Here is a 65,024-nt window from a genome sequence, read left to right as displayed (position 1 = left end):
GAAAAACTCGAAAGGAGAAATCAGAATATTTTTGCTTTTTAATGATCATGCTAGAAGAAGAACAAGCCTGTGCATGATTTGTCTGCCTTAACTCTTTCCCCAGTAACACCGTTCCTGTATGATCAAATCCTGTTCCCAGTGAAATCAATAGTAACAACAGTTCAGCTCCCTCAGCACTTGCGATGCATTTCAGGGTATTAAACACCATCCTAACCTTGTGGCAGCTCCTCATTGTCCGTACTGATTTCACTAAGCAGCTATGCAGACATGAGGCAAGGGCAGAAGTAGAAGGCCAGGCTGAGGTGTGCTTGGTCTCTTCATGAAGAGGAAAGCACACAGGGCTCCTGAATGCCAGGAGTTCACCATCGTGACTTATGGGAGCTACCACATTTTGGTGACTCAGAAGCTAATTGAAGCAGATGACCAGCACAGTCTGGGTGAATGATGTCAAGATGAAAATAAGGAGCAATAGGCTGCCCAGTTGTGTACATGGAAAGACATGGTTCTGTCCTAACCCATTCCCCAAACCAGAGGCATCCATGGACCAGTGTGTGACGGTGGCAATACTCATTTAAAGCATCTTTGTGTTGTAGTTCACTGTCAGAAGGCCATGATTTTTGGAGATGCCTTCCTTACAGCACCTTTTTACTTTTTGATTCCTCCTACATTAGGTTGTCCTCCCTATACCACAAAAACAGTAGACCAAGCCTCTGTTGCCACAGTTCTAGGAAATATGTTAGTTAACACTGTAGGTCCCTGATTAGTCTCCTGAAAAGTTGCTCTCCTATTTCCCATTTTGATAAACATTTACTAGTCCTGGATTCTCATTCCAGACCTGAACAGAGGGGAGGAACCATCCCTACTGACTAGTACCTGTTTTCTCTCATCCACAGAAAAAAAAAAAACATTTTCTAGCATGTCACCTTGGAGAAAGTCACAGCGTGTGGCTTTTCGTGTGTGCCTTTTATTTACAGTAGGACTTCTTTTAGCATAGCTGCTTCTCCTTTGATCCCTCTTGAATGTATAGTAAGGTAAATGTCCCGAGGACAGTGTCTGCTAGCATGAATGACACCAGTCCTCTCCCTCTGGGCTCCATACAACTCCATCTCACACAAATTCTTCCCAGTGGTGCAGACTCTGAACTTGCTGCCGATGTGACAAATGTCTGTAACAGGAAAACGGGCAACTTCCCCACAGTTTCACTGAATGCAAGCTCAGACAACATTGTCCACAGACTTGGTCCCACTGGCTATCTTGGGTTTCGGTTACACTGTCCTGTTTTTTTGTTTTTGTTTTTTTTTTTTTTTAATGCTTCTGACATGTCCTGTGCTAGGAACAAAGAGGTCAGCTAGTCCTTGTTTCTCTGGAACAGTGGCTTCTGTGGAGAGAGCAGAAGTCCACAACACACAGGAACAAGATTCAAACAAGTGACACTTGAACCTTACTCATGACCCACTGCATTGAAAGATATTTTGAAGTTACAGAGAAAGCCACAAAAACTCTACTGTCTTAACACAAAATGTTCTCTTAATGAGGAATAGAGCCTTGCTAAGTGGACTCAAACAGGAGTACAAGGGTTCCCTGTGCTGTGGATACTCGGGACTCAGGCTGAAAACTGTAAATAAGCGATCTTCTGATTGTACATTTAATGAAATCTTGTCTGGTAATGCTCTGAATGGAACATTTAAGGATGTAAAAGCAACACACAAGGTTGCATACATTTGTCCATAATAATAGTAACAGAAAGGAGTGTCTGTGTAGTGTGCAAGAACAGGTCATGGACAGAAAGACTTCCACAGTCAAGGCATCTGCTTCAGTTTTTCCCCTAAAATCAGACTGGAACAGACCAGAGAGAACATGGAACCTCTGTCTTTGGATATTTTCAAAGCTCAGCTGGACGAGGCCCTGAGTAATTTGATCTAACTTTGATGTTGCACTACTTTTCATCAAGAGGTTGGACTAGATGACCTTCAGAGGTCTCTTCCAACCTAAACCTGTCAATGATTTGATGAGGAGCTGCAGTGACAGATGGTTTCCTTGCTCATAAACTTCACCAAGCCAAGGGGAATTGTGCAGATCACAAGGAAAAGTACAATCTGAGGGCCGGGATATCAAGTGGGTGCTGGATAATTACGTTCACAATATCCTGAGTGAACATCTGTGTAATTAATATGCAACTATTGAAAGTCTCATCGAGAGCCTCCGGTCTGTCCGGACAGTCTTTGGTGTGCAGTAGATCATTGCTGATATGGAGCAGGAAAACATCATTAGCATGGAGCAAGTATTGACTCAGCCAGCCTGCCCGGAACATCTGGAAACTCAGACTTTCTATCAACAAGAAGCTGATCTTGTGCAGAGTGACAATGAAAACTGAAGAAAGAAAGCAAACACTGGGCACGAATCTAGAAACGCCTGGGCTATGGCAGATGCTGCAACACGCCTGGAAGATCTCCTTGAGGTTACCCAGCATGGTGGGAGGGAGACTGAGAAAAAGTAGTCACCAGTGCTCCTGTCTGACAGAAAAGTTTTGTATCCAGAAAGGAGAACACGAGGTGTTTTTATTCAGGCCTACCATTGTATTTTTGAACATGAACTTGAAAATGTTAGGAAATGACACCAGGGCTTGCACTAGTCTCTCCCTTGGTAGAATGAGGATTGAGAAGAAGGGCTAGGCAGGAGGGCAGCAGTGGAGACTGCCTTGCACTACTGGCCTGCTGAAAAGGCTGGCTGGGAGCATCCTGGGCCTACACGCAAGAGGTCACAACTGCCTGCTGACCCCAGGCTCCGTTATTCTATGTTGCTTTGAGCAGAAATCATGTCTGTAAAAAATGATTTCCAGCAACAGTCTAGGCCAAAGTGAAGGTGTGTGAATGCTATCTAGCTTGATGGTGCAAGTCAGAACAGTTGGATTCCCTTGTCAGCAGCCCCCCTTCCATCTTATCTCTGCCTCCCCTTGCTTTGCTCCCACCTCAGAGGTGTGCAGCTGAACCCCTGATGATACCACACTCTTTTCTATTTTGTCTGTTTGGGATTTAGGAGTTCCAGAAAGAAATTCATTGGGTCTGGTTTTCCATCTCTCAACTACATCCGTGAGGCTTTGAAGAAGAGGTTTACCAAAACTCTTCTCTTCTTTACTCACTTGTATCTATCTGAGGGAATAGAAGGTAGAGCTGAAGGCTTGTCCCTAGCTAGGCTGTCAAAGAGCAGGTCCTCTGCCTGGCAGGACTGAGGCTGCTGGTGGCTCTGGGTAATGATACAAGGACAGTTTGTGTGAGCCTTGTGCTAAGGGGGAGCTCTGGTGAGACTTGGGTCAATGCCGAGTGGAATAGCTTTCCTGCAGCTACAGCAGAGTGGATTTGTGGGACCACGGATTATGCTTTCTGTTAGTGGGGATGATCTCGATGCTTTTTGCATTGCTCTCTCACTAACTGTGAGAATAATAGTCTGAAAATGGTTGTGAAGCTATTCAGCACGAGTGACCTACGCAGCGCGTTTGGCCTCAAGGCTATCACTTGAGGGTGCTCTTGCAAGATAGCACAGAGCTGTTGAAGATACAAAAAGGAAATAGCTGCATTTGTTCTTTTTCTAGGTCCAGTTTTGAACTTTGTGTGTTTGGTTCTGTTAACAGTCACTAAGTGCACTGATAAAAGAATATTTTTGATTTAATATGTCTAAAATGAAATCTAAGAGGAGTTGAGAAGGACTGAAATTGTAAAATGAGTGGCTTCTTAAATCAATCCAACTTTCATAGATTTAAGTCAATATTTTGGTTCATCAATATTAAGAATATTGGTTGCACAAGAAGATAATGTAAAAAATGTTGCAGTTTTGTAATGATCATTATGCCTCATGTATGTTTAAATTTAATTTTATTGTATGTTTAAATTTAATTTTTATTGTATTTTAATTTTAATTTTTAATTTTATTTTAATTTTTATTGTATGTTTAAATTTAATTTTATTATTTTTAAACATTTTAAATGTCAATCTTCACATTGTAAAAAAAAAAAACAAAAAAAAACAAACAAAAAAAAAAAAAAAAAAACCCACAGAATTACATATAATGCCTCCTGTCATAACTTGACAGTATTTTTGCCCACTTAAGGTTACCTTGTCCAAAACCAATGCTTAAATGCTTAAATCTTCAGTCACCCAAAGTTGTGTTCTGACCTTTATAAATACCATTTTGCCATAGATGTGCTGCAGCTTCTTTAATCACATGGCCACAAGACTTCCATCGCCTAATAGCAGAACTCCAGCTGTATTAGGTCTATCCATCTTAGATAAATATAAGTGAAAATGTCCCCCACATTCACTGAACATTTTAGGTTTTACTGTGAAGCGAACATTTCTGAGCTGCTCCTGATGCCCTTGAGAACAATTTTTCTCATCTTTCTTAATTCTTCTCTGTGATACAGTTTCTAGGAAGAGACACTGGGAAAAATACAAAAGGCAGGGGAAAAAAGAAAGAAAAAAAAAAAAAGTAGGGGAAGGATGGCAAAGAAACAAAGCAAGGAAAGGTGTAGTTAAAAACCAAAACAGAACCACTGACAGAATGAGAAGGTATGAGGGGGGAGTGGAATGAGAGACTTGGAATAAAGGGACCCAAAAAATGAAGAAACAATTGTGACTGACAGAGAAAAGTGGAACTTATCAGTAGCTAACATGAATATTTGAAACAGCAGTGATCTGCTTGTGTTTCGTTGTCCTTTCTGTCCAGCCCATTTGGAAGAAAAAATAACCTGATGAGAGCTCTCTGCCAGACATAAATGAAATACCGAGAACATTCTGATTACACATATATATGGTACATGATTGCTGATGTAACATTGATAAATTACATCAATCATGTAAAATGATAAATTATGACATTTATCTTTATGAATTTGCTGAGTTCTTTAGGTGAGAGAAATCAGAAAACATCGGTGGCATTCTCTTGGCTCTGCTCAGAGTGAAACGAAATGTCAGTGTCATCATAAAGATGAATTTTCATGTGTAATATATGCTTAGTATTGGTTTTATGATGAGTTACAGTCTATAAAATGCAAACTATTTTAAAGACTAAGAAATGAATGTTATGGGTATTACTCATACACCAATAAAAGAGTTTGCAGAAGACTGATCCAATATTAAAAGAGAAGTTTTCATGCATAAATGGGTTTTGAATGCTGCAAGATGTGGGAAAAGGGTGCTTCTTTCAGATGTTGCAATGAAGTGAATTGTAGCTTTATCAAATTAGGAGGTCTGCTTTGTACTATACACTGAGAAGGTCTTCTGAGTTCACATTAGGTCTAGAAACTGCATCATCCTCAGGAGCTGGCTTGCTTGTAAAAGACATTTAATACTTTTCTGGGGAAAAAAATAGATAGATAAATAAATAAATAGATGGATGGCAGAACTCAGGGCCACCAATTCCAACTAGTGACATTATTTCTACAGGACTCCTGGTTTACCCCCAGGGCCCCGCAATTTTCCTGGTCAGATTTAAGCAGGAGAATGATGGATTAGTGTGAGTGGTCATTATTGAACAGAGAGAGGTCTGCTGTGCAGGCAAGAGTAGGACATCATTGTTGCATAAAGAAAGCTCAGGGATGGAAGAAGAGGCTGATCAGCCTCTTGCTGACAACAACAACAAAAAAAAAAAAAAAAAAAAAAAGTGAGAGAGAGATTTAAAGAAGAAATCAGTTTAGATTAGGAGAAAGTGTGGAAAAGCACCTGTGGATATTGAGTCCTGCAAATTAAACTCAAAGGCATTTCTTTGCTGAACCTGAATTCCATGTTTTTCAGGCATATAGAAGAGTATAAACAGATCTGAACACCACTCTGTCACAGTGTGTAGCTGGAGGGCTTGGGAACATGCAGATGCTGCAGTAAGAGAGGCTGGGAGACTAATTCTTTTAGTTAGTTAGTTAGTTAGTTAGTTAAGGATGCTAAGCATCTAGGTAAGAAGTTGAAGTGTGTTAGTTTCCGAACTAGAAATTGTAGAAACTATAAAAGGACTCAAAGCAAAGGCAATTTGCCTGGAAGCATGTGGAAGTGAGCAAATGGCAATTTGCACACGCTTAATGAGGTTAATTTGTAACTTACACCATATTCCTGTGTACCTTCCTGCTGTATATGTGCTGGTGTGCAGCTCCAGAGAGCAAGCACATTTGTACGGGAATAATTAAAAGAGATCCATGTGTATGTGACCCATACAGACATTCTTGGCAAGATCACCTGCTCCTAGAATCATGTTCCTGCTAGTAGAATGCAGCTCTGATTTCAATTTGACAAACTTTTCACTGCTTTTTAATAACAAATGACAGATTATCTGTACGTGAGACAATGCTATACATGAAGTACATGGCTAAGATGTCACACATATTGAAGGAAAATTGTTGTCAAAGCAAATGAGCATTTGAATGAAACAATGATAAGAATAATGTAATTAAATTCATTTTCCTACCACTGATTTTATCACCCCATTTTCCACACTATTCCTTCTAGCCACATACTTTGTTTCATTCCAAATTTACTTATTAAGAAACAGTGACTAACATTTGCTATAGACAATGCTGAAGATCAGGGTCCTGGAATTGTTGGAATAAGGTTTAATTCATCTGATGAAGTAGGAAAGAAGAGAGGGAGCAGTTGATATAAAATGGAAAAGCCCATGAACACAGCTGGGTAAAGAACTGGGGTTGAGGAGACAGATGATCAAAAGGACTTGGAAAAAAAATAAAGGAAGGGAAAATGAAAAAGACACAACAAGGATGAAAGCGAAAGAAGGAAAAAGGATAAGAAGGGGGAGAATGAAAAGGAGCCTGTTAATGGTAGCTGGAGATAAAAGAGGAGAGGGAGGATAAAGCATAAAATGAGACTGAATTTAATTATGCATACTTTTCTTTAAATGGCCATCTAGCCTCGAGCCCCGTGTGCCAAGCGCCTGTTTCAGTTTGATTGGTAGAACAAGCAAGTTGCGTGTCACAGCTGAAAAATTTAGCAACTGTGGTATACTGAAAAGCATCCATGGTTTTCAGAGATGGACTGGGCAGGATTGATGTTGGGGACCAGGCTGCTGAAGGAGCAGAGGGCTTCTTTCCCCTCCCCAGGGAGTGGAGCCATACCCTTGGCTATTTTGCTCATCAATGGCCCCCTTGTCAGGGGTTCAGCACATGATCTGCAGCCTCACAGGACCAAGGTGGTCGGAGGACCACCTTGAATATTTAGTGAAGCTCGGGGTACATGTCTGATGGCAGTGCTTTGCCAAACTACAGCTGCAGCCCTTCCTACTATGCCTCTGCCTCCAGCAGCATCCTTTGCTCTCTGCTGTGCTTGTGGCAGCATCATTCCTCCCCCTCTCTCTACAGGAGGCACGAAGAGGGGAACCGAGGAAACATTCTCCAGTCAGAACCAGGCTGTTTTCTTTAGGACTTTGTTATTACTGTGCAGCATATTTACATAATCAGAGGAGTGGGGCGAGAGTTAGGAATAAGGCCTTCGCTGTTTGGAATTTTTAGGATTGGGGTCTGGCTGTTACTTAACCTAAGTATGAAGGCTTTTTAACAGTTGTGTTTTTAAAACCTTGCGTGCTGAATTTGATAAGCCCTGAACATCACACATTCTTAGATGAAGAGATCTGCCTTTCTCCTCTTGGAGTGGTATGCAGGCACTTAAAAGGAGCTCCATGCACTCCTGAAGGAATAGCTGATCAGGGAGGAAACCACTGCCATGCTAAGAGAGGACTGACCTCTCCATCTGAGGCCCTTTCTGGGAGCAAACCTCAAAAGAGCCTCCATGAGATGCACCTTCTTTTTGTCCTAAATATTCTCAGGTCAGAGCCTAAAAATAGTTTATTTTCTCCTGTTCTGCTCTCTCAGAGACAAAACACCATTGTCAGAAATGTTGAAAGGAGTACTCTAGAGTCAAGATGACTCACAGCATTGAACTACTCTTCATGATAGGGATAATAAGATTTTACATTTTGAGGCCTGTTTTCCAGTTCAATCAGCATCAACAGTCTTTGTACCTGTTTTTCTCAATATCTTTGGTACTGTTACAGACCATTATATTTTTTTTTTATATTTTGTGGGTATCTTGGTGTCTAGTGTTACCGTGTAAATAACGTGCATAGAAATGTGCAAAACATTTCATTTTTCCAGGTACGTATAAATTATAACAGTACTAAGCCATCTGCCAAATAGTGAAGTCATGGCATATCCTAGCCTCTGGACCCTTCTGCCTCAAACCAAGGTGTGATGTAACACCATTTCTGCCTACCCAAACTTGCTTCATTTTGAAAGGAAAAGCACACAGAAGAAGCTGGTGGATGACACTGGCCAGGACTCATAGGACAGTCCAAGAGGATGCACGTACTCATGACACCAGAAATTTAGTCATAACCTTAAGACTGATCTCCATCTTTTTCTCCAAAAGGCCACCTTTCATAAGGCTATATTAACTTTATTCAAGGCTGTAAATCCATAGCTATATTAACTCTGCTTTTTCATTAGCTTTCTTTCCCCTTTGCCCTTTCATCTCATTTTTCTCTCTCTTTTCTCTCTCTTTTCTTCATTTCTTGTAGCTGTTATTCTGTGTCCTCTAAGAAAAGGTTTCTGAAAACTTCCTAATATTTTCTAAATGAGCTCAACTTCATTTGGCATAGAACTCAAGTGCCATCAGCCCACTGCTGACATTTTTAACACAATTTCAGATTCATCTCCTCTGAACCTCTGTTCAACACACTTGCAAGGTTAGAGTTTAAAGGGTGACCTTAATGAGATATTCACATTCTGTTAGTTCACAATTTGTACATTACTACCATTAGACAGTGAGTTTCTTATGTTTTAGGCCTAAGAGAAAAAATAAGGAACGACAAATAAGGAACTTGCCTATTGTTGTGAACATCAAGACATATATAATATTTTATTTTTCTGTACTTTTGAGGTAGTATTTTAATTTACCCAAGTTTTTGCTTCATTAATATTCCCCTGCATAGGTATATATAAGATTTAGCATGTACCTCACCTCTTTTGATGTATATTTTGGACAAATAAATGAGGAAAAAAATCCATTTTAACCACCAAAGAGATCGTTTGAGTTCCTTAAGCTATTGCAAAAATAATTAGCATATGAATTTGGTCTTCTTTTCCCACAATTGAGAACAAAACTAGCAGTGGAACAATGATCACAGGGTATCCACCAATTGGTTCGGTGTACTGACCAAATAATTTTCACTTTATTTTAAAATAACATGAAGATGAAAAAAAAAAAAAAGAAAAAAAAAAGGACAAAATGTGTCTCTTCTCCTCTCCTCTCCTCTCCTCTCCTCTCCTCTCCTCTCCTCTCCTCTCCTCTCCTCTCCTCTCCTCTCCTCTCCTCTTCTTTCTTCCTCCCTTCCCTCCTTCCCCTTCCTTTTCCCCTTCCTCTCTCTCCTAAATAACATTTCAGTATTCCAGGCAAAATGTTAAAAAAAAAGCTACCAGAGATTTAGGGAGTTTGCTTTTATTCTAGAAAATGTTGAAAGCAGACATTTCAACAATTCATTAATTTTCCCAAGAAAACAATCTGCTTCATAAACAGACTATGTTTAACTAAAAATTGTTTTGGTGTTCAGTTCCTTCCAACAGCTTCCATGCTTGTAAAATTGGCATGGCTACAATATTGTATTTTTAAGATCATAAATACATATTGTTCTTCTTAAGGCAGGAGAGGAGAAAATTGTTCTTTCTACTTCAGTCATTAAAATAATGTTCAAAGTGATTCACACATTTCAAATTCAGATTTCTGGGTTTTTGTATTTGTTTCATAGGAATTGGAAAACAAGCCTTAATAGAAGAATGCAGAATCTCAATGTGACAAAGGAGTAAAGACCTGTCACTGAATCATATTGTATGGTGAGAGAAAATGGTAAAAGTGTTGTATGGGGAAGAAAGAAATCACTACTGTGGAAATAAAATGTAGGGTGCCTTATTGCCCCAAATCTACAGCTACAGCTAATGCTTACTCTGATTGCAAAGGCATATACTGAGACAAGCAGTGATCTGTGTTACCATTCTGTGGTAAGCAAACGGAAGAAGAAATCAAGGGCTATTCAGGGCCTACAAAAGCTTGCCTGGAAGTTGATCTCACTAATGTGTTTTGGAGAAGAATTAAGATAATATCTGCCATTTCCAGGTATATTAAATAATTAAAAAGCTGTTTGGGTTTTACTCTGTTACTTTTAAAATGATGCTTGGGTCTTGAATGGAATAAAACATCATAGAAATTTATTTTTTTAAATAAGTTACATTTAGTATAGGAGATGGAGATGTTTCATTCCTTGTTCTCCTCCTAACTGCTTAGGATCACTTGCTTAGTTGGCTTCTACACCAGCCATCATGCATGGAGTGCAAGCAAGGCTGCTATCAGTCAAGCAAGCATGCACAAAGGTTAGCCTCAGCTTCTGTGTGTTAAGTAATAACACGGAAGTTATTGCCCTTCAAATTATTAAGACTGATTCAGCCCTCACTGTGACCCAGTTTTCTGAGAAATTATGATTAGGGATTAAGGTGAGGGGTGAGAAAAAATGTAGAACTATGTCCATTCAGAAACTACTCTGAACATGAGAAGGATGTTTTGAATTCCCAAGTTCTGCAAATTCTGTTTGCAATATCAATAAAAAAAGGAAACTTCTCATATACTTTTTAATGGGGTATTATTTGTAAGTAGAGAGAAAGAAATGCTTCTGGTGAGTTATGAATGCCAGCTATCTGCTCAATTGGTAGACCTTTTTGGCTCCTGGATGTGACTTTAACTCAACTGCTTCATATTTCTTTGCTGACTCAGTTCTGGAGCATGCCAAATTTCAGTAACAGGCAGCCAAATAATTTATCTGACTTTTCCATTCTTTTCATATTTAGAAAAAAATCCTCCTGTCTATATAGTGACAATCTGCTTAAAAAGTGGAAGCAATGAATTTAGATAGAAGTTTTTTGGTTATAACTGGAAAAGAACAATAAATAATTACATGGAGCAATTGCTTTGTAAAATTGATGTAACTAGACACATTTAAAATTGTACACAACTTTTATATGGTAAATCATTTAGCAGGTTCTTTCATTTACTGCATCCAGTCTCCTACCCAAGTCTCTCCTTCCCAGATAAGCTTTCAAGAATAATAAATACCTCCTTAAGGGGATATGCTTTAAAGCAAATAACCACTGCCAAATAATTTATCATATGTAACCACTGGTCTCCATCCTTAATTACTAGCATTTCATTCTGCTGCTTGTTTAACAGAAGTTAAACCTAATGCCTATTCTCTGTATAGGTATTTTTTCAAGAGCTTCTTTTCATCATGTATTCAGAGTTTGAACCAGGCTGTTCCTTTTTTTTTTGTGAAGAAAAGCATTTCTGTGGGACTTTGCCTATGGGACCCTGTAGCAGAGAGAATCCTATTTAATTCTTGGCATGAATCATGTAAAAGAAGTCCTTGTTTGATTCAGGTTCAATAAACAATAGTTGGAAGTTGTTTGCATAGGGTAAGCTCTATGCTTAACTTCTGTGTAGTTTGGGTTTTGCCTGCTGTTCAATATTTACTGCACGATCTTGTTTATTTCTTTAATTTATTTAATGCAGCAAGATCTGGATGCTATTTTTCCGGGAACTGAAACAGTTAGAATGAATAGTCTGTCTCTTTGTGGTTTCATTGAACTTTTTTTTCAAGGTCATAACAATTTACTAGGGCATGACTGACTGTAAGAAACAAGTTACCAAGAATTCATTCCACTTTTCAAATGATTTGGCTCTAAAAAAGGGGGAGGAAAAGAACAATGCATTGTCACTGTGTTAATGGGAATCTAGTTTATTTCACTAAGGTTACTGAATTTTGTTCTCATCAAACAGATGCAACTCATCTGATAGAGTGGACTTGCATCAGTGAGTGCCTTCCAGCTTTTGCTGTTTATTAGGAAGGAAGTTTTAAATAGAGATGATAGTTTGGAAATTTATTTTAAATCAGCTTTGATTACACGAACTATGAGATTTGCTCCTTTACTTGAAGTTTATTCTCTTAAAGTCAAACACCCTTTTAGAGTCAGGGAATATAAAATGAACAAGCATGGTTCTGAGTATTTTCATTGCACTGATGGGTTTAGCTAGTGTTAACAGCTAAGATGCTGAGAGGTGGACTTTATAATGATCTGAGCAATATACATGACTGAAGTTTGATACAGGACCCAGGGTCAGAGCTATATATAGGATCTGGGAAGACTCTGACTGCCAGCTCATCCAGCTGAGAAGAAATAGGAAAGACCATTCTGCTTTTCCCTAGGCTTTTTGTATCTTGACTTGATGTAAGTGAGACAGCACAGTGTTCAGAGAGACAGTGATTGACCTCAGCTACTGCCCACAAGTACACAAATGCAGAACAAGAACTGCAGCATCAAGAGGCATCTCTAAGCTTCGAAGTCTCCTGGGGCTTCTGTTCTGCTACAGCTTGTTCAGTGATCTAAACGTGCAGTCTAGCTTGTGTAATTGCAAGTTTGTTCTGTTCACGATCACAAAAGGACTATTGATTACCCATGTGCTACTAGATACAGATCCAGGCTCCACAATTCCCCAAGCAGTATACCTGTGCAGGTGTTTTTCACCTATTTTGCAGTCCATATGTAGGTTCACATTTTCGTAAGTGCAAGGACTCAACTTCCAAGATCCCACTACATTCATATTTTAAAAGGACTAGGCAGAAGGCTTCTCTTTCATGTAGAGATGGCAATGTAGCCCATGTTCTCAGTGGCTTGCACCAGGAATTGGGAGGTTTGAAATGTTGCCTGGTGCCTATCATAGAGTTTTAGAGGAGGAACGCACCTCTTGGATTTTCCTCTGAAGCAGCATGATCTATAATCAGATAATGAAATGTTTTTGTAAATCAGGACTAGTGTATTTCACTCAAAGTATATTATAAGAGGAAGCGATTTGAAAACTAGCTACGCCATAATGAACATGCTTTATGTTCAAAGCAGGAAGAGTAGGGCTGCATTTCAATGAGCACTGAAGTTAGGCTAATGGATTGCTTCTCCAGAAGTAGATATTTCAGAAAAATAAACCAGTAGTTTTGTTACTTTTTAAGCAAAACTGTTTTGACAATACTTTTTTGTTTGTTTGTTTGTTTTGTTTGATTGTTTTTCATATAAATATAGAAAAAGGCAGTGCAAAGGAATATATTAGAATTGAAGCAGTAGCATGTTTTAGTACCTACGGATGTATGAATTAATTTTCATTTGTTTCTCTTGCTCTACCTTTCCTTAAGTAGCTTGAGGATGTATCAGAAGCAGTTATTCCATATTTCCTCATCTGTTCTCCATATTTCCTCATCTGTTCTCACCAACAAATCCTATAACAACTATAGTTTTCTGCAACTGTAATGATTAAATACATTTACTGGCTGTGCTCACAAAGAATTGAAGTAAGTCCAGTATCTGTCTTTTCCTTATCAGAATTCACATACTGCAGATATTACTTTCAGAAAATAAATCACTATGTTCCCAAATAAAAGATTAAAAATGTGTTAAAAAGTTTATTAAAATAAAAAACAAAACTGAAAGAAAAGTATGAATTGTGTTTTGATTTGTTTTGTTTTCTTAGACTGTAGGGAAGACATTATCCACAAAATCATAAGAAATAGAAGAAATAGAGCCAATATAACCTAGATTTATTCCTAGCAGAAGACTATGTTAGGAAATTACAAGATAATCAAATCTCCACTATAAACAAATAGGAACATTCTATGCACATTTTTCTATAGAACCAGGGGGCAATATCGACATCATAAGGTTTTACTGGGAAAATGAAAGTAAACCTCTGGAGGACTAGTAGAATTCAATGCTAACTGCTATGAACAGTGAAAGTTTTCTTTAGAGAGAAAAAACTGTGAAAAATTATGATTAGCTCTTTCCAAATGTGAGTATGAAAAAATAAAATAAACACAGAACGCAGAAGGATGTAGTGTGGTGGTAGGAGGTTGTCTCAGATTTCTTGAATGACTTACTGTCTGATTTTCAAAAACTGACAGAAATTAGCAGAGAATTGGTACTCAACATTGCCCACCTTTGTTTACTGCTTATTTTTATAGCTACTTCCTCTACTTTCTTAAGTAGAAGAATTTATACCCTTCTAGCATTTATAGATTCAGTTTTTTTCTTTCCCATTATTCATTCTTCAGAGACTCTGAAAATCCAAGAGGCATTGTAGGCAGTCGCGCAGTCTGAGCATTGTATCAGGCTACAACAGTCATATAGAATGTTTTTTGGAGCACTACCTGAAACTTGCAACTTCTTGGACTACAGACAGAGCTTTTTTGTCTCCTGTCTGCAATATAAAGGTATTTATACCATACAGGTGCCTAACATTGGCATTGCAGCTGTTGTCCATTGACTGTGCAGGGAGCCAGTGTCTAGCAACCTTGACTATTTATTGGATAGCTTGAATTGCACATTGCTCTGTTGAACGCTGGTGCCCAAAGTAAAGCTGTAGGTAAAATACAACTATTACTTCAAGGGTGCCCTCTCTCCCAGCATACCAAGACTGCAGTTCAGATAGCTCCTTCTGATGGTGGAGTCAGTAATCAACATCTGCAGCAAAGGAGGGAGCATTTATGGTCGATGACCCTGTTGTTAATTGATCCAAGATCTAGTTTGCTGACCTTCAGGCATACACAGAACTTGTCCACTTATTTTGACTTTCACCCTATAGTGGCTGTGCCAAAATTTTGCTGGAGGCAAATTTTGAGGAAAATTTCTTAGAGCTGACGCTTATTGACATTTTCTGTGAAATACCACACAAACAAGGTTTGATAGACACATTTTTATAGATCTTGAATTAAAACAAAATCTCACACTTAAAAACACAGTATGATATTTGTTATCCTATCCTACTAAGCAGAGTCATGTGTATTAATTACATGCATTTGGATTTGGAGTTATGGGCACAATGTTCTGTCAAAGTCCTGCCACGTTAACTGGTGTTCAACCACCTGTGCAGACAAGTTCTGAATGGTCTAAAGAGGCATTCACACCAGTACAGAGCACATTGAGGAGAGCAGTCAAGCCTGTGTATATTAGACATATTGCCAGACAGTGATTCAGGTCATCTGCAGCTAAAAATACACAGCATGAATCTCTTGCTGGAGGTCTTAAAAATATTCAGTCTTAAGCTGTAAATTAGTTTTTTTCCAAAGGGCCTTTTCCATCACCAGTTCACAGTTCAGAAAAGAATTGCCTTTACATACAAGTACAGGTAGCAACACTGAAAAGCAGCAGCAGAAGTATGAATGGCTAAAGCCAATCCCCTTGGCTCATGTGAGATCAAAAATTCTTGCTGTGTTATCAAACCTGAAACCTTCATCTCAATCATATAAGGAAATCAAAAGTCATTTGAATGACGTGAAGACTTCTTCAAATGCTTAATTTCTATCAAAATGCCTAATATTAAGACACATTTTATCTTTTTTCTGTTGTGTTTCTGATTTGGCCATGCTTGCAAGATCATCCAAAACCAGATAATCTATAACTTAATGATTAAATCAGATCTCAACCTAAAGTTAATGGCAAAATTCTAATGAATATATGTAAGAGGACATCACTCTTTAAAGATTATGTAAGCTGGTATTAAAAGACGTTGATCCCAGTAGAGAACCTTCTTGGACCTTGCTCCTTAGAAAATGCCAAGGCCTTTGAAATCTCAACCATTTACCTTTCGCATCCTCAATGTTCTTTATTTATTTTATTTTATTTTATTTTATTTTATTTTATTTTATTTTATTTTATTTTATTTTATTCTCTCCTATATTTGAAAAGATCATGACACAATAATCTATCATGCCTAAATTTGCCTACCGGTTTGTGAAAATCCAAATATGTTAAATCTGCTGGCTCCCTTTTCTATCTATACCAACAGTTATTTCATTAAGTACTATGATTTGTCTGAGACGATTTACCTTTCACAAAACCACGATGACTCATGCTTATTAAACTGTTCTCTTCCAAACTGAACGAATATTTAAGATAGCCAAAAATAGCATCTCAAAAGTTCTGCTGATATTGGCTCAGGCTTTGACACACTTAAACAGTCTGCAAAGTATCTGCTTTCACTAATTTCCAGATGGGATTTCTTTTTCAGAATATGCTATTATTAAGCTTGCCTAAAGGTGGCAGAAACTGTCTAATGGCTATTTTTCTTAAGATTTAAATATGGTGTTAATCACTACAACGTCTGAAAATGATCTATTTATGATCTCGGTAACTTTTCCTTCTTTTCAGCTAGTAAGACGTTTTCAAGTGCTTATTCATGGTATTTTAAAGCTCTAGATATCTGAGACGTATTATTTTTTTGTTCACAAAGAAAAGGCATTAGAGATACTTTTCTACTTAACTATGGAAGCGAGAGAGCAGCTTTAAAGCCCAGGGAAGACTAGCTGTAATAAACTATTTGAAACACTTTGAAGAGTATTTATTTTACCATCTCTCTTGATGAGTAGAAAATGCACCTGCTTTTAAAACTACATTACTATCCTAAGCAGTCCTCTTTTTTAAACCTGCTGTTCCTTTGTATTATTTGTTATTATTATTTTGCTTGTCACACACATTTCATATGTCTTTTCCCAGTTAGTGAAAGGTTAGTAATGCTTGTGGAATCAGTGCAAGACTTATCACGGTTGTTGTTTAGGCCTTTTTATACAGTGTTTGCTTCTTCCCCTTTTGTATTTAATAAGTTAAGGACTCCTATTTAGTGCAGGCAAATTTATGTAAGCTGTAAAAGAATAAGAAGACAAAGCTAGAGTGGAAAGTGAGCCAGCATATGCTAGTCTCCAAGACAATGAAAATTAATGGCTTATGAAAGAAAGAAGTAATGTCAGAAGAATGAATCAGAGAATCAGGAGAACAAAAACAAAGAGCAGGAAGGCGAGGAGACCACAGTACAAATGAGATCTTAATGTTATGAATTAATTTTTGTTTGTCCCTACATGCTGTACTGTTCTAATGATAAATTTGCCAAAAATCTGGAGTTGTCTCCAAGACCCTGATAAGCATCTCTAATTTGTGCACTGAAACATAAAAGAGCCAGTCACTGGCACACACAAAGACTGGAGGCTTCCACTTGAAGTGAATTTCTCATATTTACGAATGCATCTTCTAAAAAACAAAATTCACTCCATTAATTTCCTTGTCAACATCACTCAGTAATTCATTGAATTTAACTAGGAAACCCAACAGCATTTCCCATTTCCTCCTCCCCCAGCATTCTCAGGGCATTTTTTCCTGTGCAAATCATTACTATAGAAACAATCTTTCCTAAAGTATTTCAGTTTCAGAAAGCAATGCTATATTAAAGCCATTCTGCTTATAGAACATTTAGTTTCTTATTGAGAATGTCTCATGAAATACTCCATGACAATAAATGTCTTCAAGAAACAATTTCCCCAAATACAAATGAAATGAGCATTTACTGCTGTGGCAGTATTATCACAGTTCCATAACACCCAAGAAGGTCATGTAAACTTTCATATTACCCATTTCATGTTTCATCTAGCTCTATAAGTATGTGCACGTAAATTTGATATGGTGTAGAAATACAGGCTTGGGAAGATTTATGTCGTATAATTGCTTTCAGAGTGATCAAGCACCATCTTAAAATGAGGTAGAGGTTTCACCTGAGTTCCCACAGAACCTAGTTGTTAGAAAACTTCCTTAGAATTAGAAATGCAGTTTACACTCTGATTTTATCCAGGGTTAGATTTCTTGCTCTTAGGCAAGTTCAGTGCTACAGTTTAAGAAATTCTCTTCTCACCCTGGTACATCAACTTACAATGAAGTTACAGACAGCAACAAGATCCATGCAGTCATTGGCTAACTGATGCACGCCCCACCTTCTACTCTTCCTTTGTAAGAAGAGATCTCCTTTCACAGGGCATTTTCAAATTTTACTGACTTCCTAGAGCCTCTTAATCCACCTCTCTTTCATTCTTTGTTGATACCTCTACATTCCTGCCTGTCATCCCCCTTCAACAAATCTCTACCTCCCTTACCTGTTTCCTCTTCTGTCACACCAACACTTTCAATACCTATCTGCCCATTCACTTTCTTCCCCACCTGCCATCACAATATTAGTCTTCAAGCAGCATCAGGCGGCTTGTTCCTCAGCTTAATTAAAGGTCACCCTTGAACTTCACAGGAAATATCTGTATTTGGGACCCCAGGACACTAGCTGTGCTTGGAACACTGAGAGGATTTTTTGAAATGATTTGGTGCATTAATTCTGCTCGTGTTAAGACTTACAAAGTGTCTGCCAGAATCAGTAGAAAACATCCCCCTTCCCCTCCAGAAAAAAAAAAAAAAAAAAAAAAAAAAAGATATTGCTTTTCATTAGATATAACGAGCTTACAATAAAGCACGTGGAACAGGAAAAAAATAACTGTATGTATATTTTTTGCTATTTGAAAATAAATTTTAAAGAACAAGTAATTGCTGTGATTCTGTTTTCATGAGCTAAACTTAGTTTTGCACCAGTGGCTCACAAACCTCTCTGCCAAGTAAGATGTTCTGAGAATTAAGGAGGAAGGAAAGAAGTCTGTGGTTTGGGAGGAGAGGCAAATCCATTCTCTCTCGGAGGCATCCGAGAAATAAAAGATCCACCATCTTCTCTTCAAAACAACTCTCCAGCTGGATCAGTTCTAAGTGTCACACATTCCAAATGTGTGTCATGTATTTGGAGAGAAGTGCTTTCATGTCTTGAGTCCTCCCGAATCATCTCTCCCAGCAGTGGATCCAGGACTGCCTTCCCCGCCCCGGCAGGCTGAGAGCAGCCCAGCCTGGGTTTGCATTGCCCCAGCTGACTGATGACAACTGTACAGCCAGGGGAAATTCTGCCTGCAACAGAGACCTCAGCGGAAAATCCTGTCCAGCACGGAGCATCACAAACAGCAAATTAAGAGATGCTTACAGATACAGTATCTGCGAGCCAGAGAGAGGAAATTGTAATAATCACTCATTGTGTTTGAGTAATAGTTTGTACTGTGAAAAAGCTCAGCATGAATATGGTATATAACTATGTTGCAGCAGGCCTGTCATTTGCTGAGTGGGAAGGAAAGAGTTTATCCTCTCATTTGAGTTTCTCCTTGTAAATTCATGTCAATAGCAAACAAAAGCTCACAGTACAATAATCAGCTCTCAGTGCCCCCACCCTCCACCAGATTTTAAACAGGAGATTCCCCAGAGCATCACACAGTTTGATCAGAGTGGTTTGTTAAAATGTGGGCTCTGCTTTTGCGATGCTCAAAAGCAAACACTGCTGTGCAGGTACGGACGTGGTTTATAAGGTGCAGATATTCCACTGGGCATGGCAGTCCTTGGAAAGAAGGGGTCTTGCACAGCTAGGGGAAAACTCAGGACAGCCCTGAGTCCCACGTGGGGACTGATTACCTGCTCACAAGTGGAAGGGATGTGGAGTGGTTTCCAATGAAGTACAAGCAGCTGACACTGTCCTGCACTTCAGGCAGAGAACTAGAGATGGCAGCTCAGGAAGTCTGCCTCCATTGGAGCAAGGTCTCGTTTGCTTTCATCTTTCATGTAGATTTTATAGAATAAGACAAATTGAAGAAAAAAATGCAGCAATTGGAAGCTCCAGATATAGTTTATATTAAAAAAGCTCTTTCCTATTATGTGAGCAAAGCTTGTGCTAGATTTCAATTGATGAAGAGTATATGAGCTGTCTGTGACAGGTCCAACATTCTCATCTGGAAAAACTTTTAGATTTTATTCCTTTATTTGGCTTGAAACTGTCTTTTTTTTTTTTTTGTCTCTTTTTTTTTTTTCTTTTCTTTTGTTAAATCTTTAACTGAGGTCTGGGCCACAGCATAAGTAAAAGGCAACATGCTGGCTAGAGGCCATCATTTTACATTTTAGAAGAGGGATTTGGAGTGAAAACAGATGAAAGCTATGGGGGCCCTGGTCAGATGGCAGTCAAAAGATCTGCAGGAGCCAGAAGGAACAGAGTCCAACATATTTGAATCCTGGCTCAGAAGAAATCAATGATCAGCTGAAATTGCGGATGATGCAAGGAAAAAGAAAAAGAAAAGAAAGAAAAAAAACATTCCTTGAGGTATTGCTTCAGCACTTTGTATAGTGAATAATGGAAAAATACCAGCAAGAGGAGATTTTCATAATTCTGGTGTCAAGAAATTCTGTGAAGTGTTCACATTAACTACTGTCACTCCAGTGATATTTCTATAATGAATAGAAGTCACAGAGGTGCAGGAAGCAAATGATGGCTCAGAACAAACAAGACCTGGAAAACTAGACAAGAACAGACATGTAACTAAAGAGTAGTATAGAAATCCAGTCTTTGTTCAGCACAAAGTGGGAATTAAAGAAGCATTTGAGGGAGGAGCAGATTGTCATATACTGGATGAAGTAACCCATCAAAGAGGAAGAATTTGAGGAGGGCCCTGTTAGAGAAGATGCCAGTGGAGGTCATGGTTTTCCTGGAAGCTTATAACTCAGTTGACATACAGCAAGTCCAAACTTGAGTTCTGAAGCTCCCCATGCTCATGTTTAGGAAAGTTGTGGAGGTCACAAATTGCAAAGGAACATTTTATTTTCACTGCAAAATCTTTAAGAGGTGCAGCCAACCAGTACAGGAAACATTTGCAAGGAACAATGAAATGCTGGGAGAGTATCTGGAAAGACACAAAACCCAAACTAACAGTTTTTGTGCTTTGAAATTATGCAGAAAAACACTTCTGAGCAACTTGATTAGAATGGTCTAAGTGAGGAAAAAATAATTACAAGAAATGTTTTACTTTTCTTTTACAACTAAAAACTCAAGTGATCATGAGACATGTCGAACATTGCACTGGTTCTCAGGTGGATTTGCTGATGGTCCTGCCTGGAGAATCCTTCACTCATATTTGTACCTAAACATGGCTTTGTTTGTTAACTGTAGTGTTGTAAATATCTCTATTACTGATTTTACTGGCTGTGCCATTTCAGTCAAATCCTGTTTGCTTTGTTATCCGTGTGTAGTCAGTGGAAGTAGGATATCCTCTTCATGCTCTAGGGCACAGTTTTGCTTTCCTTGCTTAGTACTGTTTTCCATGGCAATTTGTATGACCATGAAAAGCAGATCTGAGCCCCACCATCACTTTTGTGCTCCTCAAAAACACCATGCAATGGACATGACCCAGGAAAATCACCTCTAAGTTCAGCTTTAACTGCAGTACCTAAAAACTACTTTGAGTTTTTTTGTTTGTTTATTTGTTTGTTTGTTTAAAAAGAGGACTTTGTATCACCTAACTATAACTACATACAAAATGAAGTCTGAAATGTTGTAAACAACTCATGCGGGCTTCTCATGTAGTCACTGAGGTGGAAATACCTTCCTCCACTGACCATACATGAGGACCTGGTCCTCCAGGTGTTTCAGTTTTCTTTGATTTGCAGAACTTAGGTATCAACAAGAGGTACACATTGGAGATTTAACTTCTTCAACTAGCCCGTCCTGTTAAGTAAAATGCTTTAAAATAAAAAAGTGTCTAACCTCCCCCCAGTCCTCCATGTTCCTATTGACACCCAATGAATCATACACATGATTTATTTCATAAATGCTGAATCTCCTGCTATGATATAAACATCTTATATAAACTCACCAGGGGGACAAAGAACAGGGGGGTTGAAGGAAGTCAGAGCTGAACATTCATTGTTTCAGAAATTCATCACTAACTAAAAAAAAAATAATAATAATTTAAACAGTTTTCCACATGTGCTATTGTTAAACTTTTTGCATGTCACACAGGAAGAGGTCTTGTGTTGTTGCACCAGGCCCTTGAAAGGAAATGGAGTAGTTCAGCCAGTCACTTTTCTTTTTTCAGTTTCCATCATTGTGTCAAGGTTAAAGTTTGTTTTCCTTAAGGATACTGAGGATACCGGCTGTAAACAAGCACCCACTAACACTGATAGCCTAAAAAAAAAAAAAAAGGGTTTTTTCTTTTCATCTAAAGCATCTGTTAGTTTTAAGATTGAAGTTATAACGCACACTTCAGTCTAGCAGCACTTAGCATTGAATTTAAAGGACATTTCCTTCATTAGAAAATTTCCCCACAAAGAGAAAATACATAATTGACGTCTCTGTAGAGGCATCTTACTTTCAACTGGTGCTTGCATCTGCCATACCCCCCTGCACACACACACACAACAAATGCTCCCCCCACGTTACATGGCTCCATTTATCTCGTCTCCATAAAGAGGAACTAAATAATCTTTATTTGTAGAAACAACGTTTGCTAGCAGAAAATTATGAAATACACATTCACAAATATGTAATCGTTGGCTAAAATTTTTGGAAGTACAAAAACAAATATTGACTGCAGTGTGTTTAGCTTGACAGATTTATACCACTCGCACGTTTTGTAATTAGAAACAAAAGAATTTATATTATTCTAATGCATCTGAGTTACAAAATGTTAAAAAACTATTAATCCTTCTGTCCTTCAGTAGCATTTTCCTCGCATGGAGGTTGCTTTACAAAGCTAAAACTAGCACACAGAATTTCTCTCTCCCTGATTCTCCACCATCATGGGTACAATCGTCCCAGGAAGAAAAGAAAAAAAATCAGGAATATTACATTCTGAAGATCATTGATTGTTAAACCGTATTGCATTCTTTTTCTATCATCTTCTTGCACTGAGCACTTTGAAGACACAAATTGTTATTGCTAGCATTATTGCACCATCTCATGTTTCCAGTGCCTCATAAATTCTGTATATCATCATATCCTGTTCCTATCACTTTTGTCTCATTATCACTGTAAAAGCTGAGAGTATAGCTTACTATTTTGGACTTCATTTTCTTCTTTTTGCTTCCTCAATAATTATTTCCACTACATGAAACACATGTCGGATGAATGACTGATTATTAAATAGCAAATAGTCTTTACAGATACAGCCCAGCCCAGCTTGGGTTGCCCTGGTACAGAGGTACAGTGTTTGGATTTTGTGCCACACTTAGATTCAAAGATCTTTTCCTAAACCATCTCTGCTAGTCTCAGCTGTTGCAAGGAAAAACCTGGGGACAGATAACAGAATGTCCACAGAGAGTGCTGAAGAAAAGATCAGGAGACCAAAGACAGCACTGTAAATAATTCTCACTGTTAACTATTTCAGTGCTAATGAAAAAGGCAGTGGTCAGGAGCATAATGTGAACATCTGCCCATGGCTGAGAGCTTTTCCTTGTAGTGTGGGAGCTCAAATGGACAGGGCTTGGAGCTTCACCTTCTTTTCCCTCCCAACCCAGGTTAAATATTGACTGAGCTGAGCTTAAAGCTGCTTACCATTTGAGAGCCAAGGGCATTATTAATGCAACAGCTCGCAGGGTCCAAAACGTGCTAAGCACTTTACAGAGATGTAGGGCAAGCCAGGCCTCAGTCCTACAAAGCTGATATGTCAGTGTCAACTTGAGAGAGGAAAAACAAATCTGAACCTCCTCCCTCTCCCCCCTTCCCTCCAGGACCCATTTCCATGGGCTGCATTGCCCTTCTGGGCTCTTGGAGAACCAGAACACTCATCCAGCACCAAGAGCTTGAGGGCACTACAATTCCCCTCAGCATCTGAGTTGTGAAAGTACTTCCCCAAACACAGGCAGTTTTGCAAAAGGAATGGGCATTAGTAGCACCCTGTGGGGTTGGTCACCTCTGGTGAGTACAAAACCACTTCAGCCATATCAAGGACCAAACACCTTTCTGGAACCAACTCTTTCAGGGTCTTGCAACAGCCTCTTCAGGTAAAGACTGCTGCACATTTTCTCAAGGGGGATAGGGAAGTGGCAGCCTTCATCACTTACAAATCCATCATTAAAATTTATGTTTTAAAAGAAGAAATATTGCAATAATACGAATGCTATTTTAAAAAGCAGCTTGGTATAGTCTAGTTCCAACTTGTCTGTGAGACACTGGAAAAATCACAGGATTTGCAGAAAACAGGTTTTTCCCTCTCACATTTTCTGTCTCTTTCAATCAATTCAGTGGAAATGACGGCTCAGGATGAACCAGCAAAAAGTTATTCAGTCTAGATCAGAGGTTAACTTTTCAGCTCCTCTCTCTAATCATAAATAAAGTTTGGAAAACATGTTTTGGAAATAGTATTTTGTGAAGTGAACTTCAAGGTAGCTTTTTAGGGTAGTCAGTATTACAAGAACCATTGTGTCATGCATTGTGTAGGAGAGGAGAGAGCTCATGGATAAGGGATTTGAGGAAGCTTATCAGGACTGCTCTTGTTGCATTGTATTTTGCTGCAGCTGAATTCCTGCTCAGTAGCAGTTTACCAGTTGGGTCCTTCACAAATTGAATCTACGGTTTTCTCTTTAAGGGAGAGGAAAGGGGCAAAAATAATAAATCAAAACTAATGAGGTATTCTTTATACTATTGACATCCATTTTTTTTCTTCCTGCGTCACTGTTACATTTGAAGGGAGAAAACAAGGAGCGTTGTTGCATGAGGAAAATGAAGACGGACCACCTGCTGAAAAGAAGGGAAGGAGGAAATCAGAAGGGTGAGTTAGAAATTCCTTGAACTTGTGCAACACCTGTGATTTTTAAACCTGACAACTGCACTGAGACACAGAGGGGAAGTGATCTGATTGGGAGAGTGCTTGCTCCTTCCCAGACTTGCAAGAAAAGCACATCAGGCTGTGCCCAGGCTGTGTGTAACACATGCCCATCTCAACACAGGCGCAGACTGGCAGCAACAGGAGGGAGGAAGGCTCTCACCTGTTTTCCTCCCCTGCTTGTTCTGCCTTCCCTGCAGGGAGAAAATTGACACAACTCTCCCTCTCTCCAAGAGGAACTGCTAGCTCAATATCTAGTCAATTAAAATACTTTCCATATCCTTTTCTAGATGTATCAAAAAAAAAAAAAAAAACATGCTATTTTTTCCCAGGTATTAAAATCATATCACCCTGTTTCTTTTTAATCCCTTCCTTTGTTGCTATGTGATGTTTTTCTCTGTCTCCTTCCCCAATCTCTTCCTTATTCCACTCCCCCCAGTATAACAGAGTGACCAGACTGAGCAAACACTGAAACAGACAATATACAGATTGCATTCAAATGCACCAAAACAACAACAAAAACAAAAAACTGGAAAAAAAAAAAAAAAAAAAAAGAGAGAGAGAGAATAATTGTTAGGTTTCTTTTCCTCCTCTTTAATTGTAGGTGTTATTATAACAATATAGTTAAAATATTTTCAGATGGAGGTGTGATTTTTAAATTGATAATGTCTGTAAGTTCAGACAGTGTTTGAGAAGTTGAAACTCATCAGCTTGTGTGTGCTGGAGCACTAGCACATTAGGCAAAATGAAAAGTGCATGCTTTGAAATGCTGCTGTGAGCTGTGCTCACCCATATCACACATGATTAAGATCACAGACAGCCTTCTTGTAGTTCTGAAGGAAGATAGATCCAGAGTCTGTCACTAGACTGTACTGAACCTAGTGGGACTTGTTGCACTCATTTTATCTCTTCAGTTTTCTTGTATAGCTTCTTCTGATTGTTATCCAGAGATACATCCCAATGTTTAAGAAATTAATTAATACTATGGTTTTGTTAGGGTTGGTTTTCTGCTGCTGCGCTTAACTGATTATTTGTCTGAGGGTAGTGAACATCAAAACCAGAACATTTTTTAGAAAGTAAACATTTGCAAGACAGAGATTGAATACAATGTGTAGTGTTCCACACATTTACCATATTTTCCTTTGATGCACACAGATAAAGTATCTAGATAGTCTTGTCCTTACTTCAGAGATGATGCATACTAACACTTCTGGCTTTAGTGGGGACTGCAGAACCCTAATTCCACATGAAACTCCAACATTCCAAAGATATCTACAGAAAACTTACATTCAGTCCATCTCTTCTACATGACCAAGTATATAAACACATTTCCTCAAGGCCAGAAAGGTTCCATTATCTTCTATTTTAGGGTATTTGAATGCCATTCCTATGCATCTATCTCAACAATTATGTGATGCTCTGCAAAAGGCATTGTTTGTTTGACATTGTTTGTTTGACCTCAGATGCATCTCTCTGTGTGCAGCAGAGGACATTGGCATACATAAGACATAAGAACTGAAACATCAACCTGTATTTTTGATGAGGTAGTGCAGGAGGGTTGGGTTTGGGTCAAAGTCCAAGAACAAATGAAATTTTTAAGTAGTTTGGGTGGAAAAAAAAAAAAAAAAAAAAAAAAAAAAAAAGTCTGTTCCTTGCAGTTTAAGTCATTTTCTTTCAGGACTCAATGGATCACTTTCTGGAACCATCAAAATTTCCTCCCTTATATGACAGAAGAGGACTAGAAGCAGAACTTCTGTTGACAGACTTCCTTATCTCTCCACAAATCTCTTCCTTGACTTCCACAAATAAGAACAATATGTATCTCTCCCTTTATATTTGGTGGATCCTGTAACTGGGTTGTGAAGACAATGTGTCTTGCCCTGGTATCTTGCAGACTTTCCAGGAGACTCAATCGGTGCAAGAATGCACTCTGATGTAGGACACCCCTAGCTTTCACTTCCATAAGAATACCTGACTGAGGTTTAAAAAGTGTGCATCCTTTTGTATTAATTTGTTATAAGCTACAGGCAGCGGCATGTATTCTTCTTGTAGCTGAATTATGAATCTCAGCACCTTTTACAAGGATGAGACATAATGCATTACGGTGTAGAAGGAAAGGACAGTAGAAGCCAGTGACAAGAGCCAACCCTTCCATCAAAAAAACCCTGATTATCAGTCAATTTTATATTTGTGTAACACTCATGACACCAATTAACTACCTTTCTTTCCCCTATTAATAATATCTACACTGTGTTATGCAGGAAAAATGTCTTAGTCAAAATTAACAAGACACAAAGCACTAGTTGGATAGCAATTAGCAGACAGTGTCATTGCCATATCTTGCTAATAAGATGAAACAGTGGAGAAGGAAATGTATTCTGTGTGTCTAATGGATGCTGTAGATCAAATAACATCTCAGAGATTTCTGAAGTAGTGTAAACAGAACGACTCCCTGTTGAGATAAGTCATCTTGGATCAATGGTGGAACTGGAATAATCGCTGGCATGTAACTGATGCGGAGAAGGGAAAAATACGACATACTGAATTTTGTGTTATCAGATGACTGGCCTCATTTGAGTCTGCAAGACTGTTTGACCAACTCTGTACTAGGTAGGAGACAGACGCTAATGGGGCTGGTTTGTTTTTGCAGACAGATGTCTATAGTTCCACCCTTTCTCCCTCTTGTTACCCAACCTTAGCCCAAGATCAACATGATTCAAAAGCAGGTTTCACTTATCTAACACCCACATGTGTTGCTTTAGGGGATGGAGGATTAGATAAATGGTCTGGGTTTTGAGGTCATCTCTGTAACAGGATTAAAAATATTAACTGGCTCATAAATTTGTTTTACCAGGGCAGCGTTGCCTGACTGAGCCTGTATCATTTTTATTGCTAGCTACAGTTATGTTTATTGACAGACAAGGATTATAAAATGATGACACAAAGCAGTAGTTATTCCGGGTTCCAGCAGGAACAATAAATTCTCTGCCTCCAGTCTGGAAATGTTTCAAGGCTTTTTCTTCATGACTAGTTACTCTATAAAGCCACAGTGTTTTCTTGACTAACATTACTCATTTAGTTCACCTGTGTTACTCTAATCAATAGAACTGAGATGCAAAAGAAAGTTGTATAATATTATAAACATTTCAAAGCCCTAAATAGAGACTGAGCTGATTTAAAAACAAACAAACAAACAAACAAACAAGTAAAAAACCTAAGTTGCCAGCGTCCAGGGCAGTTTCAGCTGTCTAGGGATACTTCCAAGCGCAAAAACCAAACCACCAAAAAGGCAGACAAGAAAACTGGATAAAAATGAGGAGCTTCAGTTGGAGAAAAAGAAATAAAGAACAGCTACGCTTCTAAATACACAACAAAATGACTCAAAATCAAACATGGATCAGAAATCTGTTGAACTCCAAGTCTTCAAATGTTAGTTATTTGCTTTAATGGCATTAAGAAGTTGTAGGGCATTTTTGGCCAAGAGCAACAAATGATACAGAGATGGACTGCATCACTTTCATCTTACTTCTGATGTCAATTTTTTAAAGCCTGTTATCATATCTTCCTTTTGCCCTTCTATTATTTGTTTACATCTTTCCCAGAGTCTGAAGCCTTCAATTGGAAATAGCATTCTAACTGAGTTATCACTGGCCTCAAGAATACCCAGTTTTATACAGAATCACAGAGTGGCTGAGGTTGGAAGGGACCTCTGGAGGTCATCTGATAGAATCATGGAATCAGAATCATCACAAGTTGGAAGAGACCCATAAGGATCATCAAGTCCAACTTCTGGCACCACACAGGTCTGCCCAAAAGTTTAGACCATGTGACTAAAAAGTTTAGACCATGTGACTAAGTGCACAGTCAATTGCTTTTTAAATTCAGACAGGCTTGGTGCAGCGACTACTTCCCTGGGGAGCCTGTTCCAGTGTGCGACCACCCTCTCGGTGAAGAACCTCTTCCTGATGCCCAGTCTAAACTTGCCCTGCCTCAGCTTGACACAGTTCCCGTGTGTCCTATCACTAGTGATTAGGTATCCAACCCTTCTGCTCACACAGGACTACTGGGAGCCACCTAGAGCCTCTTAGCCTTTACAAATGAAAACATACATACCAGTGTAAAAATTTGTGTGTGTGTGTGTGTGTGTGTGTGTATGAGTGCCACACTTTTGCCTAACTTATAACTCCTTTCCTGCTTTATACTGCTTTTAAACTATTTTTTCCCCACTTCACACGTGCAAAGTACTTCTATAGCTGTTGCATTTGCTCTTATCAAATTTCCACTGGTTGTTTTTGGAGCATCTTTCCAGTTTCTGGAACTCTTTCCAAATTTAAAAGTATCCTCATCATTTCATCATACAGATCATTGATCAGCAGAAGACTGAATAGACCTGGGATCAGAAATGTCCGATTTTAAATGCCCTCCCAGTTTGACAACAAACTGTTGATAGTTTCTGTTTGATTTTGTTTTCTCAACCAGCTGTGAGCCTTCTCTGCAGTGATTTAATCATATGCCTTAATTTGCTTATGAGAATGCTGTGTAGGAGACTCAAGAGCCTTACTGAAGTCAAGATATATCATATCTACTGCTTTCCTCTTATTCACTTATCCTGTCAAAGAAAGAAATTAGATTGGTTTGATACAATTTGTCCTTGACAAATTCTCATTCACTAGACTATTATTACCCTCGAGGTGCTTATAAATTGATTGATTGATCCTCCACCATACAGCTCCAGTTCAAAGAAAATCACTTCAACAGCATCTGCCCCAATGTGCAGCTAATTGGGCTCAATTCTGTGGTTTCCAATCTACCTCTGCTGGTTTGGCATGGTCTTCCCAAACAAGCCTCCTATCTCTGTGTCTCTTCAGTCCCAAAGCTAACCAGGTTATATGAGCTTTACCCACAGTACCTCAGAGCACCAGACCTATGAACACTATCCATGTTCATAAAAAGGTTAAGCACCTTCTAACTGACCTAATATAAAATATAAATATGTAAAATATAAAAATATTTTACCACTGGGCACAAAGTCATTACCTGTTGAGAGGGATTGACCAGCTCTGGGCTGCATGTTGCTGGGGTGCATGAGCAGTAATTTCTTGTCGTTTATTCAGAAAGATTCCAACTAAAGAGAATTCAGTAGATGGAATTATTGGTAAGCAATATTTGTAGCTTATGCAAATGAAGCTGCCCAGAACTGGCTCGTCTCCTATTTTTCCTACAAAGGGAGCAGAGAATTTCATTTTTCTAAGCCATTTGACCCTGAGGCTTACATTTGGAATTCCATGCTAATAGACACTACATAATTATTATTTTAATTAGAAAAGCTGCAAAAATATTCTACTGAGTCTCTTAATTCAAATAGTGTATCTGGCACATAGGGCTTAGTCCTACAATAATTTCAGCACTGAGTTATACTGAGCACAGTTGGGGTTTTTTGCTCAAAACAAGCTCAATATTTTGGCATGACATCCCCACAATGCAGAACTAGTTTACTGAACAGGCATTTGAACCCAAGCAGACTGAGAATAAGTACTCCACTATTAAATACTGCACATACAACTTCTATGAGATATGATTAAAGGATTATATAAAAAAATGTTAACATGCATAAAGACCTAATTTTATAGTTCTTACTGAGGCAAAACTCCTACTACAAGCGGGGAAGGATAGTCCAAGCTCAGTGTGAAGTGTTCTAGCTTCAGTCATTGTCCTGTTCTAAGTTTTGTTTGATCTTGGCCCTATGTTAGCCTTTGCCATTGTAAAAATTATGCACAGAAATTCATTGGGACCACTTGACCAGAATCACAGTATCTTAGTTTCCTATTTGTGAAATACAAATAAATGATACTTTTCTACATCAGCATTTCAAGAGTTGGGACATATTTTTAGGGGTCAGAGAAGTTCTAAAATAATAGTCAATCTATTTCAAAGATAATGCAAAACACTTTAGGTCATTATAGAATAATTTGATTTGAACAAACATTACCACTGAGCAAAGTGGAAAGATTAATGGTATAATTTCCCTATTTATTTTCTTCTGCTGTTTGCATATACAGCATATAACAGATAACATTTGTAAACAAATAACATTTTTGTTGTTTTCTAGCATCTACCAGTGCAAATATATCCATTTACTTCATTTTATGAGCAGTTAAATTATTCTGCCTCCTTATATACTTACATGAAAAAAAGATTTACATGTGTCCTCTTCCATTCAAAACCAAGTACACATTTGTGTTGTGCAAAGGGACACAGCATGGTGCCTGAGATGGGTTTCATCACAGGTCATATGGCTACACATTACTGTAGAGAGCCCTGATACTATCTTAAAATGGAAGCACCAGAAATCCTGAAACACAGCACTGCACCTGCACCAGAAAAGGCTCACCTCTCTCAGCTACTGGACAGGGACCTGGGCTGTGAAGGGGGCTGGGTTGCTTCCTGTTCTCTTCTATGCACACCTACCCCAAGTACTGTCCCATTACTGTTTGTATGTTCTTGCCACAGGTCTTCCAATAAGATATAGAAGCTAGAGTTATATAAGCCTGCAAGAGCCAGAATGGGAAAACAAGAAGATCCTCAAAAGCTCCATTAAAAATTCAGAGCTTTATAAACACAAGGAAATAAGTTCAAAGATGCATTTCAATTTAATTACCTATTAATTTGAATATAAAACTTGGACCGTATCTTAGTTCTTTGCTATTGTTTTATCTACCTAACAAGTAGTGACAATGGGAGCTCTCCAAGTGCAACTGGCTAAGAACATTGTTCCCAGGGCTGTGAGTTCCCCTCCTGACACTGCCAAGGTTATTTGTGAATAAGAATCACGTTTGCTTCTGCTACTTCAGAAAACAATTAATCTTCATTGTTTGCCAACCAGGAGTAATCAAAAGCAGTAGGGAAATAAACTGTATTTTCAGGTACCTATGAAGATATTACAAAAACAAAGGAAAAAAGGCTTGCTGCATCTGAGAAAAGCTCCTAGACTGCCCCTTACAGGAAAATGAAGGTTTAAATATTTTAGGAACAGTTAGATTATTTTTTAACGTTTCAGTAAAAACATACTTGGTATATGATACCACCAGATATATGACAAAGATATATTATACCATTAGATATATGACAAAGTGATCCAGAATACATTATCTGCTTTGGAAATAGTTAAGATCAGAGGAGTTATACAAGGCCATTCATTTGTTTAGGTTAGATTTCCGAAGTTCCTTTTAGTAATACCAACAGTGAAATTTGGCTCATTTTTACTAGAGTGGAGGAGAAAGATGTTGCTGAGTAACCAGGAATGTACTTGTAAGGTACTCACACTGCTCATCACTGTAATTACAAGAATATATAATTACCTAGGCTTGAAAAGAGTGCAGAAATTAAAAGTTGAACTGCCGATTCTATATTGAACTGGGGGCTATAGGCAATAAAGGACATACATGTCCACAAATTAGGCACTGTGCTGCCCAAATACAGAAAATACCTAGTTCACCAAGCACAAACTAAATCCAGGTGGTCTAGAAAACCCCAAGCATGCTCCTTGCTTTCAGCTAGCTAGCAAGGAAGACTAAACTTCAGCCTGTGTTCGAAACCATTCAAAGGGACATAGACCCTTCCATGGGGTGAGGCTTGAGAACCTGGTACCTCAGGTGAGAAACTGGGTTGTCTTCCTGAGAAGACACAAAGAGGTGTTCCTACCTTTTGTACTGCACCTTTTGCAGTAGCGTACTCTCAAGAATTGGGCTCAGAGGCCCACCAAGCCAGGGAGGGAAGAAGGAAAGCACCAGTCACCAGTCCAATCCCAGAGACCTACTGGTCTCTCAGAGGGTTAGACTGTCCTCTGATTCTTCGATTACCTTTTGGATCTCAGTAGAAAATGAGTAAGAGCTGGGACAAACTTTCTGGCTGAAGAAGACCAGAAGGTTTAGATACTGCTGGCTAGCTTCTGAGTGACTTTATAAAAATATAATTAAAAAAAAAGAAAAAAAGAAAGTATTTCAGATTTATGTATCAAAGCTCTACAAATGCAACTGTAGGTTCTGGTGGTGGTTCTTGGGTTCACAGGCCCTGTGTCATACTTCCAGACTACAAGTCCCTACACTACAGCAGCCCAGCACAGTCCCTTCTGCTGCAACCCATGTGAGGTTTCTTCTCCACTGCGCTGCACATTGTGTACCATGGGGACTTTATATCACTCTAACTTGGCCATAACTTCCTTTAGCAAAGAACAATCAGCTACAGACTGGCTTTCCAAACAAAAACAAAACAAAACAAAACAAAACAAATCAAAACCCCACAGACTTGGAAAGGTAAATATATCAATTTTAAGCTATAAATTCACCATAGCAGGATATCATTTGAAAAAAAAAAAAAAATCATGCTGACAATCAAATCAAAAATGATTCAGTTTTGTAGTAAATACCAGCAGGACGACAGACTGTCTTTCTAAGATTCAAGTCCTAGGCTATTGTTATACACACTGTTAAAACTCCATTTTGCATGTACGTTTTTCTACGGAGTTTATCCTGGAGTACCAAAGCCTTGTACAGCTGCCTCCCCCGATGTGATTAGCTAAGAAGCCAGCTGAAAGCTTGGTCTTAGGCTTCTCCTTTTTCATGCAGTATTGCTTTACTATAGTTTGATGAAATACTGTGTGACAGAGAAAGGTTTCAGAACATAAACAGATATAACCCTTATAAAAGTGTTTAAAGCCTCAATCCCATCATTAAACTGCTCACCAGTGGCTGTGGTCTCTGTGGGTGTCGCACCAGAATGGCACAGAGCTCTGTGGGCACCATGCAGGACTTGAAGTGGGGGATGAAGCTGCGAAACATGGGAGAGAAGACGGCGGTCGTCATTTCAGAGGAGTGTTAGGGAAAGAGGAGGACAGCAGGCACGGTGCTGCTGCAGCCCTTTCCAAAATGGCGGATGGCAGCGCAGGGCCGCCATGTTGCCCCACTGAGGCGCCGCAGGCTGAGGCACGGGGCTAGGATGTGAACGCTGCATGCTAATAGATATCCAACATGCTAATCCTGTCCTAGGAGATCTATCCAGCAGATTCGAGCAGGAGACAGCGTCTCCCCGTGTCAAAGGGAGCTAAGAAAAGGGGGAAAACTAAGAGAAGCTTTAGAAATAATCAGGTCTGCAGATGAAATCAGCCAAAGGTCCTGTTCTGTTGCCAAAGTGTGTCTCTGCCAGGAAGCTCTGTGCTGTTTACCTTGCGTACTGCACAGCAAAATTTCTTCTACGTGACCACTTCAGGAGCTGGAAAAATATTTTTTAGGAAAGGTGGTCTTCAAATAAAGTGAAGCAGAACTGCTCAACAGGCTGGGAATGCTTTGGGACAGCCTGTTAGGACAGATGGCTGCTTAACAAGAACGGTCTCTTGACCAGGTTTCTCTGTCTGCATTCCAGGTGCCTGCACGTAAGGAGGCAGATCACATGTGCTGTTTAAAATGTGTATCGATTTGCCAGTGGGGAGAGAGAGAAAACTCTTTCTTTGATAAAGAATTTGATTTGATGATCATTTACAGACCACACCGCACGAAGTCTTGACACTGTTTCTTCACCCTAATTACTTTGTGAGCCATCTGGTGCACCTGCTGTTGCAGTGAGGCAGGAATTAACAGTCTTACACCCTCCCTCCCTTTTCTTTTCGTTTTTCTCACACTGAGATGGATCTTTTAAGTGAACATCCACCTGACGTGGCCAGACAGTGCAGATGTAGACGCAGGTGCAAACTCGGTCAACCATGCCTCCAGATGGTTCTTACTTATTAAGACAGCCAAAGCAATAACCACAGACAAAGGGCCTCCAAGAAACAAAACAAGACCATCCTGCAGTAGGAAAACAGTGGGTTCAGAGATGAAGTTTACAAGGATCCTGAAGAGGTCATTGGCTTTGAATCTGCTGTGAAAACAGGACTGGTCAAGCCCCCTTGAAATTTGGATAAAATGACAGATTGATAATTGAGCAATCGGCAAAATGGTTAAAATGCAATAGTCTCTGCGAAGAGCTGATTACATAAGCATAAGTGCCAGTAGCAAGATGCCAAGATGAAAGCCATGGCTTCCTTTTCTCCTGCTGAGTAATATGCTCTGCAACTGAGAAAGCCAAGAGACAAAAGCAATAGGATATTTTATCGTCTGCTTTCTTTTAAACATCAGAGGCATCATGCTTCCGATGGCTGAACTCCAAAGAAACAAACAAGCAAGCAAAACGGAGCAGTTGTGCCCTCCCTCAACCTCTTCCCTTAATATCTTTAATTACCAGCCCACAAAGTGTGAAAGTTCAAAGAAATGAGTTTCAGGCTTGGGAAGCTGCCTCACTAAACAAGTTCATTTGAGCAGAAGAAGCTCACAGGAGTCCAGAGGCCACCTCTGCTTCCACAATTGGATGAATTTCTCCTTGTTAACCTGAACGCTCTTTAGGGGAAAGGCATCAGAAAGAAAAAAACATCATTCCCAGCTAACTATTTCAACATACCTTCTTCAGCACTGTCACAGATCACTCAGGGCTTTTCTGGCCTTGAGGGACAACATAAAAAAACACCCTGCTTTCCAGTGATCATCCCAGAAGCCATGCTGCCTAAATGAGTGCTCTGCTGAGCAGAATTAATTGCTGCTTTCCACCTGTATTTTCTTGAGAGAGGATTTGTGGCCGAGTGCCGGCAGCCGCTGTGCTACTCGGGACAGTGGATCCAAGATAACAGCATGCAAAAGTGATGGAAGCTGTGTGTGCAAATCCAAAGGCAGGACTTCCTTGGCCCTGGCATCCTTGTAGCGACAAAAATGCCTTTGGGCTTGGCCAAGGTACAGCATCAGCTCTTCTCTAGGCACTTGGGAAAGTGAGAAGAAAATGCAGGGGCGGGGAACTTTAAAACAGCAAATCTTAGCGAGAGGTGGGGCTGCAATCCAGGCGAGTCAGGCCAAGATCCCCACAAGCACTATGAAAACAATCATTTTAGTCCACAATGACTAGGAAAATGGCCTAGGAATGCCTACTGTGACATGTGTTCTCTGAATTTTCCTGTCTAGAAGGCTGCTTAAAGCCTGAGGTCTCAGGGCATTAGCCCTAAGTCTCCCATCACCATGAAGGTGAAGCACTACAGCTCAAGTGTCTTTGCTTTGTGAAGGGTTTTAATGTGGAGGAGTTGCTGTGAAAGGGATGGTACACCCCATAGAATCAAACCAACTCCAGATCTCTCATGTGGCCAGGGAAGAATAGATATGTAGTCCAGAGACTAGCATCCTTTGTCCAGCTTGTTTTCTCTCTCAGTGGCATACTCCCATTCTTCTAGAGCAGAAAAAGGTACAGTTTTGACTTTCAGATGTTATTTCCTGTCTTTCTTGTTTAGCCACAGCTTCCACTGAAACTACCAGTCTGGGATACAGATAAAAATATTTATTAGAGGTACAAGGGAGATACACTGAAGGGCAGCAAAATTCATGAAGTTTCTCATGAATTCCTGAGAAAGAGATCTCCCTGAATCTCTGGCTCTTGTTCAGGGTGCTTCTTCAAGGCAGAAGACAGGCAGGACCATAGCGGTAAGCCTGGCCCTGCCATATCCCCTGTCCTCCTGATGCTTGGGAGGTCTCCAGCTACCCCAGGCAATGGATTGGGGTCTGAGGCTGCCTGCGCTTCCCTTCCCTTTCTTTTCCCTCCTCTCCCCTCCTCGCTGCCAGTGCGGTCAGGCACTGGCACAGAGCAATCACGAGCAAAGAGAAAGGCAAGAGCCAGCCAGGGGAGTTGTGCCGTGACCCTTTGTATGAAGGTGATGAAGGTGTCTGTCGCTGCCAGAAATACCACTTTGCTGACACAGATGAGAAACCTTGAAAACTATGATTATTTATAGAAGTTAGAATGAAGAGCTTTATCCTTGGACTACTGCCTATTGCGAAAGCCCACAACGGTGAGACCTCTCCCTGCCACACAAACTTTAAATGTTACGTGTTAGGCAACAGATGGAAACGGGAGTGCAAGGAGGCAGTAAAACAGCCCTCGCCAGCCTGATAGACAGCGTTCTTAGCACAGCAAAAGCCTGGCTGTTGCCAAGTTTTTGAAGGTATGTTGAAAAAAGAGAGTTTTAATGAGGCTTTGAAAGAGGATAATACAAACAAGAAAAAAGCCGTATTCTGGATTATGAAGTGTGGTGTGTGTTGTTGGTTTTTTTTGTTTGTTGTGTGTTTTGTTTTTTGCTTTTTTTTTTTTTTTTCCCAAAATATCTTTTTAACACGGCACACAGGCACAGCAAAGCCATTTCTTAAGTCCTATATTCTGTGTTGTGAGAACAAACCTTTCCCCAGAAACCCTGTCGTATTTATTGCCCATACAGTTTGCTAACCATATGTAAAGCTAAACCTTTGCTAGTTCTTCCTGGAAACTAAGTCAGCCAAGCCACCGAAGAGATATATTTAGGATGGAGGAGCTGTAGGGGACAGCTGGAGCATATCTCATATACTTCTTTACTGTGGCACTATTTAGCCTTGTCACTGGGCCCAAAGTGAAATAGCTGGTACTCATATTTTAATGAATGACAGCCAAGCAAATTCAAGTGATGAAGTTGTGATCAGCTCTGCCACAGTAAAACAGGAATTTGACTAAATCTGTATTTGATTTGGCTTATATATATGTGTTCTCATATTAATGACCTCACCCAGAGGCAGCCATAATGCTGGAACAATTTGTTTTCCTGAAATCAAGGCTTTCAGTAGGTAGTTTGATTTGGATGTAAAATCCAAGGAAATACCTGTTTCTTGATGCTAGAGATTCATTGGGCAATTTCTGAATTCACTGGGGGGTAGTTTTCCCCAGTACTGGGATTTGCTTGGCAAGACTGTGCTATGTAGGATAGATTTGTTTTACAACATTGTCTCTTTTCTGGGCATGTTGTGATCTACAGTACATGCATATTGGTTCACATTGTGCATTCTGTGCGGCTTGCTTTGGTAGCAAAACAAATTTTGTATCACTTATTAGTGATATAAATCAAGTATTTCAGCTGCTGAGTAACGGTTGATCAGAGGCCCATAACCAGGAATGAGAAAATCAGGATCTTCCTTTCAGGACAACAGGACGAGTCTGTAGCAACTGCTCTTAGCAAGCTGTCTCTTACTCCAACTTTGTTGGCAAAGTAGCAGACCTAAGTGAGAGCCTCTGTGATACCCTGCAGAACTGCAAGCAGAAGGAAGATTGTATAGCCTGGCTGCAGCAACACTACACAGGAGAGCAGTGTAAGAAATGAGGACCAAAAATTATGCAGAAAATAGTTTCAGTGGCACTGAAGTTCTACTTCCCAACAGGCGCAAGGTTCCCAGGAGTTTTGGGTAGCTGGGGCACAAAGTCTCCACTGAGGAAGTTTTCAGGGATTGCACTGAAGTCAGAAAGATTACTGCATACAGGAATTTGTCCTTTGGCTCTCCATTCACACTCGATTTTCTGTCTAAACCCATGATTTAATTTGAGTGAATCCTGATTTATACCACTATGAATAAAAGGGAGCTGAGACCATCAGTAGTATAAATAAAGTCTTAGCTCAGTGGCAGTCTTGCCTGTGTGAGAACTATCAGACTGTATAGTCCTGGAAGCTCTTTGGCATTTGATGAGCAAGTTACCTTTATTTATAACATGGTACAGCAGGATGTGTCGTTGTGATTGACTTACAACAACTGCAAGGTCAGAAGTTTGATACACTGAGGGAAAAGTGTCCTGGCAATGTGTATCTGTAGATTGTGTTGAATCAGGGATATGTAAAAGGTTAAATAGGGTAAGTCTAGAAGCTTTGGGCTGTTTTGTATCTCAAACTTGCTTTTTAGAAACATCCTTGGAGGATACTAAAGAGCACCTTCTGCAGCAGAATGCTGAATTCACCCTTTTTGCCACTTTCTGTGACCTTTTTACCACCTCCTTTCTTGTGCTTTGTAAAACAAGAAGCACTAAAACAACCCTGTCATCAAATCCACTGCATCTATTCCTTCATTGATTCTTGAGAGGTGATAACAAGCTCAGCTAGGAACACATTTTAATAATTATATAGCTATAATTATCATTTTGGCTATGGTAGGATTTTTGAAAGATAAACTGTGCAATCTATTTATAAGCATGATAAGCAGGAGAACCTAGTGCCCTTTCCTTCTAGTAAATCCCTTGGAAGTCTCATATGCAGAGTGAATCATGTAAAAGAGCATCAAATAAAACAACGAGGCTTCCAATCAAGCATAATATTTCAGTAAGTGGGGTGAAATAAATACCTGACCAGTGCCAGGGACGAAACCATTTTGTTTTACATAGAAATAAAGACATTTCAGTAAACACTTAGAATGTGGCAATCTTCCACGGGTAGTCCCATCCACAATAACACTTATCCCAGGACTAATGGTGAGGAGGAAAAGCTATTCCAGAAATACCTTTGTTCTATACCAAGAGGATATATTTTGAAAGAGAGCTCCATTTTACACAGCTGGTTAGTTACATGATATGTATCTACTCATTTGCAAAATTGGATTTCGTAAGCAAAAAGAAATGGAGAAAAACAGCAGAAAAGACATTGAAAAATGGAAACACAATTTCAAGGATGTCAGAGCAGGGGATCTGGGTAGAGTATGAAAGCAGTCCCAAAGACAGGGCTTATGGGGTTCTGATAACTGTTTCCTAGCAACAGGAATACTATTAAGGGGGATGCTGAAGTCCAGTTTAATACGTTTATCCAATGCTCTGAAGGACAAGTAAGTATCATCACATTCCTCATTTTATATAGGGCTACTCAGTCAGGTTCTGTTGCAGTCTATATAATAAAAGAGTTTCTAAACAAATCAGTCCTCCATATCTATCTCTTTATAGATATAAATATATTTGCTGGTCCTTTTCCAGCAGAGCAAGGAAGAATGTTATTTATTGGGATACCTGTTTGGGGTTATTTAATGAGATACAAGACTACAAATGAGTTAAACGTAATTATGTAGAAAAAAAATGCAATTCCTTCTGCTTTTATTTCTAGGATATTTAGACTGCTAAGCTCACACACACACACAAAAAAAATCTATTATGGTATTTACAACTGACTGCCATAAAAGCTAATTCATGGCATTGCTTTAATATAGTTGTATTACTTATTTTTAGCTTATTTATGAAACAGCTCTTAAGTAAACAACTTCCATGTTATCCTGTTTCATTGTATCATTGTATTTCTCCTGGCAATTCTAATCTAGACTAAAACCATTGCAGGGTTTTTCACATTAAAAAGGTATTAATGTACAGCTACAAAAAGTATAGACACCACTGTAGTCCATGTTGTACTAGAAATTTATTTTAAAACTCTGAGCAAACTTTCCACAGAATAACCCTCCAAAGACGGGGCTAAGCACATAAACTTTTGGGAAGGAATTTGATAATTTGGTTAAAAATATTGCATAATTCAGTGAAACTCCTTAGAGTCACAGCTTAGCTGCAATATTTATGGATACATCACAGGGACTAAGACTAAAGCCAATATGGAAGCAAAATGCTGGAAAGCAAGGAGAAAATGACTCAAGAGCTGAGTGCTAAAAAAATGTTAGCTGCTGTGTGTGACACGCTTATGGCAGTGCAGTCTTACCCTGAAAAGCTTCAAATGTAGATAATTAATGATTCCCATAGTCCCAGTAGCCTCCTAAACCAAGCCTTGGGACTACTGTCTAATTGCCATGGCAGATGACCTTTCAAATTGATTCTTCATTTTTTTTTGGGGGGGTGAGACAAAAAATACAATAACATTTGGCTGCTTGGTTTTGTGTGTGTGTGTTTTGTTTGCTTGTTTGGTTTACTCTATTCCTTTTATTTATTTATTTATTTATTTTCCTTTCTAGTAAGTACCTGCCTTTCTTTTTATTTTATTTATTTTTTTCCCAGCACTGATTTCAGGAGTCTGATTCTCTCGTTCAGCAACTGGCAGATCCCTAGACCCAGACAACAAACTAAGCCCCTTTCTTTGAAATAAACACAATGCAAACAGGCACTAAGAGCCACAGCCATGCTCTTGTAGATTTTTGAGGTAACCCTAGGTAGAGAACTGGTTTGCCATCTCTAATTTGCCATTTGGAGCATGGTGTTCAGTTAGCCAACAGAGGCAGAAAACTAGACAGCAGTGCTTTTAGGTTACAACTGACAAATTTTCAGATTTTTCAAATTTCTCACATTAAAGCAAAACAATGAACATTTTTGCTAGCATCCTGCATCCACTCCATTTCCCTGAATATAAATTATTGGCTGAGGGCACCCCCTCAGAAGAGGGGTCTCCAGAGGGGCCAGGAGAGTGATGTGTCCCCGTCCTGCCCCATCCAACAGGAGATGCCAGGAGCAGCCTGCAGACTGCCTGCAGAAATGCCTTCGGGCAGGCTCTCCAGGTGGGCCTGCTGGGGTAATAAGCTGCCTAATGGCATGCTGAGCTGCCGAGCAGCTGGGAGCGCTCGGGCCATCGATTCAGGTGACGCATACCGAAAGCAGCCGCGTTTTCACAAGCCATAGACATCCGTCACATCACTTTCAGGGTTTGCTGTCAGGAGAGGAATGAGGCAAAGCTGGCAGCCATGGTGTAAACATCTTTTCCTACCTGATTTAGCAGGCTGAAAATCCTGCGATCAGCCTTGCTTCTGAAAATGTCTCCGTGCTCTCCCTAGATGCCTCTCTGTAAAAGTCTGACTGGAAGCCAGTTTACATCCTATCCCTAGAGGATGAGACAGGTGCCCGCACACTAAACAGCATACAGACAGATTTAGACTATGTAATTTCTGAAATCGAGAGTAATTTTTAGAAATTTATTGCTTTATCTTTTATTCTTCTTGCAGAAGTTCCAGTTTTTGCCCGTTTTGTTTTTGATATCATTTTTAAAAGCTGAGGTACAATTAAGATACATACACAGAAAGAAACATTCAAGCCATTAAAGCACTTTGCTACATTGGATTCACCTCCAAACAGCCTTTGCGTGCTTCCTTTATAACCTCAATGAACAAAAACCCTACCCTGACACACCTTTTTTGGAGCTTTATGCACTTGAGGTGTTCACTGAAAGTCTTAGGAAGATTATAAGAGGGCTGTACCATCAGTCACAATTAAAGGAAAGCCAATATCTTACCACAGTGAAATACATGTGGTACTTGTATATGAGTCTGCAGGTCTTATTGAGGTTTCTTACTGTTTTCAGCGTCAAAACCAAGGGCCTGTGCTACCCTTTTATCTTTACACCTGAGCACTTGCTCAAAAAGTTGTTATGTTAACATAAACCAAATGAAGGAAATACCTGATAGAGCCCTGTAGAAATAAACTGCATGAAGCACACAGGGCTTAACGCCATTGCTCTTCTTGTTAAGAGCTGGGGGAGGTTGTTATGATCTGTTCCTCCTTGTGGCCTGATGCTTGAAAAATGACAACGCTTTCTAGCCCCATTAGCTGGCCAAGCTCCTTTTTTATCAGAGCAGAAGGAACTGATACTGGGGGGATCTGAAGGTGTCAGGTCTAAACCCTGCTGCGGTGGATTTCTCAAAGGAGAACAGCAAGGAAGTGTCAAATGTTTTTCTGTATTTGACATTTTTACAGTTTGTTAGAGAATACTTTATAAAATGTCAAATGACAAATAATCTTTGATTTCCTCTGCTAGCTGCCTAATCCTTGTCTACCTCCGTAAAACTAAAACTACAAAATCTTGGTAGATCTAACTTGTCTTTTGTACATTCTTAAAGAAGATCATAGACTGGGACCCTTATATGTTGATCAAGTTAAATCTTGCCTGCTTGGATCTGAGATAGAATGCAAGAATTTTTTAGTTGTGATGCCATTAATGTTTAAAGATTTTAGGAAACTAAACAGTTGCACTTGCATTTTGATACTGCTGCTTGTCGCTCCTGTTGGTTCAGAAGCAAACACTGAAGAAGCCTTCAGATGGATTAGAGATGATGGAGCCTGTGTGTGGTTGTTATTAAAAGGTTATTTAGGGGCTTGCTTACGGGGGTATCTCTGGATTAAGGATTTATGGAGATAGCCCAAGGATTTCTTGGTGGGTACTTAGCAGTTACATATGTACCATATGTTACTGTTTTTGAAGTTTCCAAAGTTTCCATGTGTTTAATAATATCACTTTATTTTCTTTTTCTTTTTCTTTTTTTTTTTCCCTAAACATTATTTACTTAGGTAAGAGGTCTGGGGTCCTAAACCATGTTGTGAAGGCGTTGCAAAATACAATGGTATTTGGTTCCAACATTTTTCGTTAAGCCTGTATGAGGTAATAATAAATTACAGGTTGAAATTAACCCCCAAAGAGAAGCATTTTGCAGAACAACAAATTGATGTCACCAAAAGAAGAAAATCATAGAACACCACTTATCAGAAGGCCCATGAAAAGCTATTAGGAATTTCATGAAGCTCATAGTGAACCTCCATCTACTTGAATTAGAATGGAATCACATGAAAGATGTTAAAAGAAAAAACTCACCACTCCTCAGACTGGAATGAAAGTAATTTTCAACCTATAATAATCATCTCTACCACCACACCTATGAAAAATCAGTGGCTCGATGATAGTCAGGTAGAAACACTTGATACTTGCTTGTCCACTTACAACAAAACTGATAAATACGTGTGTGTACCCACAAATGCAGACTAGCCTATTTCATGTGCATTTGACTACATCCCCCTTTGCTTGCTGGTTTTCATTTATCAAACACATTCTGAGCTTACAAATACTTTAGAATTATGACCCTTAGGTGTTCAACACAGTTTGTACTATAAAGAGTGGATGTCCCCATGTTAAGCAACATATATGTGTCACTGAATAAGGTGGCAAACTTCAAGTAAGTTTTGCATGTAGAAATATTTATTTAAAAAAAAAAAAAAAAAAAGTTCTCCTGAAAAAATACCTCGATTAGAATAGGCAGGAGCCTGATTTTCACCAACTTGCCTATTCAGCCTGGGTAGAGCAGGTGTGAAACACCCTGTAATTGATCAAGTGGTTACATCTGCTCTGAGTCCCAAATGAAATTATTTAAAAAGAGTAAAGAATGAAAGAACCAGTGAAGACTGGAGATAGGGCAGAGTATTTCTCTTCCATGGAGGCTTGTTTTTTTTTTTTTGGTTTGTTTTTGTTTTTTTTTTTGTTTTTTTTTTGACGCTGCTGCTTAGATCACTTAATGTTCTTCTGCTATTGGTTGCAATCCTTGTCTATGAGTCCTTTTAAGACACCAACATGTGATTTTATTTTGGAACTTCTACTGGCTTTTGATAAGCAAATATCATTACAGATGCTGTCATTGGCAAATCATGGCACATCTTCCTATGCAGTTCTTTCAGAGAATATCAGTCTATCACCAATATTAGACTACAGCAGCTTTGCTGCTGTGACAAATTTTAAATTAAATTTTTAAAAGCGCAGAAAGATAATGATTTCCAATAAATACTGTGAAATTCACTTCCTATGGTAGTAAAAGACACACAAGTTACAACACACTAAAATTTATACATTTGCTGCGATTCACCTTTAAGGAACGCAAGAGGAAAGTTAGTGATTTTGAATAGATGATGTGTTTTATTTTATAGTTTGGAAGCCTGCCCGTTATTCAGGATCACAGAACTCATGAATTGATGATCCAAAGGGAGGCTCTTTTACTATTGCATCTCATGCGTTGCCTCTATAAATATCTTTTTTATTATTATTCTGTAGTTTTTAGATTTGTTTTATGGTTGTGGTTATTAATGTTGTATCTCTGACTGTTAGGAGGATTCATAGCTCTGTTTGAAGTCTGACATGTCTGGGAGATTTGCTTGTGTATGTAGTTTTCCTGCAGTAAACCAATCTACTGGACAGGGATGGGAATATTCTGCCTTTGATAGCAGGTATATTTCTGACTACAGTTGGTGGGAATATGTGGCTTCAGACAGAACCAGCATCCTCTAAAGTTTAAATTACTGCAAATATGGGATGTGGAAGCTATTTGTATGCGATTGCATAGTCTAGACAAAGGGCAAGGAAATAGCTACTGCTATTCTTACCAGAGAGTGAGGATTGGGCATGAAAATCTCATGCTTCCAATTAACTTCCCTGGGAATTTAGAGGATTTTCCAGCCATAAGACAAATGGTGTCTTCAGTTCACCTAAAACTGTGTCTAAAGGAGATCAGTGTTATTAATGGCATCGACCTTTTTTCTTGTTTTTAAAACCTCCATTGGTTCTCTACTGCAAATGCTAGTGAGATTATATTGAAAGACTCCTCCCCCTGTCCTCGAGAAATTTTAGAGCCAGGATGATACTATGATCTTGGAGGATGTTGGTTTTTATTTTACTTGCATCTTTGGGGCATAGGGAAATGACAAAACGCAATGATGAAAAAGATGCAGCAGGACTATGGCAACAAGGACTTTAATTTCTCAAGCAAGATGTACAAACTTGGAGTCCACAACCTACTGCAAACCATCTCTAGCACACCAAAGGATTCGCACTCATTTAGTGAGTAATTGGATGGCTGCTGGTGCAGCAGCTTGACTGTGAGGTCAGTCAGGAGCTGTTTTATCCAAGCAGGCTACAGTAAAAGAAAAAATACATTATTTTTTTTTAAAGAATAATTCCCCAGGAGGTAAGATAGCTCCTCCCCTCCAGGCATGATTTTCACAACACATGTTTCCAAGTTTCTTTAAGGTTATTTCCTCTCAGAGAAATACTCACTAGAGAAAAGACAGAGGGAGAAAAAAATATGTAATGCTTCTTACAGGGTTTTTTCTCAACATCTCATTCTAGGGGTGATGAAGATACCTTGGGGGAACTTTACACCTGGCAGCTGCATTTAGAAGTAGCAGACCCCACCTTTCAAAGAGAAAGAAAGACCATCTTTAAGAGCCCTAACATCATATTTAAGACCCTCACCAGGCTTGTTTTGCTTGCCTTCTGGCCTTTTTTCCTCCATGGGAAAGGAATATCTCTTTTGACAGAAAGCTCCTCAACAAGCCTGAATGAGACAGCTAGTTCCTACAGAAAAAAAAGCTATCATCTAGATTCTGGCTCTTGTGGAAGCTTTGTTATTGACTTCAGCTGGGCCAGGTTTTCAGTCCTTGCCTGTGTCAAGTTTGGCAGGGATTACTGGCATGAAACTGATCCTGAGGGAAGAAATCAGACTGCTTTTCTACCCAAATGCCCGAATGTTCAATGTGTACGTAGAAAACTGGAAGGATCATAAAAAAGGCTAATCTTTTAGACGTGCTTAGCAGGCCTGGTGATGCTCCCACCGAGGCTGTGGGAGCTGACTTGAGGAGCAAGCATGTTATGCCAACATGAGCACTTCACCTCTGTCCCTCGTCAGGTTTCCTTTACAGCCATCACAGGGCAGCTATTTCTTCACTGAAAGGCTCCAAATGAAAGGAACCAGAGTGGCCCAGGAGAGATTTAAGCTGGTCACTGCAAATTGATTCACTCAAGTGTCTCTGGTGTGAGGATGTGCTACTTCTTAAGCAGCAAGAGACAGGGAAATGAAATGAAGAGGTTGTAAGGCTGCTCTCAGGAGAATGGCAAGCTAACAAGAGCAGATTGGTGTTAATTTAGCTGAGAAAAGAAGCCTCTTTTAGTGCTTGAGGATTTGAGACTCTAGCAACAAGTTGGTGAGATAGTCATGGGAAAAGAGTGGGAGGGAGAACACTTTTTCTTAAGCGATTGCAGAAGTGTGGAAGTAGGTTATGGTAGGCTAGGGAACGGGAAGAAAAATACACAGGAAAAAGGCAAATATAAAAAGGGGGAGAGCAAAAACCGGAGAGAATGACCTGCTCTTTGCTTCTCCTGAAGCATCTCCGTTGGGAGAGTAGGCAGGAAATCACTGTTCTACTCCACAAAATTAAAAAACAAAACAAAACACAAACAAACAAAAAAGAACATAAGAATACTCTTGCTCTGTAGCAGGACAGATCCCAAAGCCTCTCTTTCAATCGGGTTATACTGTTAATGCAGAAGCACAGTATGGCTTTGTAGAAGCGTTTATTCTTACCAGATAAAACTGGATCATGGTGGCAGGAGCAAGCTATAATTTTGCCTTTATATCAGACTTGACAAACATGACCTCTAGCCATGATTCCACGTACACTGAGAAGTTAGCACTGCCACTGGAAAAAGCAGTTCCTTGTCATGTGCTCCCTAGTTCTCCTACCTAGTCCAGTGCAAAGCCCCTAAATAGCCAAGCCAACATAGGCTTGAAAGTGTAACAAGTGTAAATGAGGAAGGAACAGAAGGCTAAAAGAGTCTTTCAAAGTTTTAGAGTGCATCTGAAACTATGATTCAAGAAAGGTCTTTTGTAAAGAGAAAAGAATCTCAACCAAACAGGTACTTCTTTCTGGACAGCCAGAAGTTTCTGATTAAAAGCTGCATTTAAGAGACACTAAACATAACCTTGAAGAGGAGTACAACCACTATCTGACAACATGACACAGCATGTGGATTTTTTAATACAGTATATCATGTCGATGATGATAATAATAATAAAAGTGTAGATGATTTTGAGTCCTTTTGCATTCTGGGGCTATTGCTATTCTGGTTTGTACTGTCAAGATAAAGCAGAAACAAATGGCTATCCAAGTGCTGAGTATCCTTGAGAGAGCTAAAGAACAATTTTCTGAAGATGGAGAGAAGGATAGATTGGCATGAGGTAAAAGAGACACCTGCTTCAGTTCTTTTTGTTGATCCAAAGCTTCTGTTGATTCAAGGGATAAAAGAAGTCCCCTGATGGGATGTGCCAGGAGACACTTTTAATCTCTTTTTGCTGGTGAGAGAGAGATTCTACTGCCAGCGCTTGCAGTATGAACTTCATCCAGTGTTTATTGTGTAAAGAGACAAGATGAAGGGGCAGCCTTCCCTGCACCCCTGTCTTAAATAGAGATGAGCCCAAGCTAGAACCTAAGATTCAAATCCTTTAATCTTTTAGAAAAAGGATAGAAAAGAGACACGGGTCCAAATCTATAGGCTCAAATTAATGATTACATCTTTGGATCCCAGAGACCTTTATTTTTATTTTTAAAGTGTTCAATATCCTGAAGAACAACTGGTGTACTGCAAATTTAACTCAGAGCAGTGAAAAAGCAGCTTTCAAACTGCCAGCTGATAAAACACTGAGTGAAGCAGAGGCCTGGGGACTTTCCTAAATGACATCCTAGATTTAGGGCAGTATGAGTTCCAAACACACCATCTGGAAATTTCCATATCACCTGCTTGGTTACATGAGAGAGATTAATGGCTTCTTATTGCTCTCTTCTGTACAGGACAGTAGTTGCATTTCCCTCAGTTTCCGAAGAAGTTAACTCATATGCTGATCTGAAGAGTTAGCTGAAGTGCTGTCTAGGAGGAAACGAAATTCATACTGAAACTAGGTATCTGTCATGCATTCTGATTTACTCTCACTGATTACATCAGGAATCAAACAGCAGCAACTAAAAAAAATAAAAATTGAACAGAGCCGTGAGCAAAGAATCTCTTTGAACTAGCAGCCAGCCCAAAAGCTCTCCAGGCTTTTTCTCTGAAGCTGTTCTACCCGACCTTCTCTACCTGATGTTTTTTTCTTTGTAGGTTTTTTGTTCACTTTTTTTTTTTTTTTTTCCAGTGTCTCTGTCCTTGCCATGGTTTCTCCTGCAGATACAGGAAATGTCCAGCAGAACTAGAAGGGGTGAGACAGTTTTGCACCTGTGTGCCCGAGCTCCCTCTTTAGGATGTGGAGGTGAAGTTGCTATCATATCAACTCCCCCACATGTGAAAGAAATCACAGCTAATTACTTTTTTTTTTTTTTTTTTTTTTTTTTTTTTTCTCTCCAGCTGTATTGAAGTGGGGAACTGTGATCACACACTCCCCCAGATACTGGTTTCAAAGAGATTGAACCAAGTATAGAATTGCACAGCTATTTCACTTTTACCACTTGGGGCTCAAAATGCCAACAATCCCATAGTGCAACCACTGGTAAAGCCTTATTTACTCTCGACTTGGCAAACCTGTGAGATTTCTTCAGGATGTACTTGATCCCATTGTATTCAGGAGACTGTCCCATGCAACTTACCTTAGAAGAAAACAAAACAAAGAAACAAATAATAATTCAAGACAAAGTCAATATTTTCATTAGCAGCTTTGTTGTTAGTGGTATGCTCCTGGTTGGTCAACTTGGTCTCTTCTTATTAAAGCAACTGACTGAGAGATTTGGACACACCATTTCTTTCCTGATTTTTTTCCTATAAGTCATTTGGCCTATCTATTGTTGTATCAAACTCTAATGTAGACTTCTCCATGTCATCAACTCAGAACTTTCCTCAAAGTTGATGAAAAATTCAGCTCGCTTGAATTTGTTTTAGTGTTGCAATCTCTTATTTACCCAACATGTTACCCAAAATTTACCCAACAAGTTAATTACCTGTTGGGTAAATTTTGACCATATTGGGAAACGTGGCTATGATGGCTTCAGTTCCTGCAGAGACCCAGGCAAATCTCTGCATTCTACATATACTCACATTTGCAAGGTATTGGTGGACCAGTGCTCTCACAGTAATTTAGATTTCAATATCATGTTTTGTTTATTGGTTTGTTTGATTTTGTTTGTTTGTTTTTCTGAGCTAGTTGTCTACATAATGCCTACATTCAACCCAGTAGAATTTTCTTTTATTTTAGATAAAGGCTTTGCAGCTCCAAAATGTCCAGGAGTTTTACAGTCATCTTATAACTTACAACTTAATTTCCCCTGTTTCTCATTTAACTGGTCTCTTGAAGTATCATGTCTCAGCTTATATCCTTCCCACAGCAGATGAATGAGCAACGCTGAACATCAGAGAGAGGCAAACACTGTAATGCTTTCATGAATATTCATCTGTGTTTTGAAAGGAATTCTGCATTTCTAATTTTCACGCTATAAATTTTCTGACAAGTAATATCTGTACAGAAATATTTGCCAAAGCAGCATATACTACTATAATATCATCAAGTAGTACTAGAATGTTAAAATTCAAGTGAATAATTGATATTCACATCAAAAACCTGAATCAAAGAATTATCCAATTGAGGAAAGAAAGCAAGCCATGTGATCTCTGTGTAAAATTGGATCAGAATGAATTTCTTTTTTGAAAACCTGCAATAAGCTGCCTGTGAATGGGCCTAAACTTGAGTTTCACTAACTGTAAATCATTCTGAATGACAAAAAGACTTGCAAAAAAACATGTTTATAAACAATTTTCAAATGGAAAACGAAGCAAATGCATTTTAAAAAGTATTTACCCTGAAATACTCTCTGAGCTGAGCTGTGAGATAAGTTACTGTCAGGCAATCCAGAGTGGTGCTCTCCCTTTGCATTCTCTCTCACTTAAATCATGCCAATTCAAGGAGCAAAAGATTGTGCTTTGACCCTGGCATGTCAATCTTCTGCTTATACGTGCAGAAGACTACCTTGGAGTCAATGGGCTCTCCTTATGTAATGTATTCTTTCACTCCCTGGCCAAAGTGTGCCCATATAGGGAGTTAAATTATCCACGAGTATTCTTGCCTCACCCACTGACCTATATTACCACAACCATTACCCAAGGTGATGCTTTAATGCTATTTCCACTACAGTAAATGAGCCTTCCCAGGGCTATGATACCCTTTATCAAAGCATTATGAGCTTGTGCTCGGTCACCTCGGGGCAGGCAGAAGCCAAAAAGTCCTCCTGGAGAAAAGGAGGCAATGGGAGCAGCGATGCATCCTGCTAGCAAGATGAGGGAAGGGATGCCAGGCTGCTCTAACCGATCTGGCAGGCCATGTGTTTCACCTGGTCAGCAACGCTGCCAAAACGGGGGGAGAGGACGGGAAGCATAGTGAGGGCAGCAGGAAAGCTGAAGCTGAAGGAGGTCAAAATGCCAGCAGGCATGGAAAGAGATAAGATGACTCACAGTGAAGGATACTTTGTGTGCAAGGAACCGTTCAGAGCAAGGGGAAACGCATCCATCTGACAGCAAGGGGTTTAGAGACCTGTTTTAATCACATTTTAAAAAGGGGAAAAAAGGCTAAACAACACAAAACTGTATGTTGTAGGAAAGGAACAATTGGAGGATTGTGGTCCATCACCTGGTATAGCCGGATGCAGCACAAGCACAAGCCAGGATCCATCCTGCTGTAGGAGGTAAGGTCCCATAGGCCTTGAGCATCAAAAGAGGGTAAAACCTGGGTCTGCTGGATTAGCTTTCCTATGTGTTTTGTTTTTTTTCTCAACATGAGCCTTAAATGGATTAGGGAATTTTGGTATCCTTTGGTTCACCCTATGTCCTTTTAAGAGTCATATGTGGTGCGTAAGTGTAGGAATTCCATTATTTTCATTAGCTTTAGTTATGTTATCCGCACCTTAAATGTAGTAGTAGCTTTCTATTTAAATTCAGACACAGTGCTTGTCTGCCTTGCCTTTGTGTCTACTCATGAGCTGTATGATACCAGAATCCTTCATGAATCAGTGTCAGCATACTTAACAAAAATCTGGCTTTGATGTCACTTCTCCTGCTTTTATGTCACTTCTCTTGCTTCCTCTGTTTTCTAATATCTGAGCTAGGAGGAGAGCAGACAAATCACAATAAAAACCAAACCAGCAACAAAATCCTACACTGAAAACATGTAGTACCCTATTATTTGGAGAGAGACCTTTCAAACAACAGTCTTTGCTTGCTGTGCCTTTGCATGCACAGAATTGTGAACACCCCCGTTACTCCCTAATGAAGTGATCCAAGAGACTGGTTGCAGTTCACTGCGGCTTTTTAACACAATCTGCTTGCAAGTATGCAATGCAGAAAAATGTTATTGGGCAGTGTATTCTGGGAATTATTTCATCTTCCTACACAATGGCAAAGCCATTTATCAGCTCAGATCCATTCATTACCCTTTTCTATAAGACAATATCTTTCTACGCAGATACTGCCTTCCAAAACCCTGGCCATATTGTACAAAACAATAAACACTGGAGCTATCACTGAAAAGCATCTTTCCTGGCTTTGCCAGAAAAGCTTTTCTTCTGGGGAAATATGTGCAGACAGGATGCTCCTCCTTTTCCTTCCCAGTGACCTCCAATCCAGCAGCTGTCTGAGGATGAGTGGCCTCCCTGAATATTGTGATTGCAGCTCAGCTGGGCTTTATAGGCCCGGAGTAGTCCATCTAAGGGCAAGTAGGATATTTCATAGGCTTTTTTTCACCCATGCAAATACTGGGTTATTTTCTCCTCCATACAAATTGTATTGCAGCTAAAAAAAAAATATAAAGTTAAAAACAACAACAACAACAAGAAAAAAAAAAAAAAAAAGAAAAACAAACCTCCTTCTTGCTAATTTGTTTACTCATTGACTTTCATTTAATACAGGAACTGGCAAAGCAGTCCCTGAGCTAGCTCTTCCAGTATCAGCACATCAGTATTCAGGAGTCCAACTGCTGCTGTTTGCAAATCTGTGTAGATGAATGCAGTCCAAAACGTACAAGTTGGACCTAAATATTAAACTCTGTTTACTGTAGAATTAAAGGTAAGTCTTGAACAAACAAAGAGTGAAAAATATGATTCTACAAATTTGAGCAAATATAAACTTCTGATTTAAATATGATGGGAAAAATGATCTTCCTACTTTTTCTCTGACATTGCTCTGCTTTCACATATATTTCCTCTGCATGGATGCGTCTGGTCTTACAAAAGTAGATTTTGGAAGCTAGGTCTCAAAAGTTGCAGTATTGACTGTTGCTCACTTAAGCCACTGTCTGTAAATGTTGTGGCCAAAATTCAATAGCGTTGATGCAGAAGATTATGCAACTGAAGCTCAGAGACTTCCACCTTACTGGCAAGGGCCCTTACTACATGCCAGCCTTTGTGCATACGGGGAGGATACACACCAGTGCCCAAAAAGATACTTATGATATTGACGTGCAGAATGCACTGCAAAAACTTGTGACATGAAGTCCTTCAATGAAGCATTATTTTTTTGGACTTGTTGGGTAATATAGTCTCTCAGATTTATATTACCTTTTTTACATATGGTAAGCATTCCAACTTCAAGTGTTTTTGGCTTATCTCAGAATGATTTTAAATGCTCTTCTGAGTGAACCCAGTGTAATATGCTGGTGTACAAATGACAGAGAAAGGCCGTCAGTGATACTTGTTTGTGCTATTGAAGCACTCCCTTGAGCTGGATAGAGAAATTTTGAAAAGAGATGTTGTGTGCTAGCATTAAAAATATCTCACCACCTGGCAGATTTGGAGGCCAGCCCAGGGTAAGAGTGGGACCTCTAGGCACTTGAACTTCACACTGATGGAGCTTGAGTTGCATATTGACAGTGATGGAAATGAACCCTAGACCAAAAACTGAAGTGGAGAGGAGCAGTTGAGCTAATGCAACAGCTACCCAAAGAACAGAGCATTGCTGGAGTCACTGCCATCACTACTCAGATTGCTAGTGAAGAGAACACCAGCCTCTGGAGGGAAAAATGCCATCAGTGCCACTTCCACTCTTGCAGATAGATGCCTGGGGAAGAAACATGCATCCCTGGAAATACATTTTGTGTTTCAAAACTGACCCAAAATGCACTTCACAGGGCACAGCGCTGTCTGAAGCACACAGAAGTTAGTGTGTGAGGAACTGCACAGATAAGCTGTTAAATGCAGTCCCAGAAGGAGCTGTACACCTACTTGGTTTTGTATTAAGCAGGGGAACAGAAGGCAGTAATAAGAGCAAATTCTTATTGACCAAGTAGGGTTTTGATTATAATAACAGTCCTTCTGTGGGTAGCCCCTTCATTGCTTGAGCAATAGGAAATCAGTCCAATCCCTGATCCATAAGAAGTGTGGATTTGACCTTTTCTGGCCTGTTGGATGCCTCTAACACTCTCCAGGCGTAACCCTACCAAGCTGGTTCCTCTGTGGGTGCCACACTACAGCTGTCAGCCTGCCCCTCTGGGCAGGGGATACAGACAGATCCCTGGTTTTGGTGCTAAGCTGATGACTTCCATCTTGCCTTCAACAGAATTGAATAGTTTAGTTGCCCCAAAGCCAATCACAGGTGTAGTGATGTCTTTTAGTTAACCAGGCCGTTGTACATTTTGCCTAGTATCTGCAGTCAAATCACATGCATGTAGCCTCAAGTTGATAGAGGTCCATTTGAGCTCTCTTCCAGCAATCAAAGAGAGCAAAGGAAATAATTTCTCCTCACATCACCTCTATTTGCCTGGCCATATGCAAGCTGCTGAGGGTGCCAGATCTATCAGCTGGCAGACAGGGGCCACTCTTTCTGCTGCTTCTCAGAGGAATGGTTGTCTAAACGTTTCTCAGCAGAGGCAACTCATCCATCTTTGTTCCTTTCTGGCACAAACACAGAGAAAGAACATTGGCCAGACATGTACCCTACTTGTTCATAAAGGTGGTAAAATTGAGAAACAGACAGATTATCCAGTAAACTACTAATTATATATGACTTCATATAACACTGACCTAGAGGCTCAGCCTGAGTTGAGTTAGGAAACCTTAGCATACAGTCAGGAAGAAAGGATGGAAGCTTGGCTCTTTGTAGATAGCAACTACTACTTTGGGTGCCTTTGGCTTTAGTCTAGGCTGAAATTATGAAGTCCAGCTTCACAGATTCAGTTGTATTTTGCATTTGCTTGGGTCAAGTCTGAATTTCATCTGCAATCAAATAAAGATGTGGAAGCAAGGCAACTATTCAGGAAACTCAAAATGCCAAGGGAACTCTTGGACACCATGCTTCTCTTCCCCCTCTTACTGCATGCAAATAACAGCTTTCCTTACAGTTTCCAGCAGAAAGTATTTGGAACACTCATTTTGACTTCCTGATTTGAGTGTGTGCTTGACTCTGCGCAAGTGGCTACAGTTACCAAAAGCACTGAAACATAATGCTGTGCCTCAACATGAATATTCAAGTTCTTTCAGGAGGACACCGCTAAGATCATTACAATTGCTAATTATAAAAGTGGTAGCCAAAACTCCCGCTTCCTTCTATTATTCTTACATCCTGCAGATGTCCTGATTTAGCCAGTTAATCATCAAATTCTCTTGGGAATCATCTGGTCGTTCAGTGCTGCCTTTTTTTTTTTCTTTTTTTTTTAACAACAACAACAAAAAAAGTTGCTTTGAATTTTTAGTGTGGTGTTTCTCATTTTCTGAAATGTTATGTTTCATTTCCTAAATATTGTTTGTGATGTTGTGTTTCTTAAATACAGTGCTTGGCGTGTGTGCATGTGCTTAAAAGGTCCCTGAGGCATATTTTAGTTCCTGGGAAACAAGAACATATCCCTTTGGTTAAAGCAGATATTTCATTGCGCTTTCAATCATAATGCCACCTGCTCACTCTCAGCTACAGCAGGTCTTTCAGTGGCTGTGTCATGCGGCTTCTGTGAGTTTTGTTTACATCTCAAAATATTGCTCCTTCGTGGCAGTGTTTCCAAGACCAGTGCTGAAGGCTGGGCTGGTGTTGAACCATTCTTTGAAACGGCACCTTGTGAAATGGTGGTTGGGGGAAAGATAAGCAGAGTGAACGACTGGCCAATGTCTGCTGGCTATTCCAGCACTTTTGTGCTACCTGTCAGCTGCAGATATCTGAATGCCTTCTTATCGTTTCATATGCTCTAATTTCCCCCCAGCTAACGAGCTAACAGAGAACTGCCACACCGTAATCTGTGAGGAAAGGGATGTGAGGGGAGGAAAGGTCACCCGTTAGGAAGCTGTAACCCCGAGGCCTGGAAACACATAAGCATTGTGTTATTCCGACTGCCGCGAGAGGCTATATTTGTAAAGCATTTATGCTGTATTATGTTTGTAACACACTGATGGTGTGGTATTCACTGCATGGCATAATCTGACACTGAAAACTCATATTCTTTGAAAAGGCCACTAATGGAGAATGGGAATAGAGATAATTACAGGAGTTGGCAGAGCTAAACCATCAGATCACAATAGCAAATTTGGCCACGGAATTGATTAGCAGCATGAGAGACTCTTCTACATCAGAACAAGTCCTGTTTTTCCTCCTCCTCTCTTTCCAACAAGCCCACAGAGCTCAGCTCTATGGTTGCTGTCCACAGATTTTATTCTCTATACCTAACACATCTCTTTTGGTTTTGGTTGTTGTTTTTGTTTGTTTGTTTGTTTTTATTTTTCCTTCCAACAAACACTGCAAAAATGCTGTGTTTATTCAGTTATTTCAGTGTAGCTCAATGCATCTGAAGATAATTTCTCTCTTTCCCCCTGCACAAGCACAGTCCTCTGGGCTGCATTACCACTAAGGATTTGAATCCCAAGCCGTGCATGTAGGGGTGCAAAGCACAAATCTCACTACGTTTATGTTATTTGCTGATTTTTCAGTTGAGCCTAAAACTACTGATCAGTCACCTTCCTGAAGCACTGGAACTCACTCTTCAGATGCCGACCCCATGGGACACACTCCAGGCTCTTCAGAAGCGATAGCCAAAGCCATGGGAAGAGGAGAAGCATGAAAATGGAAGAGCAATGTGAAAAGCGAGAGATAGGTGGGTAAAGTGGGTGATAAAAGGGATAGCAGGGGAGAGGGAAATAGGAGAGAAAAGTAGCTCTAATGAACCTTGAAAAAAAAACCTCACACAAAGAGAGTTTTAGGAAATAAAAAAGATGACAGTCTTTTTTTTTTTTTTTTTTCCTGTTGATGAGCCCAGAAAAAAAAAAAAAAAAAAAAAAAAAAACAATGTAAGTATGTTGCATGGATGGCATTCACATTCATGGAATTTACATTATCCAGTTTTTAGGAGGTTTTTCCTCTTTACGTCCCTGTCTGTGTGGTTTATGATGCTTTTTCTAGAGCAGGCATTGAAGCCCCAAAGGAATTGGGGTTTCCCCTTGTTGCCGTCTTGCATGGCATCTCACTCTTCGTGTGCATCAGTGTGAAAAACTGCCTGTGGAATTCATCAGCAGGTAACACTTGCTTTGTGCTGGAGTAGGTGCCTGCACAAAGCATCAGAAGCCAATCCCTCAGTATCCTGTCCCAGGCCATCCATCATGTCCATGGTACAGACTTCCCCAATCTCCAGAACCCCACTTGCATGTCTGAACCTCAAAAACAACCCTCTTCTCCCAGAGCCCTGTTGTGCACCAAGCCATCATGTCCCCATGCAAGTGGCTGGTGTGCAGGACCAGAGCGAGCTGCCATGCAAAGTCCCACATGGAGACTCAAATCTTTTCACCCATGGTTGCTGTTATTCACAAATGCTGAGGGTTGAAAACATATGAATGGGCAAGGAATGGGCATTTATGATGCCATATGAGTCCCAGCCCACTGGTCAAGGTATTTGATCTTCCCTGAGTTTTCCAGCTAAGCAGGAGAGCCTTGGCAGCCATCCAGCAGCCATCTCCGCCTGCTGGATTGTGTCCTCCTGCATTGCCCATCCTACTCATCTCTTTTAACCTTGCCTTTGTGCAGCATTTCACATCTGTGCTGCATAAAATCTAATCCTTAGATAGCTTTCTTAATCGTGGTTGAATTCATTAGCCCAGATTCTTCTCTTGGTTATGCGAGGTAAATCCAAATGTTCTCCCAGGTATAGCTGAGGGGAGAACTAGGCTGATGATGTTTTGAACCTCTTCCTTTTATATAAACTCTGGCCTTGGAACAATTCCTCTCTGCCTTGTGAACTTATTTTTCCCCATTTGGAAATACTGAATAAACTGAACAAACTTGGCGGCACATTAAAGCTTGTTTGAAACCACACACAAAAGATTTTGTGCAGCTCAAATGCCATAGAAATGTGTTCACATATGATTGAACATAATAGTCCAAGATTAGAAAATCCAGCAAGAAGCAGGGGGATTAAGAGCACGCTCTGGTGAAAACCTTCATAACTCTGGATGAAATTCAATGCAATGAGGTACCCAGGTGAGAGTAAGTATGCTGAATTGTATCACCCTATCACAAAACCGGCAGTATGAAAGGAAAATTTTACTCATTTCACTTCCACTGTTATCCTCTATCTAGGCATGAATATAAAAATTTTAAGCCTTGCAGTATTAAAGCTGTATATTTGTGTCAGCAAATTGTACGTAATCTGTTTTGTAAATATTAGGAGCTCTAAACCCTTGGGCCAAAAGTCTGCAGAAAGATGCACAGATACAGCTCTGACAGTCTTCAGCTGAAGTTACACATAAAACAACAGAAATCATAATTGGCAGAGCCAAATCCATTCCTTTTATTAACATAAAACACCAGAAAAAATAAATTGGCCTAAATTTTGATCTCAAATGCATTATAATAATTGAGATAATAACACAGTCAGCTAAGTTAGTCATTTAAAAAGACTGTAGCAAAACCAAGCAGAATTATAGCTGTTTGTTGTTAAGCCTTAGAGAGTTTCCCTCTTGAGGAAGTACTGGTTCTTCAAAGAAAATACTAAAACTGATGTTAAAAAAATAAATTCCTACCTATATAAGAATTCCATGCATTTTAACAGACTAGAGCAGCAAAGCAGTAAGTCACCACAGATCTCACATGAAATTTTTTCCCATTCACTCCTCCAGAAGGATAAGCCTGTGAGATCAGCTACATTGATGTGAAACTCAGCGTTGTTACATTTCACTAGTGAGATTAATAAATGATATTTATTTATTTATTTATTTATTGGCTATCATATCCTGAATAAGTTAAAATGGTATATTCCTCATCTGAAATGTTTTAAAATTTCAGTTCTGTCCTCCCCAACTCTGCTATGGAGCTTGCCTTTCTAGTGACAGATTTCTATTCTCATGAAATCAACAAGAAAATATTTCTCTATGATTCTAGAACCATCCCATACTATTGTAATTCTCTACATCTCTGGAAAAACACCAGTTTCAGAAAAAGAGTAAAAGACTTCAAGATGAAATTTATCAATCAAGCCATCTTGCACAATTTTCCTCTGAACTACACTGTGACAGAGCCCTCTTGTTCTCATTTTCATGATGAATAAAAGAATAAAACAAATCATGTAGTTCTAGTTCAGGATGGCCCTGACCTGAACAATTTCATCTGTGATACAGATTTTAAGGTGGAATTGTTTACTTTTATTTATTTATTTATTTCCATCTTCAAGGAAAAAGGTTTCCTTTATTTTACCTCAGTTGTTTTGAAAACTAGCATATGGATCTAGAACTATGGTCAGGAGCTGTCTGATCTCAGGCTGGGGAATGGGTCCATCTCCTTTTATCTCTGTGATTTATAGTGTTCTGTTGCAAGGACAATAAAGTGTTATTACAATTCAATGTGTGTTACTTCTCTCTAAGGAAAGGGCAACCTATTAGGGAAAAGGCACAAAACCCAATGTAATTTGAAAATAACACAGCATAACTGATATTTCTTTAGAACAGGCTTATATGGAAGGCAACCAGAGGTTAATTGTGCAAAATAATATTACTGCACATCCAAATGCCATTTCTAAATGTTATAGTACATTAAAGTATACTGCAGTGAATTAATAGTCCTAACAGTGATGATAAGCATCAGTAGACTTGAGGAGGTATCCTGCAGCTGCTTTCTGTCAAATATAAGTAATATTAAGGAAACAAGTATATGACTGCTTTTGATCAGAGTTAATGAGACATTAACAGTGAACAAAAATACTTTAAAACAAAACTTCCTTATTATATTTAAGCAAAATATTGCTAAACATTTTTCCTGTAGTGACAGAGCTGGCGTGACGCTACGAAGGAATTTGACAAGGCAGGATAATGTATGTGTTGCTTCCCCATTCAAGGTGCCGCTAATGGAGCTAGCTCATGCCAAGCAAATTTCCATCTGGCCTCGGTTGGTGCAGCCTGGTGATCTTTGCAGACTTTGCCATCTCTGTCAATGCTGGATGTTGGCGCAGCATTCCCAGGAAGCCTGCCCTCCCTCTAAACACGAGTAGTCAGCAAAAGACCACTCAGTGCAGCCACAGGTGGACAAATAACTCTAGCCAATGTCCACATCAGACGTGGCTTTCAAGTGCTGAGGTGTTAGGAGAAACGGTGTAGGAAATGGTGACTGAGTGTCTGTCCTCAAAGCCCTGTACCTTTCAGGGTCTGCTGGCTTGCAGCTCTGGAGGTCATCTATAAAGAAAGCTCTTCAGTGCTGCAGAAGGGTAAGTGGACTTTTATGTGAAATTTTCTAAGGTAACCAGAGGATTTGGAGGCCTTTTATCTATGTCTTTTCAGTAAATGTAGGGTATGGTCTCTGCTTTTAAAAAGTCTTCCTGGAAAGGCTGCAGAAATGCATTGGAAATTTTGTCACTCATGGCTCTTCCATGGCCACAAATGCTTATTGCTGCTGGGCAGATCTGAGGGAAAGACAGAGGTAAAAGACAGGCTCTTAATGGACTGTGTGGTGTTTCAGGATAGGTGAGGCTTTATTTGTAGACCACATCTGCAGAAACCCAGATTACAAGCCAACCAGCAGTGTCCCAAGTGTGGATTGGAGTTACCTGCTCCAAAATTTGGATGAAGATTCTGGAGATAATGAATAGAAGGGACACTATATATTTATTTATAATATATATTTATAATATGTTTACTGCAGGAATAACAAGTTCTGCTGGGGAAAAACAAAACAAAACAAAAACAACAAACAAACAAAAACCTCCAACCCACTGAAGATTAGCACAAAAGTTACCATTGAATGACAGTAGGAAGAAAATTAAATTTCTCTGAGTTTCTCTTGCATTTCTCTTCAGAACAGAGCTCTCAAGTAATGAGGCACAGCAACTTCCTCAGACTCTCAAATGTGTGCTGATCTATTATTGCCTTAAGCAAAAAGGTACAGCATAAAGCAAAGTAAATAGCTGCATTACAATGCAATGCACACTCTGGAGCGTTGTAATTGTAGACATAATTGTAACAGCAGGTCTGTGTTGTCCAGCTAAATAGAGATCTGCAATTCAAACCATGCAGAATGTAGCGCGGTTTGCACCTCTCAGTAGCACAAATCTAAGGTGAGAATTTCACTCTCAGTATGTCTACATTGCAACTTTCTTCACTGTGAGGTATTGCCATCAACTGCAAGGATAAGCTCCTACATCAATTCAGTGCTAATAGGACTCCATGGATGTCATCGCCCAAGTGTCTCGCCAATTAAAGTTTTTAACTTAGTCAGTCCAGCATAAATATTCTCTAATACCAATTAACACCCTCCATTCATCATTGTGATAGTTTTATGATTATGCCAGCTTTTGCAGACCTTGGAATACACAGTGTGAGGGGAAAAGACCACAGCCTGAGTGAAACATCTTGTTGTTGAAATAGCATCCTGACATTTTTATGTGTAATGTGATATCAGGGAATGAATGAATGCTCCAGGATAGATGTTCAATTAAATCTCTTGTTTTCATTCCTGAAAGACTACCACCATGCGTTTTAGATTGCTCTGCTCTACTATACTATTAGGAGCAAAATATATTATTAAGGTTATTTAAAGAAGGCATCTCTTCCCTTTAAACCAGGGGTACTGGCAGTACTTGGGGGTATTATTTCACCCCCGTTATGTTACTTCCCCCAAACAAGATTGTAATTACAGAGTAAAGGCGAAAAACAGATTTATGGTTTGAGGAGAGTGAAGGCAATAATCCTAACAAATTGAGGACAGAGCCTAATAAAAAACAGTTATGATTTTTGCCTTGTCCCTGACTATGTAATTTCCTTGTTCTATCTGTGGGAGGACACACATTGCCTGAGCTACTCCTGAGGCTCTCCAAAGTCATCCTTCACTCTTACATTTCAGCAGCAAGCACTTACAGCAAACTTTCATTCCATCTAACAGCTGTGTATTACCTAAGAAACCTCAGCTGCAGGATTGTTCCGTGTGATTCTTGGGACATAAAAATGATTGTTTTTCATTGAAATGTTCTGGTCCAATTTGACCCATGGAGACCAGCAAATAGCAAGTGTCTGAAATAAAGCGTTTTCAGATGACAGGAGGAAAGGACTGGGAATTAGGAGGCTGAGGGTATTAGTTCTTGCTTTGCTACTGGCTGCCTGCATGACCTTGGCCAAACTGCTTCCTCTCACACATTTCCCTTCCCCTACTCTCTCGACTTCATTTGCAAGCTTTCCAGTTTTGTTTTCACAGGCAGTGGCACAGTGCAATTCCACCTAGGAATGGGCACATTTACAAAATCAGGCAGTCTTTCTCTCTCTCATTAACTTCAGCAGTCTCGTGTTGTCATGGGGTTTCACAGGGCTTGTTTTGTTTTTTCCTTTTTTAGGGATGAGGATCCAGCACATCAGCTGCTAAAACTGTACCTTTTTGTTTCAGGAGAAAGTAATTTTCTGGGTTTTGAGCCCACTCCCTCCTTCCTGTCACTAACTGTGAGCACAGCGAGGTGCCTGTGGAAGGGATGCTCACAGCCCCAGCACAGGCAGCTGGAAACAGCCAGTGCCCCTCCTGTCCCACACCAAGAGGGCAGGTACTTCCCCTGGCTTCAAAAAAGGCTATGGATGTGGCTCAAATGTATTCAGACATGAATTTGGTGGAAGGACTGCAAGGGAGGTAAGAAAACAGCAGAGATGCAAAGGCTCCCTCATGCCTAGATTACACTGGCATGTGTATCCAGATAATTTTTTAGCCTGCTGCAGTCATTACCACATTTTGAGGACTTGAGTAATTTTCTTCCATCACTGGATTGATTGAAGCGGGATGATTTCTTCTGCCTTTCCCAGAAAGGGTCACTAGAAAGGGTAAGTTCAGGCCGGCCCATTTCAGCAGGTGACAAAAAGCCACTTCAGACACTTATCTGATGAGGAATCTGACACCCTGCTTGATAAAGCCAAATCAGCTGAGAGTGCAGTGAGAAGCCGAGCCTCGACTGTGTCCCTGTAAGGACACGGGCCTTAGATCTCTCCTTGTCCTGGGTCTTTAGTCCTCGGTTAGTAGGAGAGCCCTGGGATTATTCTGGGGAGAAGCTGTGGAAAGGAGCAAGGGAGGAGATCCATGTAGGGGAGGGAGGCAGTGACAGGGAAGGAGGAACCAGCCTTCCTGCAGGTGGAAGCAATTAAGGAAGAAACTGTGCCCTCTCCTGTGCAAGTTATTAACATCTGTTCCCAGGTGTTTTTTTATTAATAAAATTGTGGCCTAATTATGCCACCTCACTTGAATTTTGTTTTACTTTCTGTGCTTCTGGGACAAGAAGCAAAATATATTCAGGATAAATGAGAAGACGGTCCTGAAGAGAAAAAATCCCTGACATTTTTTCAAAGACATATTAACCAATATACTAGCATGGGAAAACATTCAAAATGACTACAACAAGGAAATGGAGACTGGAAAAAAGAGAAGAAATGTAGTGAAAGGAAGAAGATGTAGAAGAAATGAACGACACCATGCATCTTCCCACCATGTGAAGAAAAAAGATGATTGTCAAATACTGGGCATAATAACATGTACAAACAATTAATATTTGCTAAATCCTGTGCAGAAACATGAAGGGTATAGAAACGTCTGCCAGTGTATCCTTTCCTGAAAAATCCAGCCAGCCAAGGCAAGGTTATAGAGGCAGCATCATGAGATCATGTTCTGCAGAGGCCGGTTGTCTCCTGTCATATCCTCTAGTATAACCAGAAGACCTCAAAAAAATGTGGCTTCTTTGTTCTCAGCATCACAGCACACAGGCCTGCACTTACAAAGAATCATTCCAAATAGTCCTACCATAGCCTCAGTGGATTCTGAAGCTGAGAAAGCTCAAAAACATTGCAGGCTGAAGATCGCTTGTTGTTCTTTTTATTTTTTTTTTCTTCATTTTATTTATTTTTAGTTTGCAGCATGCTTTTTAAAAGCCTTGTGTTACTATGGTTATAATGGTGTTGGTCAAAGGATGTAGGCAAGCTAAAATTTGCAGGTCTTTACTGGAAAAACTAATATAGCAGGGAAAAGGAGATAATCTTCCTGGCACACAAGACCTTCCTGTCTACTCTTTCCAGCTATACTGGTTGGTCTAATAAAAGGTGCTACTCCCACATACAAACCTTATCTTGCCTGTGAAAAGATTGTAATTCATTTACCTTTGTAAAGGCCTCATAATTCTATTTTTTAATGTTGCAAGAATCCTGAACAATGTGCTCGTATATTTGATAGTCTACAATTGAAGCACTAAAGGTAATTTTTGACATAACTCACTCAGCTTTTTTTTTTTTTTTTTTGGTCCCAAATGCATAGCTTAACTCATATAATCAGAAAGTGGATTTACAGAAGCCATTGCAGCTTTAATAGTTGAAGAAGCATTAGCAATTTAGGAAAAGGTAGTAGATAAAAAGGCTGGAATTTTTAGAAAATGCTAATCCTTTCACTTATTGAAACACACTTGCTGGAGGCATCATTCCTAGGGAAAAAAAATAAAATAAAATAAAACAAAAACAAAACCCAAACAAACAAAAAAACAAGATGCATTAAGATTTAACTGCAGGGTTGAATCTAATTTTGTTTTATCACATTTGTACACAGGAAATGTATATGAATAACTAGTCCTTCCAGCAAAAGGTGTGATCAGAGCCGTGTCTAACATGTTTGTAATTGCTTATGCAGAGATGGGTGAGTGTGATGGGGAGTGTGATGTCCCAGCAGTGGTAAACTGTGTTACAATCCAGGATAAACTAAACTATTGCTAGGTAATGTATTTGAGCAGGCATGCTTAAAGCCCATTCATTGCTGCTTGTGCAAGAGCAGCTGCTCTGTTTGAACACCGGTGAAAGTGGACACAAAAGAGACATTTTGCTCAGCTGGAGCATGTAGTTACAAATTATTTGTATTTTGGGTGGAATCACATCCTGGTATGTTTGTGTGAGAGTATTAAGCATGTCTTTGATATGGAATAAATGGTGAAAAACAACAATATAAAGGACATAACAATATACCTATCGCCCCAGTAGTAGAGCACCATGGCAGATATGGATAACAGACAGAGCCATTACAGATTCAGCTGTCATTTTGTTGTATCAGCTTACCTTCTAAACCTGACTGGAAGAGAAAGGGAATAAACTGCTGTTTGACGTGCATGCAAGAAAATTTGTTCTGCTGCTTATGTACATGCGAGATTGAAGGATTTCTTTTGGTTTTATTATTAGCATAATCAGAAACATTGCATTCCATCATTTCGTTAGAATAATCCTTGTTGTTGTTAGAGGGACAAAACAGACAGCAAGACAAATCCTTTGTTTGGTGACATTGGGACAAATCCAAAATAATCATGTTTGTAACAGATCTGCTCTGGAGTTTACGCTGTGGCAAATAAAATCAGAAAACATTGCAAACTTATATGTATTATGGAGAAAATAGTGGGTACCAACTGTAGAAAATGCAGCCTTACCACTTGAACTCAGTTTTACCTTTCACAGCATTATTGGGCTGCATTTTTGCTCATGTCAGCTGCTCAGAAGGCTAACATCTAATAGACTAAAAAGTGAATTTTATATTACCA

At 39.6% G+C, this 65,024-nt stretch overlaps 1 long non-coding RNA gene across 1 annotated transcript; it reads left to right on the top strand.

The window, feature by feature from the left end:
* Positions 1–24,255: 24,255 nt before the first annotated feature.
* On the top strand, positions 24,256–62,211 carry LOC137850970 (uncharacterized). The gene is made up of 6 exons (XR_011092931.1): positions 24,256–24,558; positions 50,649–50,736; positions 51,955–52,111; positions 55,951–56,114; positions 59,644–59,705; positions 61,821–62,211. It is a non-coding gene; the product is annotated as an uncharacterized lncRNA (long non-coding RNA).
* The last annotated feature ends 2,813 nt before the right edge of the window (positions 62,212–65,024 follow it).

The sequence above is a fragment of the Anas acuta genome, chromosome 2 (assembly GCF_963932015.1).
Source record: "Anas acuta chromosome 2, bAnaAcu1.1, whole genome shotgun sequence".
Taxonomy (NCBI): domain Eukaryota; kingdom Metazoa; phylum Chordata; class Aves; order Anseriformes; family Anatidae; genus Anas; species Anas acuta.
Note: the sequence above shows the minus strand (reverse complement) of the source record. Positions and strands in the feature narration are given on the sequence as shown.